Raw genomic sequence first — 72,089 nt, 5'->3', positions numbered from 1 at the left:
ATTACACATTTTCAGGACTGACTTTAAATTAAATTTTAGGCTATCATTAGCAATGTACCGCTATTCTCACATTTCTTTTATAGTCTCTTGTTTTGATGACCTTTTCGTACTTCGGTCTTTGCTTAATTTCATTCAGAGCTAGAAAACATGGTAATTTTTAACAACTCCTTGGTAATTCTGCAAATAAAAAGGAAGTTTTAAAAAGGTAGATTTAAAAAGAAAAGAATTGATTTGATTGCAAAGCTGGTATTAACGTATTTTAATGCAGAGGAAAGATAAGGAGCAAGATGAATCTTAAGGTTATAAGAGGCCCATCAAATTGACCTACATGAGCTCACAGAAGTTACACGTTTCCTAAGGCCAAGGAACTGTTTCATGACCTTGAAGGGTATATTAGTATTTCTATTCAAGTCATTACATTTTCAAACATTGGAACTGCTCAGATTTGGTTCACTGCACAAACCAATCACTTAGAATGTGAAAGAGCATGACTTTGGTCTCCTGGAGACAGCTCTTCTGTGATTGAGCTCTCGTTTGCACGGCCTGTCTACCTTCCCTGTTAATTTTTTTTTTCTTTTTTTTTTTTTGTTTCTTTGTTTTTTCCCCTTGTCAGCCTACATTGTGAATGCAACTGATAGAACAAACACCAACACCTAACACTGGAAATTCTCTCCTCTGGACTCATTTGAAACACATGCTGAGGTTCTCAATCGGCAAGTTTTATAAAATGTCAGAACGTTTTAGAGTTGGGAGTGATTGTTGGACTCATTAAAATCACACAGGGAGCTTAAGAAAATACTAATGCCTCAGCCCCACCTTCAGAAATTCTGAATTAACTTGTCTGGGGAAGGCTGCAGGCCCCTATGTTTTTAAAACGTTTTCCAAGCAATTTGAATGTCCAGCCAATTGGAGAACCACTGGGCTAGTCCCATTCGATCAGATAAAAACAGAAATTCATATAGGATTTGACATAGCAAAGGGCACAAAACTAGACATCAGAATAGCTGAGACTAAACACTGACGGCGCCGGCCCTCCCAGCCCCGCAGACGCCCGCGCCGCCTCCCTCCGCCGAGGGGACCCGGGGTGGCAGCCGCCACAACCCCCGTCCTTCCCGCGCCCCGCGCCCTGCCGCCGCCGCCGCGCCGCCGCCGCCGCCGCCGCCGCCGCCGCCGCCCCCACTCACCTCAGGGGCGCAACCGGCACAGCCGGCCGTCGGCCTCGTTCCCGCCGAAGCGTCTCGGAGCGGTACTCCCTGCGCGGGCCGGTTCTTCCCCGGCGTCCGCAGGGTGTTCAGGGGTGGGGGGGCGGGGAACGGCCGTTACTTGAGCAACGAACCGAAGCGCCGCCTGGTGGCATTTTCCAAAGGCCGGCGCCACCGCAGCCGCCTTGGGTCCGCACAGCCCCCTGCCGGCCGCAGCTCTTGCTGTCTCGCCGAGCCTACAAGCCTCCGCGGACAGGGGAGGGAGCCACGGCGCGAGTCGGAGGCCGGGCGGGGGTGTGCGCAGACTCTGTCCTCTGGGGACTGCGCGCATGCGCACCAGCGGGGCGGGACCCGCGGCCCCTGCGTGGGGGCGGGACCCGCGGCCGCTTCGTGGGGGCCGGCCCCGCCCAGGGGCACTGGTCCGGCTCAGCCAATCGCGAGCGCCGGGTACCTCTTGGCGCGGGCGATTTGAATGGTTCGCGGCCGCCTGAGGTGGCGGCAGGTGGGCACGCCGCTGCCCTTTTGGGAGCTTCTCTGAGATCGGGGGGGGGGGGGAACACGCCCCTCATCCTTTCGCCGGAGCCCCACCCTCCCCAGGCCGCGGGACTGGCAAAAAAAAAAAAAACAAACCCAGCTGGGAAATTAAAACAACACTGACTTCAGGATAACGGTTACGTCCTTGGATGGAAAGAAGGGAATGGGATAAAGGAAAGGAGAAAAAGAAACTTCAAGCATTTGTATATGATTAGATTTCTTAAAAGAAAGATTTTTAAATGCTAACATTTTGCCACAATGCTTCAATGTTTTGAAGAAATAAAATGTTAATATGTAATTTTATTACATAAAAACCCAAAATTTAGTCATGCATATGCACACAGATATGCATATTTTATATGTAAACATAAAAAACATGATTCAATGAATAAAATGATAGAGATTTTCTTTATCATTGAGCTTTATTCTTTTCCTGAACTTACGGTTATTTCAGGTACTTCAGGGCTCCAGAGCTTGCCAGGAGACGCACATGTCCAAGAAGGCCAGTCCCCAGCAGGGAAGCAGGATGGAGCCCCAGGTGCAGGTAGGTCACGGCAGGATGGGGATACTGGGGATGGTCGAAGGCAGGCAGGGAGGCTCGGGGTCAGGCAACGGGGAGGGAAGCACCGGGGTGTATGTGGGGCACAGGTAGGCCAAGGCAGGATGGAGTGAGGGGCGCTGTGTGGGACCCAAGTAGGAAGGGAGGGGAGGGGTGCTTCAGGAGCCAGGGTCGGGCTATCCCCTCCCCCCACCTCCTGCCACCTCCCAAAGCAGCAGCTGAGTCCCTCCTGAGCTCCCTGTGGGACAGGCCCAGCTTTGGCATCTGCGTCCTTGCCCCAACTTGCTACACGGCTCCCCTCATCTGGAGCCCCCGGCCCGCTTATCTTTCCCACCACAGACCGAATGCATCTTTGGACATGTGGCTGGCTCTGGGATGAAATGTTTCCAGGGCACTTCATTGGCACTCTTAACTCGTGTCATAACACACTGAATTGTTTTATAAGTACGTTTAGAAATAGCTTATTCACAAGAATATCAAACTTCCTCATTCTTGGTCAACATTGACAGATTGTCATTTATCTTAGCATGTTATACATACTCCAGTTAAGTATTTTTCCCCCTTTGTCTGTGATCGTCTACAGATAACACTGGTCTGCTATTAGCTTAGAGTCCATCTCTGCCTTTGCTCTTTCATTTTTCCTGAACTTCCCGTGTGGGATAATTTCTCATATTGCTTTCCCTGATCCTAACTTACTTATTATAATTAAGCGGGGTGTAGGAATAGGAATATAGTATAGTTATGAATGTACAATAACATATATTCCATTATTCTAAATTGATTTAAATGTACTTAAAAATTATAGTTGAAGATAGAGTGCCTCGTTTGGAAGGGAAGGGGGTCTACACAATATTTGCTTTTATAAAGGGGGTATTGGGTCTGAAATGATAGCTATGGCCATAAGTTAGCAACGTTTGCTAGGAACTGGGTTGATGTTAACTCTGCTAGTTCTGATCCATAGATCACAGTCCTTTGTAGATCTATGTTCTATTGTAGACTTTGTGTGTTAGGTGCAGCATTTATCACATTTTATGTACCGCATTATACATATGATATTCAGTAGCTTACCCTTGTAAATGAAAAGATAAAAGGACTATAGATGGGTAGATTCTTAGTGAGTTGTTCCCCGCCCTCTCCCATTCCCACTAATTTGCTTAGAGATAGCCAATACAGACGATTCTTTAAACATGTGGATGAGGATAGAAACTCAATCCTTAACCATTACACATTTTCAGGACTGACTTTAAATTAAATTTTAGGCTATCATTAGCAATGTACCGCTATTCTCACATTTCTTTTATAGTCTCTTGTTTTGATGACCTTTTCGTACTTCGGTCTTTGCTTAATTTCATTCAGAGCTAGAAAACATGGTAATTTTTAACAACTCCTTGGTAATTCTGCAAATAAAAAGGAAGTTTTAAAAAGGTAGATTTAAAAAGAAAAGAATTGATTTGATTGCAAAGCTGGTATTAACGTATTTTAATGCAGAGGAAAGATAAGGAGCAAGATGAATCTTAAGGTTATAAGAGGCCCATCAAATTGACCTACATGAGCTCACAGAAGTTACACGTTTCCTAAGGCCAAGGAACTGTTTCATGACCTTGAAGGGTATATTAGTATTTCTATTCAAGTCATTACATTTTCAAACATTGGAACTGCTCAGATTTGGTTCACTGCACAAACCAATCACTTAGAATGTGAAAGAGCATGACTTTGGTCTCCTGGAGACAGCTCTTCTGTGATTGAGCTCTCGTTTGCACGGCCTGTCTACCTTCCCTGTTAATTTTTTTTTTCTTTTTTTTTTTTTGTTTCTTTGTTTTTTCCCCTTGTCAGCCTACATTGTGAATGCAACTGATAGAACAAACACCAACACCTAACACTGGAAATTCTCTCCTCTGGACTCATTTGAAACACATGCTGAGGTTCTCAATCGGCAAGTTTTATAAAATGTCAGAACGTTTTAGAGTTGGGAGTGATTGTTGGACTCATTAAAATCACACAGGGAGCTTAAGAAAATACTAATGCCTCAGCCCCACCTTCAGAAATTCTGAATTAACTTGTCTGGGGAAGGCTGCAGGCCCCTATGTTTTTAAAACGTTTTCCAAGCAATTTGAATGTCCAGCCAATTGGAGAACCACTGGGCTAGTCCCATTCGATCAGATAAAAACAGAAATTCATATAGGATTTGACATAGCAAAGGGCACAAAACTAGACATCAGAATAGCTGAGACTAAACACTGACGGCGCCGGCCCTCCCAGCCCCGCAGACGCCCGCGCCGCCTCCCTCCGCCGAGGGGACCCGGGGTGGCAGCCGCCACAACCCCCGTCCTTCCCGCGCCCCGCGCCCTGCCGCCGCCGCCGCGCCGCCGCCGCCGCCGCCGCCGCCGCCGCCGCCCCCACTCACCTCAGGGGCGCAACCGGCACAGCCGGCCGTCGGCCTCGTTCCCGCCGAAGCGTCTCGGAGCGGTACTCCCTGCGCGGGCCGGTTCTTCCCCGGCGGCCGCAGGGGGTTCAGGGGTGGGGGGGCGGGGAACGGCCGTTACTTGAGCAACGAACCGAAGCGCCGCCTGGTGGCATTTTCCAAAGGCCGGCGCCACCGCAGCCGCCTTGGGTCCGCACAGCCCCCTGCCGGCCGCAGCTCTTGCTGTCTCGCCGAGCCGACAAGCCTCCGCGGACAGGGGAGGGAGCCACGGCGCGAGTCGGAGGCCGGGCGGGGGTGTGCGCAGACTCTGTCCTCTGGGGACTGCGCGCATGCGCACCAGCGGGGCGGGACCCGCGGCCCCTGCGTGGGGGCGGGACCCGCGGCCGCTTCGTGGGGGCCGGCCCCGCCCAGGGGCACTGGTCCGGCTCAGCCAATCGCGAGCGCCGGGTACCTCTTGGCGCGGGCGATTTGAATGGTTCGCGGCCGCCTGAGGTGGCGGCAGGTGGGCACGCCGCTGCCCTTTTGGGAGCTTCTCTGAGATCGGGGGGGGGGGGAACACGCCCCTCATCCTTTCGCCGGAGCCCCACCCTCCCCAGGCCGCGGGACTGGCAAAAAAAAAAAAAACAAACCCAGCTGGGAAATTAAAACAACACTGACTTCAGGATAACGGTTACGTCCTTGGATGGAAAGAAGGGAATGGGATAAAGGAAAGGAGAAAAAGAAACTTCAAGCATTTGGATATGATTAGATTTCTTAAAAGAAAGATTTTTAAATGCTAACATTTTGCCACAATGCTTCAATGTTTTGAAGAAATAAAATGTTAATATGTAATTTTATTACATAAAAACCCAAAATTTAGTCATGCATATGCACACAGATATGCATATTTTATATGTAAACATAAAAAACATGATTCAATGAATAAAATGATAGAGATTTTCTTTATCATTGAGCTTTATTCTTTTCCTGAACTTACGGTTATTTCAGGTACTTCAGGGCTCCAGAGCTTGCCAGGAGACGCACATGTCCAAGAAGGCCAGTCCCCAGCAGGGAAGCAGGATGGAGCCCCAGGTGCAGGTAGGTCACGGCAGGATGGGGATACTGGGGATGGTCGAAGGCAGGCAGGGAGGCTCGGGGTCAGGCAACGGGGAGGGAAGCACCGGGGTGTATGTGGGGCACAGGTAGGCCAAGGCAGGATGGAGTGAGGGGCGCTGTGTGGGACCCAAGTAGGAAGGGAGGGGAGGGGTGCTTCAGGAGCCAGGGTCGGGCTATCCCCTCCCCCCACCTCCTGCCACCTCCCAAAGCAGCAGCTGAGTCCCTCCTGAGCTCCCTGTGGGACAGGCCCAGCTTTGGCATCTGCGTCCTTGCCCCAACTTGCTACACGGCTCCCCTCATCTGGAGCCCCCGGCCCGCTTATCTTTCCCACCACAGACCGAATGCATCTTTGGACATGTGGCTGGCTCTGGGATGAAATGTTTCCAGGGCACTTCATTGGCACTCTTAACTCGTGCCATAACACACTGAATTGTTTTATAAGTACGTTTAGAAATAGCTTATTCACAAGAATATCAAACTTCCTCATTCTTGGTCAACATTGACAGATTGTCATTTATCTTAGCATGTTATACATACTCCAGTTAAGTATTTTTCCCCCTTTGTCTGTGATCGTCTACAGATAACACTGGTCTGCTATTAGCTTAGAGTCCATCTCTGCCTTTGCTCTTTCATTTTTCCTGAACTTCCCGTGTGGGATAATTTCTCATATTGCTTTCCCTGATCCTAACTTACTTATTATAATTAAGCGGGGTGTAGGAATAGGAATATAGTATAGTTATGAATGTACAATAACATATATTCCATTATTCTAAATTGATTTAAATGTACTTAAAAATTATAGTTGAAGATAGAGTGCCTCGTTTGGAAGGGAAGGGGGTCTACACAATATTTGCTTTTATAAAGGGGGTATTGGGTCTGAAATGATAGCTATGGCCATAAGTTAGCAACGTTTGCTAGGAACTGGGTTGATGTTAACTCTGCTAGTTCTGATCCATAGATCACAGTCCTTTGTAGATCTATGTTCTATTGTAGACTTTGTGTGTTAGGTGCAGCATTTATCACATTTTATGTACCGCATTATACATATGATATTCAGTAGCTTACCCTTGTAAATGAAAAGATAAAAGGACTATAGATGGGTAGATTCTTAGTGAGTTGTTCCCCGCCCTCTCCCATTCCCACTAATTTGCTTAGAGATAGCCAATACAGACGATTCTTTAAACATGTGGATGAGGATAGAAACTCAATCCTTAACCATTACACATTTTCAGGACTGACTTTAAATTAAATTTTAGGCTATCATTAGCAATGTACCGCTATTCTCACATTTCTTTTATAGTCTCTTGTTTTCATGACCTTTTCGTACTTCGGTCTTTGCTTAATTTCATTCAGAGCTAGAAAACATGGTAATTTTTAACAACTCCTTGGTAATTCTGCAAATAAAAAGGAAGTTTTAAAAAGGTAGATTTAAAAAGAAAAGAATTGATTTGATTCCAAAGCTGGTATTAACGTATTTTAATGCAGAGGAAAGATAAGGAGCAAGATGAATCTTAAGGTTATAAGAGGCCCATCAAATTGACCTACATGAGCTCACAGAAGTTACACGTTTCCTAAGGCCAAGGAACTGTTTCATGACCTTGAAGGGTATATTAGTATTTCTATTCAAGTCATTACATTTTCAAACATTGGAACTGCTCAGATTTGGTTCACTGCACAAACCAATCACTTAGAATGTGAAAGAGCATGACTTTGGTCTCCTGGAGACAGCTCTTCTTTGACTGAGCTCTCGTTTGCACGGCCTGTCTACCTTCCCTGTTAATTTTTTTTTTCTTTTTTTTTTTTTGTTTGTTTGTTTTTTCCCCTTGTCAGCCTACATTGTGAATGCAACTGATAGAACAAACACCAACACCTAACACTGGAAATTCTCTCCTCTGGACTCATTTGAAACACATGCTGAGGTTCTCAATCGGCAAGTTTTATAAAATGTCAGAACGTTTTAGAGTTGGGAGTGATTGTTGGACTCATTAAAATCACACAGGGAGCTTAAGAAAATACTAATGCCTCAGCCCCACCTTCAGAAATTCTGAATTAACTTGTCTGGGGAAGGCTGCAGGCCCCTATGTTTTTAAAACGTTTTCCAAGCAATTTGAATGTCCAGCCAATTGGAGAACCACTGGGCTAGTCCCATTCGATCAGATAAAAACAGAAATTCATATAGGATTTGACATAGCAAAGGGCACAAAACTAGACATCAGAATAGCTGAGACTAAACACTGACGGCGCCGGCCCTCCCAGCCCCGCAGACGCCCGCGCCGCCTCCCTCCGCCGAGGGGACCCGGGGTGGCAGCCGCCACAACCCCCGTCCTTCCCGCGCCCCGCAACCTGCCGCCGCTGCCGCCGCCGCCGCCGCCGCCGCCGCCGCCCCCACTCACCTCAGGGGCGCAACCGGCACAGCCGGCCGTCGGCCTCGTTCCCGCCGAAGCGTCTCGGAGCGGTACTCCCTGCGCGGGCCGGTTCTTCCCCGGCGGCCGCAGGGGGTTCAGGGGTGGGGGGGGCGGGGAACGGCCGTCACTTGAGCAACGAACCGAAGCGCCGCCTGGTGGCATTTTCCAAAGGCCGGCGCCACCGCAGCCGCCTTGGGTCCGCACAGCCCCCTGCCGGCCGCAGCTCTTGCTGTCTCGCCGAGCCAACAAGCCTCCGCGGACAGGGGAGGGAGCCACGGCGCGAGTCGGAGGCCGGGCGGGGGTGTGCGCAGACTCTGTCCTCTGGGGACTGCGCGCATGCGCACCAGCGGGGCGGGACCCGCGGCCGCTTCGTGGGGGCCGGCCCCACCCAGGGGCACTGGTCCGGCTCAGCCAATCGCGAGCGCCGGGTACCTCTTGGCGCGGGCGATTTGAATGGTTCGCGGCCGCCTGAGGTGGCGGCAGGTGGGCACGCCGCTGCCCTTTTGGGAGCTTCTCTGAGATCGGGGGGGGGAACACGCCCCTCATCCTTTCGCCGGAGCCCCACCCTCCCCAGGCCGCGGGACTGGCAAAAAAAAAAAAAAAAAAAACAAACAAACAAACCCAGCTGGGAAATTAAAACAACACTGACTTCAGGATAACGGTTACGTCCTTGGATGGAAAGAAGGGAATGGGATAAAGGAAAGGAGAAAAAGAAACTTCAAGCATTTGTATATGATTTGATTTCTTAAAAGAAAGATTTTTAAATGCTAACATTTTGCCACAATGCTTCAATGTTTTGAAGAATTAAAATGTTAATATGTAATTTTATTACATAAAAACCCAAAATTTAGTCATGCATATGCACACAGATATGCATATTTTATATGTAAACATAAAAAACATGATTCAATGAATAAAATGATAGAGATTTTCTTTATCATTGAGCTTTATTCTTTTCCTGAACTTACGGTTATTTCAGGTACTTCAGGGCTCCAGAGCTTGCCAGGAGATGCACATGTCCAAGAAGGCCAGTCCCCAGCAGGGAAGCAGGATGGAGCCCCAGGTGCAGGTATGTCACGGCAGGATGGGGGTACTGGGGATGGTCGAAGGCAGGCAGGGAGGCTCGGGGTCAGGCAACGGGGAGGGAAGCACCGGGGTGTATGTGGGGCACAGGTAGGCCAAGGCAGGATGGAGTGAGGGGCGCTGTGTGGGACCCAAGTAGGAAGGGAGGGGAGGGGTGCTTCAGGAGCCAGGGTCGGGCTATCCCCTCCCCCCACCTCCTGCCACCTCCCAAAGCAGCAGCTGAGTCCCTCCTGAGCTCCCTGTGGGACAGGCCCAGCTTTGGCATCTGCGTCCTTGCCCCAACTTGCTACACGGCTCCCCTCATCTGGAGCCCCCGGCCCGCTTATCTTTCCCACCACAGACCGAATGCATCTTTGGACATGTGGCTGGCTCTGGGATGAAATGTTTCCAGGGCACTTCATTGGCACTCTTAACTCGTGCCATAACACACTGAATTGTTTTATAAGTACGTTTAGAAATAGCTTATTCACAAGAATATCAAACTTCCTCATTCTTGGTCAACATTGACAGATTGTCATTTATCTTAGCATGTTATACATACTCCAGTTAAGTATTTTTCCCCCTTTGTCTGTGATCGTCTACAGATAACACTGGTCTGCTATTAGCTTAGAGTCCATCTCTGCCTTTGCTCTTTCATTTTTCCTGAACTTCCCGTGTGGGATAATTTCTCATATTGCTTTCCCTGATCCTAACTTACTTATTATAATTAAGCAGGGTGTAGGAATAGGAATATAGTATAGTTATGAATGTACAATAACATATATTCCATTATTCTAAATTGATTTAAATGTACTTAAAAATTATAGTTGAAGATAGAGTGCCTCGTTTGGAAGGGAAGGGGGTCTACACAATATTTGCTTTTATAAAGGGGGTATTGGGTCTGAAATGATAGCTATGGCCATAAGTTAGCAACGTTTGCTAGGAACTGGGTTGATGTTAACTCTGCTAGTTCTGATCCATAGATCACAGACCTTTGTAGATCTATGTTCTATTGTAGACTTTGTGTGTTAGGTGCAGCATTTATCACATTTTATGTACCGCATTATACATATGATATTCAGTAGCTTACCCTTGTAAATGAAAAGATAAAAGGACTATAGATGGGTAGATTCTTAGTGAGTTGTTCCCTGCCCTCTCCCATTCCCACTAATTTGCTTAGAGATAGCCAATAAAGACGATTCTTTAAACATGTGGATGAGGATAGAAACTCAATCCTTAACCATTACACATTTTCAGGACTGACTTTAAATTAAATTGTAGGCTATCACTAGCAATGTACCGCTATTCTCACATTTCTTTTATAGTCTCTTGTTTTCATGACCTTTTCGTACTTTGGTCTTTGCTTAATTTCATTCAGAGCTAGAAAACATGGTAATTTTTAACAACTCCTTGGTAATTCTGCAAATAAAAAGGAAGTTTTAAAAAGGTAGATTTAAAAAGAAAAGAATTGATTTGATTCCAAAGCTGGTATTAACGTATTTTAATGCAGAGGAAAGATAAGGAGCAAGATGAATCTTAAGGTTATAAGAGGCCCATCAAATTGACCTACATGAGCTCACAGAAGTTACACGTTTCCTAAGGCCAAGGAACTGTTTCATGACCTTGAAGGGTATATTAGTATTTCTATTCAAGTCATTACATTTTCAAACATTGGAACTGCTCAGATTTGGTTCACTGCACAAACCAATCACTTAGAATGTGAAAGAGCATGACTTTGGTCTCCTGGAGACAGCTCTTCTTTGACTGAGCTCTCGTTTGCACGGCCTGTCTACCTTCCCTGTTAATTTTTTTTTTTGTTTGTTTGTTTTTTCCCCTTGTCAGCCTACATTGTGAATGCAACTGATAGAACAAACACCAACACCTAACACTGGAAATTCTCTCCTCTGGACTCATTTGAAACACATGCTGAGGTTCTCAATCGGCAAGTTTTATAAAATGTCAGAACGTTTTAGAGTTGGGAGTGATTGTTGGACTCATTAAAATCACACAGGGAGCTTAAGAAAATACTAATGCCTCAGCCCCACCTTCAGAAATTCTGAATTAACTTGTCTGGGGAAGGTTGCAGGCCCCTATGTTTTTAAAACGTTTTCCAAGCAATTTGAATGTCCAGCCAATTGGAGAACCACTGGGCTAGTCCCATTCGATCAGATAAAAACAGAAATTCATATAGGATTTGACATAGCAAAGGGCACAAAACTAGACATCAGAATAGCTGAGACTAAACACTGACGGCGCCGGCCCTCCCAGCCCCGCAGACGCCCGCGCCGCCTCCCTCCGCCTAGGGGACCCGGGGTGGTAGCCGCCACAACCCCCGTCCTTCCCGCGCCCCGCGCCCTGCCGCCGCCGCCGCCGCCGCCGCCGCCGCCGCCGCCGCCGCCGCCGCCCCCACTCACCTCAGGGGCGCAACCGGCACAGCCGGCCGTCGGCCTCGTTCCCGCCGAAGCGTCTCGGAGCGGTACTCCCTGCGCGGGCCGGTTCTTCCCCGGCGGCCGCAGGGGGTTCAGGGGTGGGGGGGCGGGGAACGGCCGTCACTTGAGCAACGAACCGAAGCCCCGCCTGGTGGCATTTTCCAAAGGCCGGCGCCACCGCAGCCGCCTTGGGTCCGCACAGCCCCCTGCCGGCCGCAGCTCTTGCTGTCTCGCCGAGCCGACAAGCCTCCGCGGACGGGGGAGGGAGCCACAGCGCGAGTCGGAGGCCGGGCTGGGGTGTGCGCAGAGTCTGTCCTCTGGGGACTGCGCGCATGCGCACCAGCGGGGCGGGAGCCGCGGCCGCTGCGTGGGGGCGGGACCCGCGGCCGCTTAGTGGGGGCCGGCCCCGCCCAGGGGCACTGGTCCGGCTCAGCCAATCGCGAGCGCCGGGTACCTCTTGGCGCGGGCGATTTGAATGGTTCGCGGCCGCCTGAGGTGGCGGCAGGTGGGCACGCTGCTGCCCTTTTGGGAGCTTCTCTGAGATCGGGGGGGGGGAACCCGCCCCTCATCCTTTCGCCGGAGCCCCACCCTCCCCAGGCCGCGGGACTGGCAAAAAAAAAAAAAAAAAAAAAAACAAACAAACCCAGCTGGGAAATTAAAACAACACTGACTTCAGGATAACGGTTACGTCCTTGGATGGAAAGAAGGGAATGGGATAAAGGAACGGAGAAAAAGAAACTTCAAGCATTTGTATATGATTTGATTTCTTAAAAGAAAGATTTTTAAATGCTAACATTTTGCCACAATGCTTCAATGTTTTGAAGAAATAAAATGTTAATATGTAATTTTATTACATAAAAACCCAAAATTTAGTCATGCATATGCACACAGATATGCATATTTTATATGTAAACATAAAAAACATGATTCAATGAATAAAATGATAGAGATTTTCTTTATCATTGAGCTTTATTCTTTTCCTGAACTTACGGTTATTTCAGGTACTTCAGGGCTCCAGAGCTTGCCAGGAGACGCACATGTCCAAGAAGGCCAGTCCCCAGCAGGGAAGCAGGATGGAGCCCCAGGTGCAGGTAGGTCACGGCAGGATGGGGATACTGGGGATGGTCGAAGGCAGGCAGGGAGGCTCGGGGTCAGGCAACGGGGAGGGAAGCACCGGGGTGTATGTGGGGCACAGGTAGGCCAAGGCAGGATGGAGTGAGGGGCGCTGTGTGGGACCGAAGTAGGAAGGGAGGGGAGGGGTGCTTCAGGAGCCAGGGTCGGGCTATCCCCTCCCCCCACCTCCTGCCACCTCCCAAAGCAGCAGCTGAGTCCCTCCTGAGCTCCCTGTGGGACAGGCCCAGCTTTGGCATCTGCGTCCTTGCCCCAACTTGCTACACGGCTCCCCTCATCTGGAGCCCCCGGCCCGCTTATCTTTCCCACCACAGACCGAATGCATCTTTGGACATGTGGCTGGCTCTGGGATGAAATGTTTCCAGGGCACTTCATTGGCACTCTTAACTCGTGTCATAACACACTGAATTGTTTTATAAGTACGTTTAGAAATAGCTTATTCACAAGAATATCAAACTTCCTCATTCTTGGTCAACATTGACAGATTGTCATTTATCTTAGCATGTTATACATACTCCAGTTAAGTATTTTTCCCCCTTTGTCTGTGATCGTCTACAGATAACACTGGTCTGCTATTAGCTTAGAGTCCATCTCTGCCTTTGCTCTTTCATTTTTCCTGAACTTCCCGTGTGGGATAATTTCTCATATTGCTTTCCCTGATCCTAACTTACTTATTATAATTAAGCGGGGTGTAGGAATAGGAATATAGTATAGTTATGAATGTACAATAACATATATTCCATTATTCTAAATTGATTTAAATGTACTTAAAAATTATAGTTGAAGATAGAGTGCCTCGTTTGGAAGGGAAGGGGGTCTACACAATATTTGCTTTTATAAAGGGGGTATTGGGTCTGAAATGATAGCTATGGCCATAAGTTAGCAACGTTTGCTAGGAACTGGGTTGATGTTAACTCTGCTAGTTCTGATCCATAGATCACAGTCCTTTGTAGATCTATGTTCTATTGTAGACTTTGTGTGTTAGGTGCAGCATTTATCACATTTTATGTACCGCATTATACATATGATATTCAGTAGCTTACCCTTGTAAATGAAAAGATAAAAGGACTATAGATGGGTAGATTCTTAGTGAGTTGTTCCCCGCCCTCTCCCATTCCCACTAATTTGCTTAGACATAGCCAATACAGACGATTCTTTAAACATGTGGATGAGGATAGAAACTCAATCCTTAACCATTACACATTTTCAGGACTGACTTTAAATTAAATTTTAGGCTATCATTAGCAATGTACCGCTATTCTCACATTTCTTTTATAGTCTCTTGTTTTCATGACCTTTTCGTACTTCGGTCTTTGCTTAATTTCATTCAGAGCTAGAAAACATGGTAATTTTTAACAACTCCTTGGTAATTCTGCAAATAAAAAGGAAGATTTAAAAAGGTAGATTTAAAAAGAAAAGAATTGATTTGATTGCAAAGCTGGTATTAACGTATTTTAATGCAGAGGAAAGATAAGGAGCAAGATGAATCTTAAGGTTATAAGAGGCCCATCAAATTGACCTACATGAGCTCACAGAAGTTACACGTTTCCTAAGGCCAAGGAACTGCTTCATGACCTTGAAGGGTATATTAGTATTTCTATTCAAGTCATTACATTTTCAAACATTGGAACTGCTCAGATTTGGTTCACTGCACAAACCAATCACTTAGAATGTGAAAGAGCATGACTTTGGTCTCCTGGAGACAGCTCTTCTGTGATTGAGCTCTCGTTTGCACGGCCTGTCTACCTTCCCTGTTAATTTTTTTTTTCTTTTTTTTTTTTTTTGTTTCTTTGTTTTTTCCCCTTGTCAGCCTACATTGTGAATGCAACTGATAGAACAAACACCAACACCTAACACTGGAAATTCTCTCCTCTGGACTCATTTGAAACACATGCTGAGGTTCTCAATCGGCAAGTTTTATAAAATGTCAGAACGTTTTAGAGTTGGGAGTGATTGTTGGACTCATTAAAATCACACAGGGAGCTTAAGAAAATACTAATGCCTCAGCCCCACCTTCAGAAATTCTGAATTAACTTGTCTGGGGAAGGCTGCAGGCCCCTATGTTTTTAAAACGTTTTCCAAGCAATTTGAATGTCCAGCCAATTGGAGAACCACTGGGCTAGTCCCATTCGATCAGATAAAAACAGAAATTCATATAGGATTTGACATAGCAAAGGGCACAAAACTAGACATCAGAATAGCTGAGACTAAACACTGACGGCGCCGGCCCTCCCAGCCCCGCAGACGCCCGCGCCGCCTCCCTCCGCCGAGGGGACCCGGGGTGGCAGCCGCCACAACCCCCGTCCTTCCCGCGCCCCGCGCCCTGCCGCCGCCGCCGCGCCGCGCCGCCGCCGCCGCCGCCGCCGCCGCCGCCGCCGCCCCCACTCACCTCAGGGGCGCAACCGGCACAGCCGGCCGTCGGCCTCGTTCCCGCCGAAGCGTCTCGGAGCGGTACTCCCTGCGCGGGCTGGTTCTTCCCCGGCGGCCGCAGGGGGTTCAGGGGTGGGGGGGCGGGGAACGGCCGTCACTTGAGCAACGAACCGAAGCGCCGCCTGGTGGCATTTTCCAAAGGCCGGCGCCACCGCAGCCGCCTTGGGTCCGCACAGCCCCCTGCCGGCCGCAGCTCTTGCTGTCTCGCCGAGCCGACAAGCCTCTGTGGACAGGGGAGGGAGCCACGGCGCGAGTCGGAGGCCGGGCGGGGGTGTGCGCAGACTCTGTCCTCCAGGGACTGCGCGCATGCGCACCAGCGGGGCGGGACCCGCGGCCCCTGCGTGGGGGCGGGACCCGCGGCCGCTTCGTGGGGGCCGGCCCCGCCCAGGGGCACTGGTCCGGCTCAGCCAATCGCGAGCGCCGGGTACCTCTTGGCGCGGGCGATTTGAATGGTTCGCGGCCGCCTGAGGTGGCGGCAGGTGGGCACGCCGCTGCCCTTTTGGGAGCTTCTCTGAGATCCGGAGGGAAACCCGCCTCTCATCCTTTCGCCGGAGCCCCACCCTCCCCAGGCCGCGGGACTGGCAAAAAAAAAAAAAAAAAAAAAACAAACAAACCCAGCTGGGAAATTAAAACAACACTGACTTCAGGATAACGGTTACGTCCTTGGATGGAAAGAAGGGAATGGGATAAAGGAACGGAGAAAAAGAAACTTCAAGCATTTGTATATGATTTGATTTCTTAAAAGAAAGATTTTTAAATGCTAACATTTTGCCACAATGCTTCAATGTTTTGAAGAAATAAAATGTTAATATGTAATTTTATTACATAAAAACCCAAAATTTAGTCATGCATATGCACACAGATATGCATATTTTATATGTAAACATAAAAAACATGATTCAATGAATAAAATGATAGAGATTTTCTTTATCATTGAGCTTTATTCTTTTCCTGAACTTACGGTTATTTCAGGTACTTCAGGGCTCCAGAGCTTGCCAGGAGACGCACATGTCCAAGAAGGCCAGTCCCCAGCAGGGAAGCAGGATGGAGCCCCAGGTGCAGGTAGGTCACGGCAGGATGGGGATACTGGGGATGGTCGAAGGCAGGCAGGGAGGCTCGGGGTCAGGCAACGGGGAGGGAAGCACCGGGGTGTATGTGGGGCACAGGTAGGCCAAGGCAGGATGGAGTGAGGGGCGCTGTGTGGGACCCAAGTAGGAAGGGAGGGGAGGGGTGCTTCAGGAGCCAGGGTCGGGCTATCCCCTCCCCCCACCTCCTGCCACCTCCCAAAGCAGCAGCTGAGTCCCTCCTGAGCTCCCTGTGGGACAGGCCCAGCTTTGGCATCTGCGTCCTTGCCCCAACTTGCTACACGGCTCCCCTCATCTGGAGCCCCCGGCCCGCTTATCTTTCCCACCACAGACCGAATGCATCTTTGGACATGTGGCTGGCTCTGGGATGAAATGTTTCCAGGGCACTTCATTGGCACTCTTAACTCGTGCCATAACACACTGAATTGTTTTATAAGTACGTTTAGAAATAGCTTATTCACAAGAATATCAAACTTCCTCATTCTTGGTCAACATTGACAGATTGTCATTTATCTTAGCATGTTATACATACTCCAGTTAAGTATTTTTCCCCCTTTGTCTGTGATCGTCTACAGATAACACTGGTCTGCTATTAGCTTAGAGTCCATCTCTGCCTTTGCTCTTTCATTTTTCCTGAACTTCCCGTGTGGGATAATTTCTCATATTGCTTTCCCTGATCCTAACTTACTTATTATAATTAAGCGGGGTGTAGGAATAGGAATATAGTATAGTTATGAATGTACAATAACATATATTCCATTATTCTAAATTGATTTAAATGTACTTAAAAATTATAGTTGAAGATAGAGTGCCTCGTTTGGAAGGGAAGGGGGTCTACACAATATTTGCTTTTATAAAGGGGGTATTGGGTCTGAAATGATAGCTATGGCCATAAGTTAGCAACGTTTGCTAGGAACTGGGTTGATGTTAACTCTGCTAGTTCTGATCCATAGATCACAGTCCTTTGTAGATCTATGTTCTATTGTAGACTTTGTGTGTTAGGTGCAGCATTTATCACATTTTATGTACCGCATTATACATATGATATTCAGTAGCTTACCCTTGTAAATGAAAAGATAAAAGGACTATAGATGGGTAGATTCTTAGTGAGTTGTTCCCCGCCCTCTCCCATTCCCACTAATTTGCTTAGAGATAGCCAATACAGACGATTCTTTAAACATGTGGATGAGGATAGAAACTCAATCCTTAACCATTACACATTTTCAGGACTGACTTTAAATTAAATTTTAGGCTATCATTAGCAATGTACCGCTATTCTCACATTTCTTTTATAGTCTCTTGTTTTGATGACCTTTTCGTACTTCGGTCTTTGCTTAATTTCATTCAGAGCTAGAAAACATGGTAATTTTTAACAACTCCTTGGTAATTCTGCAAATAAAAAGGAAGTTTTAAAAAGGTAGATTTAAAAAGAAAAGAATTGATTTGATTCCAAAGCTGGTATTAACGTATTTTAATGCAGAGGAAAGATAAGGAGCAAGATGAATCTTAAGGTTATAAGAGGCCCATCAAATTGACCTACATGAGCTCACAGAAGTTACACGTTTCCTAAGGCCAAGGAACTGTTTCATGACCTTGAAGGGTATATTAGTATTTCTATTCAAGTCATTACATTTTCAAACATTGGAACTGCTCAGATTTGGTTCACTGCACAAACCAATCACTTAGAATGTGAAAGAGCATGACTTTGGTCTCCTGGAGACAGCTCTTCTTTGACTGAGCTCTCGTTTGCACGGCCTGTCTACCTTCCCTGTTAATTTTTTTTTTCTTTTTTTTTTTTTGTTTGTTTGTTTTTTCCCCTTGTCAGCCTACATTGTGAATGCAACTGATAGAACAAACACCAACACCTAACACTGGAAATTCTCTCCTCTGGACTCATTTGAAACACATGCTGAGGTTCTCAATCGGCAAGTTTTATAAAATGTCAGAACGTTTTAGAGTTGGGAGTGATTGTTGGACTCATTAAAATCACACAGGGAGCTTAAGAAAATACTAATGCCTCAGCCCCACCTTCAGAAATTCTGAATTAACTTGTCTGGGGAAGGCTGCAGGCCCCTATGTTTTTAAAACGTTTTCCAAGCAATTTGAATGTCCAGCCAATTGGAGAACCACTGGGCTAGTCCCATTCGATCAGATAAAAACAGAAATTCATATAGGATTTGACATAGCAAAGGGCACAAAACTAGACATCAGAATAGCTGAGACTAAACACTGACGGCGCCGGCCCTCCCAGCCCCGCAGACGCCCGCGCCGCCTCCCTCCGCCGAGGGGACCCGGGGTGGCAGCCGCCACAACCCCCGTCCTTCCCGCGCCCCGCAACCTGCCGCCGCTGCCGCCGCCGCCGCCGCCGCCGCCGCCGCCCCCACTCACCTCAGGGGCGCAACCGGCACAGCCGGCCGTCGGCCTCGTTCCCGCCGAAGCGTCTCGGAGCGGTACTCCCTGCGCGGGCCGGTTCTTCCCCGGCGGCCGCAGGGGGTTCAGGGGTGGGGGGGCGGGGAACGGCCGTCACTTGAGCAACGAACCGAAGCGCCGCCTGGTGGCATTTTCCAAAGGCCGGCGCCACCGCAGCCGCCTTGGGTCCGCACAGCCCCCTGCCGGCCGCAGCTCTTGCTGTCTCGCCGAGCCAACAAGCCTCCGCGGACAGGGGAGGGAGCCACGGCGCGAGTCGGAGGCCGGGCGGGGGTGTGCGCAGACTCTGTCCTCTGGGGACTGCGCGCATGCGCACCAGCGGGGCGGGACCCGCGGCCGCTTCGTGGGGGCCGGCCCCGCCCAGGGGCACTGGTCCGGCTCAGCCAATCGCGAGCGCCGGGTACCTCTTGGCGCGGGCGATTTGAATGGTTCGCGGCCGCCTGAGGTGGCGGCAGGTGGGCACGCCGCTGCCCTTTTGGGAGCTTCTCTGAGATCAGGAGGGAAACCCGCCTCTCATCCTTTCGCCGGAGCCCCACCCTCCCCAGGCCGCGGGACTGGCAAAAAAAAAAAAAACAAACCCAGCTGGGAAATTAAAACAACACTGACTTCAGGATAACGGTTACGTCTTTGGATGGAAAGAAGGGAATGGGATAAAGGAAAGGAGAAAAAGAAACTTCAAGCATTTGTATATGATTTGATTTCTTAAAAGAAAGATTTTTAAATGCTAACATTTTGCCACAATGCTTCAATGTTTTGAAGAAATAAAATGTTAATATGTAATTTTATTACATAAAAACCCAAAATTTAGTCATGCATATGCACACAGATATGCATATTTTATATGTAAACATAAAAAACATGATTCAATGAATAAAATGATAGAGATTTTCTTTATCATTGAGCTTTATTCTTTTCCTGAACTTACGGTTATTTCAGGTACTTCAGGGCTCCAGAGCTTGCCAGGAGACGCACATGTCCAAGAAGGCCAGTCCCCAGCAGGGAAGCAGGATGGAGCCCCAGGTGCAGGTAGGTCACGGCAGGATGGGGGTACTGGGGATGGTCGAAGGCAGGCAGGGAGGCTCGGGCTCAGGCAACGGGGGAGGGAAGCACCGGGGTGTATGTGGGGCACAGGTAGGCCAAGGCAGGATGGAGTGAGGGGCGCTGTGTGGGACCCAAGTAGGAAGGGAGGGGAGGGGTGCTTCAGGAGCCAGGGTCGGGCTATCCCCTCCCCCCACCTCCTGCCACCTCCCAAAGCAGCAGCTGAGTCCCTCCTGAGCTCCCTGTGGGACAGGCCCAGCTTTGGCATCTGCGTCCTTGCCCCAACTTGCTACACGGCTCCCCTCATCTGGAGCCCCCGGCCCGCTTATCTTTCCCACCACAGACCGAATGCATCTTTGGACATGTGGCTGGCTCTGGGATGAAATGTTTCCAGGGCACTTCATTGGCACTCTTAACTCGTGTCATAACACACTGAATTGTTTTATAAGTACGTTTAGAAATAGCTTATTCACAAGAATATCAAACTTCCTCATTCTTGGTCAACATTGACAGATTGTCATTTATCTTAGCATGTTATACATACTCCAGTTAAGTATTTTTCCCCCTTTGTCTGTGATCGTCTACAGATAACACTGGTCTGCTATTAGCTTAGAGTCCATCTCTGCCTTTGCTCTTTCATTTTTCCTGAACTTCCCGTGTGGGATAATTTCTCATATTGCTTTCCCTGATCCTAACTTACTTATTATAATTAAGCGGGGTGTAGGAATAGGAATATAGTATAGTTATGAATGTACAATAACATATATTCCATTATTCTAAATTGATTTAAATGTACTTAAAAATTATAGTTGAAGATAGAGTGCCTCGTTTGGAAGGGAAGGGGGTCTACACAATATTTGCTTTTATAAAGGGGGTATTGGGTCTGAAATGATAGCTATGGCCATAAGTTAGCAACGTTTGCTAGGAACTGGGTTGATGTTAACTCTGCTAGTTCTGATCCATAGATCACAGTCCTTTGTAGATCTATGTTCTATTGTAGACTTTGTGTGTTAGGTGCAGCATTTATCACATTTTATGTACCGCATTATACATATGATATTCAGTAGCTTACCCTTGTAAATGAAAAGATAAAAGGACTATAGATGGGTAGATTCTTAGTGAGTTGTTCCCCGCCCTCTCCCATTCCCACTAATTTGCTTAGAGATAGCCAATACAGACGATTCTTTAAACATGTGGATGAGGATAGAAACTCAATCCTTAACCATTACACATTTTCAGGACTGACTTTAAATTAAATTTTAGGCTATCATTAGCAATGTACCGCTATTCTCACATTTCTTTTATACTCTCTTGTTTTCATGACCTTTTCGTACTTCGGTCTTTGCTTAATTTCATTCAGAGCTAGAAAACATGGTAATTTTTAACAACTCCTTGGTAATTCTGCAAATAAAAAGGAAGTTTTAAAAAGGTAGATTTAAAAAGAAAAGAATTGATTTGATTCCAAAGCTGGTATTAACGTATTTTAATGCAGAGGAAAGATAAGGAGCAAGATGAATCTTAAGGTTATAAGAGGCCCATCAAATTGACCTACATGAGCTCACAGAAGTTACACGTTTCCTAAGGCCAAGGAACTGCTTCATGACCTTGAAGGGTATATTAGTATTTCTATTCAAGTCATTACATTTTCAAACATTGGAACTGCTCAGATTTGGTTCACTGCACAAACCAATCACTTAGAATGTGAAAGAGCATGACTTTGGTCTCCTGGAGACAGCTCTTCTGTGATTGAGCTCTCGTTTGCACGGCCTGTCTACCTTCCCTGTTAATTTTTTTTTCTTTTTTTTTTTTTTTTTTTGTTTGTTTGTTTTTTCCCCTTGTCAGCCTACATTGTGAATGCAACTGATAGAACAAACACCAACACCTAACACTGGAAATTCTCTCCTCTGGACTCATTTGAAACACATGCTGAGGTTCTCAATCGGCAAGTTTTATAAAATGTCAGAACGTTTTAGAGTTGGGAGTGATTGTTGGACTCATTATAATCACACAGGGAGCTTAAGAAAATACTAATGCCTCAGCCCCACCTGCAGAAATTCTGAATTAACTTGTCTGGGGAAGGCTGCAGGCCCCTATGTTTTTAAAACGTTTTCCAAGCAATTTGAATGTCCAGCCAATTGGAGAACCACTGGGCTAGTCCCATTCGATCAGATAAAAACAGAAATTCATATAGGATTTGACATAGCAAAGGGCACAAAACTAGACATCAGAATAGCTGAGACTAAACACTGACGGCGCCGGCCCTCCCAGCCCCGCAGACGCCCGCGCCGCCTCCCTCCGCCGAGGGGACCCGGGGTGGCAGCCGCCACAACCCCCGTCCTTCCCGCGCCCCGCGCCCTGCCGCCGCCGCCGCCGCCGCCCCCACTCACCTCAGGGGCGCAACCGGCACAGCCGGCCGTCGGCCTCGTTCCCGCCGAAGCGTCTCGGAGCGGTACTCCCTGCGCGGGCCGGTTCTTCCCCGGCGGCCGCAGGGGGTTCAGGGGTGGGGGGGCGGGGAACGGCCGTCACTTGAGCAACGAACCGAAGCGCCGCCTGGTGGCATTTTCCAAAGGCCGGCGCCACCGCAGCCGCCTTGGGTCCGCACAGCCCCCTGCCGGCCGCAGCTCTTGCTGTCTCGCCGAGCCGACAAGCCTCTGTGGACAGGGGAGGGAGCCACGGCGCGAGTCGGAGGCCGGGCGGGGGTGTGCGCAGACTCTGTCCTCTAGGGACTGCGCGCATGCGCACCAGCGGGGCGGGACCCGCGGTCCCTGCGTGGGGGCGGGACCCGCGGCCGCTACGTGGGGGCCGGCCCCGCCCAGGGGCACTGGTCCGGCTCAGCCAATCGCGAGCGCCGGGTACCTCTTGGCGCGGGCGATTTGAATGGTTCGCGGCCGCCTGAGGTGGCGGCAGGTGGGCACGCCGCTGCCCTTTTGGGAGCTTCTCTGAGATCAGGAGGGAAACCCGCCTCTCATCCTTTCGCCGGAGCCCCACCCTCCCCAGGCCGCGGGACTGGCAAAAAAAAAAAAAACAAACCCAGCTGGGAAATTAAAACAACACTGACTTCAGGATAACGGTTACGTCTTTGGATGGAAAGAAGGGAATGGGATAAAGGAAAGGAGAAAAAGAAACTTCAAGCATTTGTATATGATTTGATTTCTTAAAAGAAAGATTTTTAAATGCTAACATTTTGCCACAATGCTTCAATGTTTTGAAGAAATAAAATGTTAATATGTAATTTTATTACATAAAAACCCAAAATTTAGTCATGCATATGCACACAGATATGCATATTTTATATGTAAACATAAAAAACATGATTCAATGAATAAAATGATAGAGATTTTCTTTATCATTGAGCTTTATTCTTTTCCTGAACTTACGGTTATTTCAGGTACTTCAGGGCTCCAGAGCTTGCCAGGAGACGCACATGTCCAAGAAGGCCAGTCCCCAGCAGGGAAGCAGGATGGAGCCCCAGGTGCAGGTAGGTCACGGCAGGATGGGGGTACTGAGGATGGTCGAAGGCAGGCAGGGAGGCTCGGGCTCAGGCAACGGGGGAGGGAAGCACCGGGGTGTATGTGGGGCACAGGTAGGCCAAGGCAGGATGGAGTGAGGGGCGCTGTGTGGGACCCAAGTAGGAAGGGAGGGGAGGGGTGCTTCAGGAGCCAGGGTCGGGCTATCCCCTCCCCCCACCTCCTGCCACCTCCCAAAGCAGCAGCTGAGTCCCTCCTGAGCTCCCTGTGGGACAGGCCCAGCTTTGGCATCTGCGTCCTTGCCCCAACTTGCTACACGGCTCCCCTCATCTGGAGCCCCCGGCCCGCTTATCTTTCCCACCACAGACCGAATGCATCTTTGGACATGTGGCTGGCTCTGGGATGAAATGTTTCCAGGGCACTTCATTGGCACTCTTAACTCGTGTCATAACACACTGAATTGGTTTATAAGTATGTTTATAAATAGCTCATTCACAGGAATATCAAACTTCCTCACTCTTGGTCAACATTGACAGATTGTAATTTATCTTAGCATGTTATACATACTCCAGTTAAGTATTTTTCCCCCTTTGTCTGTGATCGTCTACAGAGAAAACTGGCCTGCTAGTAGCTGAGAGTCCATCTCTGCCTTTGCTCTTTCATTTTTCCTGAACTTCCCGTGTGGGATAATTTCTCATATTGCTTTCCCTGATCCTAACTTACTTATTATAATTAAGAGGGGTGTAGGAATAGGAATATAGTATAGTTATGAATGTACAATAACATATATTCCATTATTCTAAATTGATTTAAATTTACTTAAAAATTATAGTTGAAGATAGAGTGCCTCGTTTGGAAGGGAAGGGGGTCTACAGAATATTTGCTTTTATAACGGGGGTATTGGGCCTGAAATGATAGCTATGGCCATAAGTTAGCAACGTTTGCTAGGAACTGGGTTGATGTTAACTCTGCTAGTTCTGATCCATAGATCACAGTCCTTTGTAGATCTATGGTCTATTGTAGACTTTGTGTGTTAGGTGCAGCATTTATCACATTTTATGTACCGCATTATATATATGACATTCAGTAGCTTACCCTTCTAAATGAAAAGATAAAAGGACTATAGATGAGTAGATTCTTAGTGAGCTGTTCCCCGCCCTCTCCCATTCCCACTAATTTGGTTAGAGATAGCCAATACAGAAGATTCTTTAAACATGTGGATGAGGATAGAAACTCAATCCTTAACCATTACACAGTTTCAGGACTGACTTTAAATTAAATTTTAGGCTATCATTAGCAGTGTACCGCTATTCTCAGGTTTCTTTTATAGTCTCTTGTTTCGATGACCTTTTCGTACTTCGGTCTTTGCTTAATTTCATTCAGAGGTAGAAAATACGGTAATTTTTAACAACTCCTTGGTAATTCTGCAAATACAAAGGAACTTTTAAAAAGGCAGATTTAAAAAGAAAAGAATTGATTTGATTCCAAAGCTGGTATTAACATATTTTCATGCAGAGGAAAGATAAGGAGCAAGATGAATCTTAAGGTTATAAGAGGCCCATCAAATTGACCTACATGAGCTCACAGAAGTTACACGTTTCCTAAGGCCAAGGAACTGTTTCATGACCTTGAAGGGTATATTAGTATTTCTATGCAAGTCATTACATTTTCAAACATTGGAACTGCTCAGATTTGGTTCACTGCACAAACCAATCACTTAGAATGTGAAAGAGCATGACTTTGGTCTCCTGGAGACAGCTCTTCTGTGATTGAGCTCTCCTTTGCACGGCCTGTCTACCTTCCCTTTGAATTTTTTTTTCTTGTTGTTGTTTTGTTTTTTTTTTCCCCTTGTCAGCCTACATTGTGAATGCAACTGATAGAACAAACACCAACACCTAACACTGGAAACTCTCTCCTCTGAACTCATTTGAAACACATGCTGAGGTTCTCAATCGGCAAGTTTTATAAAATGTCAGAACGTTTTATTAGAGTTGGGAGTGATTGTTGGACTCATTATAATCACACAGGGAGCTTAAGAAAATACTAATGCCTCAGCCCCACCTTCAGAAATTCTGAATTAACTTGTCTGGGGAAGGCTGCAGGCCCCTATGTTTTTAAAAAGTTTTCCAAGCAATTTGAATGTCCAGCCAATTGGAGAACCACTGGGCTAGTCCCATGCGATCAGATAAAAACAGAAATTCATATAGGATTGGACATAGCAAAGGGCACAAAACTAGACATCAGAATAGCTGAGACTAAACACTGACGGCGCCGGCCCTCCCCGCCCCGCAGAGGCCCGCGCGGCCTCCCTCCGCCGCGGGGACCCGGGGTGGCAGCCGCCGCAACCCCCGTCCTTCCCGCGCCCCGCGCCCTGCCGCCGCCGCCGCCGCCGCCGCCGCCGCCGCAGCCCGCACTCACCTCAGGGGCGCAACCGGCACAGCCGGCCGTCGGCCTCGTTCCCGCCGAAGCGTCTCGGTGCGGTACTCACTGCGCGGGCCGGTTCTTCCCCGGCGGTCGCAGGGGGTTCAGGGATGGGGGGGCGGGGAACGGCCGTCACACGAGCAACGAACCGAAGCGCCGCCTGGTGGCATTTTCCACAGGCCGGCGCCACCGCAGCCGCCTTGGGTCCGCACAGCCCCCTGCCGGCCGCAGCTCTTGCTGTCTCGCCGAGCCGACAAGCCTCCGCGGACAGGGGAGGGAGCCGCGGCGCGAGTCGGAGGCCGGGCGGGGGTGTGCGCAGACTCTTTCCTCTGGGGACTGCGCGCATGCGCACCAGCGGGGCGGGACCCGCGGCCCCTGCGTGGGGGCGGGACCCGCGGCCGCTGCGAGGGGGCCGGCCCCGCCCAGGGGCGCTGGTCCGGCTCAGCCAATCGCGAGCGCCGGGTACCTCTTGGCGCGGGCGATTTGAATGGTTCGCGGCCGCCCGAGGTGGCGGCAGGTGGGCACGCCGCTGCCCTTTTGGGAGCTTCTCTGAGATCGGGAGGGGAACCCGCCCCTCGTCCTTTCGCCGGAGCCCCACCCTCCCCAGGCCGCGGGACTGGCGAAAAAAAAAAAACAGCTGGGAAAGTAAAACAACACTGACTTCAGGATAACGGTTACCTCTTTGGATGCAAAGAAGGGAATGGGATAAAGGAAAGGTGAAAAAGAAACTTCAAGCATTTGTATACGATCTGATTTCTGAAAAGAAAGATTTTTAAATGCTAACGTTTTGCCACAATGCGTCAATGTTTTAAAGAAATAAAATGTTAATATGTAATTTTATTACATAAAAACCCAAAATATAGCCATGCATATGCACACAGATATGCATACTTTATATGTAAACATAAACAACATGATTCAATGAATAAAATGATAGAGATTTTCTTTATCATTGAGCTTTATTCTTTTCCTGAACTTAAGGTTATTTCAGGTACTTCAGGGCTCCAGAGCTTGCCAGGAGACGCACATGTCCAAGAAGGCCAGTCCCCAGCAGGGAAGCAGGATGGAGCCCCAGGTGCAGGTAGGTCACGGCACGATGGGGGTACTGGGGATGGTCGAAGGCAGGCAGGGAGGCTCGGGCTCAGGCAACGGGGAGGGAAGCATCGGGGTGTATGTGGGGCACAGGTAGGCCAAGGCAGGATGCAGTGAGGGGCGCTGTGTGGGACCCAAGTAGGAAGGGAGGGGAGGGGTGCTTCAGGAGCCAGGGTCGGGCTATCCCCTCCCCCCACCTCCTGCCACCTCCCAAAGCAGCAGCTGAGTCCCTCCTGAGCTCCCTGTCGGACAGGCCCAGCTTTGGCATCTGCGTCCTTGCCCCAAGTTGCTACACGGCTCCCCTCATCTGGAGCCCCCGGCCCACTTTTCTTTCCCACCACAGACTGAATGCATCTTTGGACATGTGGCTGGCTCTGGGATGAAATGTTTCCAGGGCACTTCATTGGCACTCTTAACTCGTGTCATAACACACTGAATTGGTTTATAAGTACGTTTATAAATAGCTCATTCACAGGAATATCAAACTTCCTCACTCTTGGTCAACATTGACAGATTGTAATTTATCTTAGCATGTTATACATACTCCAGTTAAGTATTTTTCCCCCTTTGTCTGTGATCGTCTACAGAGAAAACTGGCCTGCTAGTAGCTGAGAGTCCATCTCTGCCTTTGCTCTTTCATTTTTCCTGAACTTCCCGTGTGGGATAATTTCTCATATTGCTTTCCCTGATCCTAACTTACTTATTATAATTAAGAGGGGTGTAGGAATAGGAATATAGTATAGTTATGAATGTACAATAACATATATTCCATTATTCTAAATTGATTTAAATTTACTTAAAAATTATAGTTGAAGATAGAGTGCCTCGTTTGGAAGGGAAGGGGGTCTACAGAATATTTGCTTTTATAACGGGGGTATTGGGCCTGAAATGATAGCTATGGCCATAAGTTAGCAACGTTTGCTAGGAACTGGGTTGATGTTAACTCTGCTAGTTCTGATCCATAGATCACAGTCCTTTGTAGATCTATGGTCTATTGTAGACTTTGTGTGTTAGGTGCAGCATTTATCACATTTTATGTACCGCATTATATATATGACATTCAGTAGCTTACCCTTCTAAATGAAAAGATAAAAGGACTATAGATGAGTAGATTCTTAGTGAGCTGTTCCCCGCCCTCTCCCATTCCCACTAATTTGGTTAGAGATAGCCAATACAGAAGATTCTTTAAACATGTGGATGAGGATAGAAACTCAATCCTTAACCATTACACAGTTTCAGGACTGACTTTAAATTAAATTTTAGGCTATCATTAGCAGTGTACCGCTATTCTCAGGTTTCTTTTATAGTCTCTTGTTTCGATGACCTTTTCGTACTTCGGTCTTTGCTTAATTTCATGCAGAGGTAGAAAATACGGTAATTTTTAACAACTCCTTGGTAATTCTGCAAATACAGAGGAACTTTTAAAAAGGCAGATTTAAAAAGAAAAGAATTGATTTGATTCCAAAGCTGGTATTAACATATTTTAATGCAGAGGAAAGATAAGGAGCAAGATGAATCTTAAGGTTATAAGAGGCCCATCAAATTGACCTACATGAGCTCACAGAAGTTACACGTTTCCTAAGGCCAAGGAACTGTTTCATGACCTTGAAGGGTATATTAGTATTTCTATGTAAGTCATTACATTTTCAAACATTGGAACTGCTCAGATTTGGTTCACTGCACAAACCAATCACTTAGAATGTGAAAGAGCATGACTTTGGTCTCCTGGAGACAGCTCTTCTGTGATTGAGCTCTCCTTTGCACGGCCTGTCTACCTTCCCTTTGAATTTTTTTTTCTTGTTGTTGTTTTGTTTTTTTTTTCCCCTTGTCAGCCTACATTGTGAATGCAACTGATAGAACAAACACCAACACCTAACACTGGAAACTCTCTCCTCTGAACTCATTTGAAACACATGCTGAGGTTCTCAATCGGCAAGTTTTATAAAATGTCAGAACGTTTTATTAGAGTTGGGAGTGATTGTTGGACTCATTATAATCACACAGGGAGCTTAAGAAAATACTAATGCCTCAGCCCCACCTTCAGAAATTCTGAATTAACTTGTCTGGGGAAGGCTGCAGGCCCCTATGTTTTTAAAAAGTTTTCCAAGCAATTTGAATGTCCAGCCAATTGGAGAACCACTGGGCTAGTCCCATGCGATCAGATAAAAACAGAAATTCATATAGGATTGGACATAGCAAAGGGCACAAAACTAGACATCAGAATAGCTGAGACTAAACACTGACGGCGCCGGCCCTCCCCGCCCCGCAGAGGCCCGCGCGGCCTCCCTCCGCCGCGGGGACCCGGGGTGGCAGCCGCCGCAACCCCCGTCCTTCCCGCGCGCCGCGCCCTGCCGCCGCCGCCGCCGCCGCCGCCGCCGCCGCCGCCGCAGCCCGCACTCACCTCAGGGGCGCAACCGGCACAGCCGGCCGTCGGCCTCGTTCCCGCCGAAGCGTCTCGGTGCGGTACTCACTGCGCGGGCCGGTTCTTCCCCGGCGGTCGCAGGGGGTTCAGGGATGGGGGGGCGGGGAACGGCCGTCACACGAGCAACGAACCGAAGCGCCGCCTGGTGGCATTTTCCACAGGCCGGCGCCACCGCAGCCGCCTTGGGTCCGCACAGCCCCCTGCCGGCCGCAGCTCTTGCTGTCTCGCCGAGCCGACAAGCCTCCGCGGACAGGGGAGGGAGCCGCGGCGCGAGTCGGAGGCCGGGCGGGGGTGTGCGCAGACTCTTTCCTCTGGGGACTGCGCGCATGCGCACCAGCGGGGCGGGACCCGCGGCCCCTGCGTGGGGGCGGGACCCGCGGCCGCTGCGAGGGGGCCGGCCCCGCCCAGGGGCGCTGGTCCGGCTCAGCCAATCGCGAGCGCCGGGTACCTCTTGGCGCGGGCGATTTGAATGGTTCGCGGCCGCCCGAGGTGGCGGCAGGTGGGCACGCCGCTGCCCTTTTGGGAGCTTCTCTGAGATCGGGAGGGGAACCCGCCCCTCGTCCTTTCGCCGGAGCCCCACCCTCCCCAGGCCGCGGGACTGGCGAAAAAAAAAAAACAGCTGGGAAAGTAAAACAACACTGACTTCAGGATAACGGTTACCTCTTTGGATGCAAAGAAGGGAATGGGATAAAGGAAAGGTGAAAAAGAAACTTCAAGCATTTGTATACGATCTGATTTCTGAAAAGAAAGATTTTTAAATGCTAACGTTTTGCCACAATGCGTCAATGTTTTAAAGAAATAAAATGTTAATATGTAATTTTATTACATAAAAACCCAAAATATAGCCATGCATATGCACACAGATATGCATACTTTATATGTAAACATAAACAACATGATTCAATGAATAAAATGATAGAGATTTTCTTTATCATTGAGCTTTATTCTTTTCCTGAACTTAAGGTTATTTCAGGTACTTCAGGGCTCCAGAGCTTGCCAGGAGACGCACATGTCCAAGAAGGCCAGTCCCCAGCAGGGAAGCAGGATGGAGCCCCAGGTGCAGGTAGGTCACGGCACGATGGGGGTACTGGGGATGGTCGAAGGCAGGCAGGGAGGCTCGGGCTCAGGCAACGGGGAGGGAAGCATCGGGGTGTATGTGGGGCACAGGTAGGCCAAGGCAGGATGCAGTGAGGGGCGCTGTGTGGGACCCAAGTAGGAAGGGAGGGGAGGGGTGCTTCAGGAGCCAGGGTCGGGCTATCCCCTCCCCCCACCTCCTGCCACCTCCCAAAGCAGCAGCTGAGTCCCTCCTGAGCTCCCTGTCGGACAGGCCCAGCTTTGGCATCTGCGTCCTTGCCCCAAGTTGCTACACGGCTCCCCTCATCTGGAGCCCCCGGCCCACTTTTCTTTCCCACCACAGACTGAATGCATCTTTGGACATGTGGCTGGCTCTGGGATGAAATGTTTCCAGGGCACTTCATTGGCACTCTTAACTCGTGTCATAACACACTGAATTGGTTTATAAGTACGTTTATAAATAGCTCATTCACAGGAATATCAAACTTCCTCACTCTTGGTCAACATTGACAGATTGTAATTTATCTTAGCATGTTATACATACTCCAGTTAAGTATTTTTCCCCCTTTGTCTGTGATCGTCTACAGAGAAAACTGGCCTGCTAGTAGCTGAGAGTCCATCTCTGCCTTTGCTCTTTCATTTTTCCTGAACTTCCCGTGTGGGATAATTTCTCATATTGCTTTCCCTGATCCTAACTTACTTATTATAATTAAGAGGGGTGTAGGAATAGGAATATAGTATAGTTATGAATGTACAATAACATATATTCCATTATTCTAAATTGATTTAAATTTACTTAAAAATTATAGTTGAAGATAGAGTGCCTCGTTTGGAAGGGAAGGGGGTCTACAGAATATTTGCTTTTATAACGGGGGTATTGGGCCTGAAATGATAGCTATGGCCATAAGTTAGCAACGTTTGCTAGGAACTGGGTTGATGTTAACTCTGCTAGTTCTGATCCATAGATCACAGTCCTTTGTAGATCTATGGTCTATTGTAGACTTTGTGTGTTAGGTGCAGCATTTATCACATTTTATGTACCGCATTATATATATGACATTCAGTAGCTTACCCTTCTAAATGAAAAGATAAAAGGACTATAGATGAGTAGATTCTTAGTGAGCTGTTCCCCGCCCTCTCCCATTCCCACTAATTTGGTTAGAGATAGCCAATACAGAAGATTCTTTAAACATGTGGATGAGGATAGAAACTCAATCCTTAACCATTACACAGTTTCAGGACTGACTTTAAATTAAATTTTAGGCTATCATTAGCAGTGTACCGCTATTCTCAGGTTTCTTTTATAGTCTCTTGTTTCGATGACCTTTTCGTACTTCGGTCTTTGCTTAATTTCATGCAGAGGTAGAAAATACGGTAATTTTTAACAACTCCTTGGTAATTCTGCAAATACAGAGGAACTTTTAAAAAGGCAGATTTAAAAAGAAAAGAATTGATTTGATTCCAAAGCTGGTATTAACATATTTTAATGCAGAGGAAAGATAAGGAGCAAGATGAATCTTAAGGTTATAAGAGGCCCATCAAATTGACCTACATGAGCTCACAGAAGTTACACGTTTCCTAAGGCCAAGGAACTGTTTCATGACCTTGAAGGGTATATTAGTATTTCTATGTAAGTCATTACATTTTCAAACATTGGAACTGCTCAGATTTGGTTCACTGCACAAACCAATCACTTAGAATGTTAAAGAGCATGACTTTGGTCTCCTGGAGACAGCTCTTCTGTGATTGAGCTCTCCTTTGCACGGCCTGTCTACCTTCCCTTTGAATTTTTTTTTCTTGTTGTTGTTTTGTTTTTTTTTTCCCCTTGTCAGCCTACATTGTGAATGCAACTGATAGAACAAACACCAACACCTAACACTGGAAACTCTCTCCTCTGAACTCATTTGAAACACATGCTGAGGTTCTCAATCGGCAAGTTTTATAAAATGTCAGAACGTTTTATTAGAGTTGGGAGTGATTGTTGGACTCATAATAATCACACAGGGAGCTTAAGAAAATACTAATGCCTCAGCCCCACCTTCAGAAATTCTGAATTAACTTGTCTGGGGAAGGCTGCAGGCCCCTATGTTTTTAAAAAGTTTTCCAAGCAATTTGAATGTCCAGCCAATTGGAGAACCACTGGGCTAGTCCCATGCGATCAGATAAAAACAGAAATTCATATAGGATTGGACATAGCAAAGGGCACAAAACTAGACATCAGAATAGCTGAGACTAAACACTGACGGCGCCGGCCCTCCCCGCCCCGCAGAGGCCCGCGCGGCCTCCCTCCGCCGCGGGGACCCGGGGTGGCAGCCGCCGCAACCCCCGTCCTTCCCGCGCCCCGCGCCCTGCCGCCGCCGCCGCCGCCGCCGCCGCCGCCGCCGCCGCCGCCGCCGCAGCCCGCACTCACCTCAGGGGCGCAACCGGCACAGCCGGCCGTCGGCCTCGTTCCCGCCGAAGCGTCTCGGTGCGGTACTCACTGCGCGGGCCGGTTCTTCCCCGGCGGTCGCAGGGGGTTCAGGGATGGGGGGGCGGGGAACGGCCGTCACACGAGCAACGAACCGAAGCGCCGCCTGGTGGCATTTTCCACAGGCCGGCGCCACCGCAGCCGCCTTGGGTCCGCACAGCCCCCTGCCGGCCGCAGCTCTTGCTGTCTCGCCGAGCCGACAAGCCTCCGCGGACAGGGGAGGGAGCCGCGGCGCGAGTCGGAGGCCGGGCGGGGGTGTGCGCAGACTCTTTCCTCTGGGGACTGCGCGCATGCGCACCAGCGGGGCGGGACCCGCGGCCCCTGCGTGGGGGCGGGACCCGCGGCCGCTGCGAGGGGGCCGGCCCCGCCCAGGGGCGCTGGTCCGGCTCAGCCAATCGCGAGCGCCGGGTACCTCTTGGCGCGGGCGATTTGAATGGTTCGCGGCCGCCCGAGGTGGCGGCAGGTGGGCACGCCGCTGCCCTTTTGGGAGCTTCTCTGAGATCGGGAGGGGAACCCGCCCCTCGTCCTTTCGCCGGAGCCCCACCCTCCCCAGGCCGCGGGACTGGCGAAAAAAAAAAAACAGCTGGGAAAGTAAAACAACACTGACTTCAGGATAACGGTTACCTCTTTGGATGCAAAGAAGGGAATGGGATAAAGGAAAGGTGAAAAAGAAACTTCAAGCATTTGTATACGATCTGATTTCTGAAAAGAAAGATTTTTAAATGCTAACGTTTTGCCACAATGCGTCAATGTTTTAAAGAAATAAAATGTTAATATGTAATTTTATTACATAAAAACCCAAAATATAGCCATGCATATGCACACAGATATGCATACTTTATATGTAAACATAAACAACATGATTCAATGAATAAAATGATAGAGATTTTCTTTATCATTGAGCTTTATTCTTTTCCTGAACTTAAGGTTATTTCAGGTACTTCAGGGCTCCAGAGCTTGCCAGGAGACGCACATGTCCAAGAAGGCCAGTCCCCAGCAGGGAAGCAGGATGGAGCCCCAGGTGCAGGTAGGTCACGGCACGATGGGGGTACTGGGGATGGTCGAAGGCAGGCAGGGAGGCTCGGGCTCAGGCAACGGGGAGGGAAGCATCGGGGTGTATGTGGGGCACAGGTAGGCCAAGGCAGGATGCAGTGAGGGGCGCTGTGTGGGACCCAAGTAGGAAGGGAGGGGAGGGGTGCTTCAGGAGCCAGGGTCGGGCTATCCCCTCCCCCCACCTCCTGCCACCTCCCAAAGCAGCAGCTGAGTCCCTCCTGAGCTCCCTGTCGGACAGGCCCAGCTTTGGCATCTGCGTCCTTGCCCCAAGTTGCTACACGGCTCCCCTCATCTGGAGCCCCCGGCCCACTTTTCTTTCCCACCACAGACTGAATGCATCTTTGGACATGTGGCTGGCTCTGGGATGAAATGTTTCCAGGGCACTTCATTGGCACTCTTAACTCGTGTCATAACACACTGAATTGGTTTATAAGTACGTTTATAAATAGCTCATTCACAGGAATATCAAACTTCCTCACTCTTGGTCAACATTGACAGATTGTAATTTATCTTAGCATGTTATACATACTCCAGTTAAGTATTTTTCCCCCTTTGTCTGTGATCGTCTACAGAGAAAACTGGCCTGCTAGTAGCTGAGAGTCCATCTCTGCCTTTGCTCTTTCATTTTTCCTGAACTTCCCGTGTGGGATAATTTCTCATATTGCTTTCCCTGATCCTAACTTACTTATTATAATTAAGAGGGGTGTAGGAATAGGAATATAGTATAGTTATGAATGTACAATAACATATATTCCATTATTCTAAATTGATTTAAATTTACTTAAAAATTATAGTTGAAGATAGAGTGCCTCGTTTGGAAGGGAAGGGGGTCTACAGAATATTTGCTTTTATAACGGGGGTATTGGGCCTGAAATGATAGCTATGGCCATAAGTTAGCAACGTTTGCTAGGAACTGGGTTGATGTTAACTCTGCTAGTTCTGATCCATAGATCACAGTCCTTTGTAGATCTATGGTCTATTGTAGACTTTGTGTGTTAGGTGCAGCATTTATCACATTTTATGTACCGCATTATATATATGACATTCAGTAGCTTACCCTTCTAAATGAAAAGATAAAAGGACTATAGATGAGTAGATTCTTAGTGAGCTGTTCCCCGCCCTCTCCCATTCCCACTAATTTGGTTAGAGATAGCCAATACAGAAGATTCTTTAAACATGTGGATGAGGATAGAAACTCAATCCTTAACCATTACACAGTTTCAGGACTGACTTTAAATTAAATTTTAGGCTATCATTAGCAGTGTACCGCTATTCTCAGGTTTCTTTTATAGTCTCTTGTTTCGATGACCTTTTCGTACTTCGGTCTTTGCTTAATTTCATGCAGAGGTAGAAAATACGGTAATTTTTAACAACTCCTTGGTAATTCTGCAAATACAGAGGAACTTTTAAAAAGGCAGATTTAAAAAGAAAAGAATTGATTTGATTCCAAAGCTGGTATTAACATATTTTAATGCAGAGGAAAGATAAGGAGCAAGATGAATCTTAAGGTTATAAGAGGCCCATCAAATTGACCTACATGAGCTCACAGAAGTTACACGTTTCCTAAGGCCAAGGAACTGTTTCATGACCTTGAAGGGTATATTAGTATTTCTATGTAAGTCATTACATTTTCAAACATTGGAACTGCTCAGATTTGGTTCACTGCACAAACCAATCACTTAGAATGTTAAAGAGCATGACTTTGGTCTCCTGGAGACAGCTCTTCTGTGATTGAGCTCTCCTTTGCACGGCCTGTCTACCTTCCCTTTGAATTTTTTTTTCTTGTTGTTGTTTTGTTTTTTTTTTCCCCTTGTCAGCCTACATTGTGAATGCAACTGATAGAACAAACACCAACACCTAACACTGGAAACTCTCTCCTCTGAACTCATTTGAAACACATGCTGAGGTTCTCAATCGGCAAGTTTTATAAAATGTCAGAACGTTTTATTAGAGTTGGGAGTGATTGTTGGACTCATAATAATCACACAGGGAGCTTAAGAAAATACTAATGCCTCAGCCCCACCTTCAGAAATTCTGAATTAACTTGTCTGGGGAAGGCTGCAGGCCCCTATGTTTTTAAAAAGTTTTCCAAGCAATTTGAATGTCCAGCCAATTGGAGAACCACTGGGCTAGTCCCATGCGATCAGATAAAAACAGAAATTCATATAGGATTGGACATAGCAAAGGGCACAAAACTAGACATCAGAATAGCTGAGACTAAACACTGACGGCGCCGGCCCTCCCCGCCCCGCAGAGGCCCGCGCGGCCTCCCTCCGCCGCGGGGACCCGGGGTGGCAGCCGCCGCAACCCCCGTCCTTCCCGCGCGCCGCGCCCTGCCGCCGCCGCCGCCGCCGCCGCCGCCGCCGCCGCCGCAGCCCGCACTCACCTCAGGGGCGCAACCGGCACAGCCGGCCGTCGGCCTCGTTCCCGCCGAAGCGTCTCGGTGCGGTACTCACTGCGCGGGCCGGTTCTTCCCCGGCGGTCGCAGGGGGTTCAGGGATGGGGGGGGCGGGGAACGGCCGTCACACGAGCAACGAACCGAAGCGCCGCCTGGTGGCATTTTCCACAGGCCGGCGCCACCGCAGCCGCCTTGGGTCCGCACAGCCCCCTGCCGGCCGCAGCTCTTGCTGTCTCGCCGAGCCGACAAGCCTCCGCGGACAGGGGAGGGAGCCGCGGCGCGAGTCGGAGGCCGGGCGGGGGTGTGCGCAGACTCTTTCCTCTGGGGACTGCGCGCATGCGCACCAGCGGGGCGGGACCCGCGGCCCCTGCGTGGGGGCGGGACCCGCGGCCGCTGCGAGGGGGCCGGCCCCGCCCAGGGGCGCTGGTCCGGCGCAGCCAATCGCGAGCGCCGGGTACCTCTTGGCGCGGGCGATTTGAATGGTTCGCGGCCGCCCGAGGTGGCGGCAGGTGGGCACGCCGCTGCCCTTTTGGGAGCTTCTCTGAGATCGGGAGGGGAACCCGCCCCTCGTCCTTTCGCCGGAGCCCCACCCTCCCCAGGCCGCGGGACTGGCGAAAAAAAAAAAACAGCTGGGAAAGTAAAACAACACTGACTTCAGGATAACGGTTACCTCTTTGGATGCAAAGAAGGGAATGGGATAAAGGAAAGGTGAAAAAGAAACTTCAAGCATTTGTATACGATCTGATTTCTGAAAAGAAAGATTTTTAAATGCTAACGTTTTGCCACAATGCGTCAATGTTTTAAAGAAATAAAATGTTAATATGTAATTTTATTACATAAAAACCCAAAATATAGCCATGCATATGCACACAGATATGCATACTTTATATGTAAACATAAACAACATGATTCAATGAATAAAATGATAGAGATTTTCTTTATCATTGAGCTTTATTCTTTTCCTGAACTTAAGGTTATTTCAGGTACTTCAGGGCTCCAGAGCTTGCCAGGAGACGCACATGTCCAAGAAGGCCAGTCCCCAGCAGGGAAGCAGGATGGAGCCCCAGGTGCAGGTAGGTCACGGCACGATGGGGGTACTGGGGATGGTCGAAGGCAGGCAGGGAGGCTCGGGCTCAGGCAACGGGGAGGGAAGCATCGGGGTGTATGTGGGGCACAGGTAGGCCAAGGCAGGATGCAGTGAGGGGCGCTGTGTGGGACCCAAGTAGGAAGGGAGGGGAGGGGTGCTTCAGGAGCCAGGGTCGGGCTATCCCCTCCCCCCACCTCCTGCCACCTCCCAAAGCAGCAGCTGAGTCCCTCCTGAGCTCCCTGTCGGACAGGCCCAGCTTTGGCATCTGCGTCCTTGCCCCAAGTTGCTACACGGCTCCCCTCATCTGGAGCCCCCGGCCCACTTTTCTTTCCCACCACAGACTGAATGCATCTTTGGACATGTGGCTGGCTCTGGGATGAAATGTTTCCAGGGCACTTCATTGGCACTCTTAACTCGTGTCATAACACACTGAATTGGTTTATAAGTACGTTTATAAATAGCTCATTCACAGGAATATCAAACTTCCTCACTCTTGGTCAACATTGACAGATTGTAATTTATCTTAGCATGTTATACATACTCCAGTTAAGTATTTTTCCCCCTTTGTCTGTGATCGTCTACAGAGAAAACTGGCCTGCTAGTAGCTGAGAGTCCATCTCTGCCTTTGCTCTTTCATTTTTCCTGAACTTCCCGTGTGGGATAATTTCTCATATTGCTTTCCCTGATCCTAACTTACTTATTATAATTAAGAGGGGTGTAGGAATAGGAATATAGTATAGTTATGAATGTACAATAACATATATTCCATTATTCTAAATTGATTTAAATTTACTTAAAAATTATAGTTGAAGATAGAGTGCCTCGTTTGGAAGGGAAGGGGGTCTACAGAATATTTGCTTTTATAACGGGGGTATTGGGCCTGAAATGATAGCTATGGCCATAAGTTAGCAACGTTTGCTAGGAACTGGGTTGATGTTAACTCTGCTAGTTCTGATCCATAGATCACAGTCCTTTGTAGATCTATGGTCTATTGTAGACTTTGTGTGTTAGGTGCAGCATTTATCACATTTTATGTACCGCATTATATATATGACATTCAGTAGCTTACCCTTCTAAATGAAAAGATAAAAGGACTATAGATGAGTAGATTCTTAGTGAGCTGTTCCCCGCCCTCTCCCATTCCCACTAATTTGGTTAGAGATAGCCAATACAGAAGATTCTTTAAACATGTGGATGAGGATAGAAACTCAATCCTTAACCATTACACAGTTTCAGGACTGACTTTAAATTAAATTTTAGGCTATCATTAGCAGTGTACCGCTATTCTCAGGTTTCTTTTATAGTCTCTTGTTTCGATGACCTTTTCGTACTTCGGTCTTTGCTTAATTTCATGCAGAGGTAGAAAATACGGTAATTTTTAACAACTCCTTGGTAATTCTGCAAATACAGAGGAACTTTTAAAAAGGCAGATTTAAAAAGAAAAGAATTGATTTGATTCCAAAGCTGGTATTAACATATTTTAATGCAGAGGAAAGATAAGGAGCAAGATGAATCTTAAGGTTATAAGAGGCCCATCAAATTGACCTACATGAGCTCACAGAAGTTACACGTTTCCTAAGGCCAAGGAACTGTTCCATGACCTTGAAGGGTATATTAGTATTTCTATGTAAGTCATTACATTTTCAAACATTGGAACTGCTCAGATTTGGTTCACTGCACAAACCAATCACTTAGAATGTGAAAGAGCATGACTTTGGTCTCCTGGAGACAGCTCTTCTGTGATTGAGCTCTCCTTTGCACGGCCTGTCTACCTTCCCTTTGAATTTTTTTTTCTTGTTGTTGTTTTGTTTTTTTTTTCCCCTTGTCAGCCTACATTGTGAATGCAACTGATAGAACAAACACCAACACCTAACACTGGAAACTCTCTCCTCTGAACTCATTTGAAACACATGCTGAGGTTCTCAATCGGCAAGTTTTATAAAATGTCAGAACGTTTTATTAGAGTTGGGAGTGATTGTTGGACTCATTATAATCACACAGGGAGCTTAAGAAAATACTAATGCCTCAGCCCCACCTTCAGAAATTCTGAATTAACTTGTCTGGGGAAGGCTGCAGGCCCCTATGTTTTTAAAAAGTTTTCCAAGCAATTTGAATGTCCAGCCAATTGGAGAACCACTGGGCTAGTCCCATGCGATCAGATAAAAACAGAAATTCATATAGGATTGGACATAGCAAAGGGCACAAAACTAGACATCAGAATAGCTGAGACTAAACACTGACGGCGCCGGCCCTCCCCGCCCCGCAGAGGCCCGCGCGGCCTCCCTCCGCCGCGGGGACCCGGGGTGGCAGCCGCCGCAACCCCCGTCCTTCCCGCGCGCCGCGCCCTGCCGCCGCCGCCGCCGCCGCCGCCGCCGCCGCCGCCGCCGCCGCCGCCGCCGCCGCCGCAGCCCGCACTCACCTCAGGGGCGCAACCGGCACAGCCGGCCGTCGGCCTCGTTCCCGCCGAAGCGTCTCGGTGCGGTACTCACTGCGCGGGCCGGTTCTTCCCCGGCGGTCGCAGGGGGTTCAGGGATGGGGGGGCGGGGAACGGCCGTCACACGAGCAACGAACCGAAGCGCCGCCTGGTGGCATTTTCCACAGGCCGGCGCCACCGCAGCCGCCTTGGGTCCGCACAGCCCCCTGCTGGCCACAGCTCTTGCTGTCTCGCCGAGCCGACAAGCATCCGCGGACAGGGGAGGGAGCCGCGGCGCGAGTCGGAGGCCGGGCGGGGGTGTGCGCAGACTCTTTCCTCTGGGGACTGTGCGCATGCGCACCCGCGGGGCGGGACCCGCGGCCCCTGCGTGTGGGCGGGACCCGCGGCCGCTGCGAGGGGGCCGGCCCCGCCCAGGGGCGCTGGTCCGGCTCAGCCAATCGCGAGCGCCGGGTACCTCTTGGCGCGGGCGATTTGAATGGTTCGCGGCCGCCCGAGGTGGCGGCAGGTGGGCACGCCGCTGCCCTTTTGGGAGCTTCTCTGAGATCGGGAGGGGAACCCGCCCCTCGTCCTTTCGCCGGAGCCCCACCCTCCCCAGGCCGCGGGACTGGCGAAAAAAAAAAACAGCTGGGAAAGTAAAACAACACTGACTTCAGGATAACGGTTACCTCTTTGGATGCAAAGAAGGGAATGGGATAAAGGAAAGGTGAAAAAGAAACTTCAAGCATTTGTATACGATCTGATTTCTGAAAAGAAAGATTTTTAAATGCTAACGTTTTGCCACAATGCGTCAATGTTTTAAAGAAATAAAATGTTAATATGTAATTTTATTACATAAAAACCCAAAATATAGCCATGCATATGCACACAGATATGCATACTTTATATGTAAACATAAACAACATGATTCAATGAATAAAATGATAGAGATTTTCTTTATCATTGAGCTTTATTCTTTTCCTGAACTTAAGGTTATTTCAGGTACTTCAGGGCTCCAGAGCTTGCCAGGAGACGCACATGTCCAAGAAGGCCAGTCCCCAGCAGGGAAGCAGGATGGAGCCCCAGGTGCAGGTAGGTCACGGCACGATGGGGGTACTGGGGATGGTCGAAGGCAGGCAGGGAGGCTCGGGCTCAGGCAACGGGGAGGGAAGCATCGGGGTGTATGTGGGGCACAGGTAGGCCAAGGCAGGATGCAGTGAGGGGCGCTGTGTGGGACCCAAGTAGGAAGGGAGGGGAGGGGTGCTTCAGGAGCCAGGGTCGGGCTATCCCCTCCCCCCACCTCCTGCCACCTCCCAAAGCAGCAGCTGAGTCCCTCCTGAGCTCCCTGTCGGACAGGCCCAGCTTTGGCATCTGCGTCCTTGCCCCAAGTTGCTACACGGCTCCCCTCATCTGGAGCCCCCGGCCCACTTTTCTTTCCCACCACAGACTGAATGCATCTTTGGACATGTGGCTGGCTCTGGGATGAAATGTTTCCAGGGCACTTCATTGGCACTCTTAACTCGTGTCATAACACACTGAATTGGTTTATAAGTACGTTTATAAATAGCTCATTCACAGGAATATCAAACTTCCTCACTCTTGGTCAACATTGACAGATTGTAATTTATCTTAGCATGTTATACATACTCCAGTTAAGTATTTTTCCCCCTTTGTCTGTGATCGTCTACAGAGAAAACTGGCCTGCTAGTAGCTGAGAGTCCATCTCTGCCTTTGCTCTTTCATTTTTCCTGAACTTCCCGTGTGGGATAATTTCTCATATTGCTTTCCCTGATCCTAACTTACTTATTATAATTAAGAGGGGTGTAGGAATAGGAATATAGTATAGTTATGAATGTACAATAACATATATTCCATTATTCTAAATTGATTTAAATTTACTTAAAAATTATAGTTGAAGATAGAGTGCCTCGTTTGGAAGGGAAGGGGGTCTACAGAATATTTGCTTTTATAACGGGGGTATTGGGCCTGAAATGATAGCTATGGCCATAAGTTAGCAACGTTTGCTAGGAACTGGGTTGATGTTAACTCTGCTAGTTCTGATCCATAGATCACAGTCCTTTGTAGATCTATGGTCTATTGTAGACTTTGTGTGTTAGGTGCAGCATTTATCACATTTTATGTACCGCATTATATATATGACATTCAGTAGCTTACCCTTCTAAATGAAAAGATAAAAGGACTATAGATGAGTAGATTCTTAGTGAGCTGTTCCCCGCCCTCTCCCATTCCCACTAATTTGGTTAGAGATAGCCAATACAGAAGATTCTTTAAACATGTGGATGAGGATAGAAACTCAATCCTTAACCATTACACAGTTTCAGGACTGACTTTAAATTAAATTTTAGGCTATCATTAGCAGTGTACCGCTATTCTCAGGTTTCTTTTATAGTCTCTTGTTTCGATGACCTTTTCGTACTTCGGTCTTTGCTTAATTTCATGCAGAGGTAGAAAATACGGTAATTTTTAACAACTCCTTGGTAATTCTGCAAATACAGAGGAACTTTTAAAAAGGCAGATTTAAAAAGAAAAGAATTGATTTGATTCCAAAGCTGGTATTAACATATTTTAATGCAGAGGAAAGATAAGGAGCAAGATGAATCTTAAGGTTATAAGAGGCCCATCAAATTGACCTACATGAGCTCACAGAAGTTACACGTTTCCTAAGGCCAAGGAACTGTTTCATGACCTTGAAGGGTATATTAGTATTTCTATGTAAGTCATTACATTTTCAAACATTGGAACTGCTCAGATTTGGTTCACTGCACAAACCAATCACTTAGAATGTTAAAGAGCATGACTTTGGTCTCCTGGAGACAGCTCTTCTGTGATTGAGCTCTCCTTTGCACGGCCTGTCTACCTTCCCTTTGAATTTTTTTTTCTTGTTGTTGTTTTGTTTTTTTTTTCCCCTTGTCAGCCTACATTGTGAATGCAACTGATAGAACAAACACCAACACCTAACACTGGAAACTCTCTCCTCTGAACTCATTTGAAACACATGCTGAGGTTCTCAATCGGCAAGTTTTATAAAATGTCAGAACGTTTTATTAGAGTTGGGAGTGATTGTTGGACTCATAATAATCACACAGGGAGCTTAAGAAAATACTAATGCCTCAGCCCCACCTTCAGAAATTCTGAATTAACTTGTCTGGGGAAGGCTGCAGGCCCCTATGTTTTTAAAAAGTTTTCCAAGCAATTTGAATGTCCAGCCAATTGGAGAACCACTGGGCTAGTCCCATGCGATCAGATAAAAACAGAAATTCATATAGGATTGGACATAGCAAAGGGCACAAAACTAGACATCAGAATAGCTGAGACTAAACACTGACGGCGCCGGCCCTCCCCGCCCCGCAGAGGCCCGCGCGGCCTCCCTCCGCCGCGGGGACCCGGGGTGGCAGCCGCCGCAACCCCCGTCCTTCCCGCGCGCCGCGCCCTGCCGCCGCCGCCGCCGCCGCCGCCGCCGCCGCCGCCGCAGCCCGCACTCACCTCAGGGGCGCAACCGGCACAGCCGGCCGTCGGCCTCGTTCCCGCCGAAGCGTCTCGGTGCGGTACTCACTGCGCGGGCCGGTTCTTCCCCGGCGGTCGCAGGGGGTTCAGGGATGGGGGGGGCGGGGAACGGCCGTCACACGAGCAACGAACCGAAGCGCCGCCTGGTGGCATTTTCCACAGGCCGGCGCCACCGCAGCCGCCTTGGGTCCGCACAGCCCCCTGCCGGCCGCAGCTCTTGCTGTCTCGCCGAGCCGACAAGCCTCCGCGGACAGGGGAGGGAGCCGCGGCGCGAGTCGGAGGCCGGGCGGGGGTGTGCGCAGACTCTTTCCTCTGGGGACTGCGCGCATGCGCACCAGCGGGGCGGGACCCGCGGCCCCTGCGTGGGGGCGGGACCCGCGGCCGCTGCGAGGGGGCCGGCCCCGCCCAGGGGCGCTGGTCCGGCGCAGCCAATCGCGAGCGCCGGGTACCTCTTGGCGCGGGCGATTTGAATGGTTCGCGGCCGCCCGAGGTGGCGGCAGGTGGGCACGCCGCTGCCCTTTTGGGAGCTTCTCTGAGATCGGGAGGGGAACCCGCCCCTCGTCCTTTCGCCGGAGCCCCACCCTCCCCAGGCCGCGGGACTGGCGAAAAAAAAAAAACAGCTGGGAAAGTAAAACAACACTGACTTCAGGATAACGGTTACCTCTTTGGATGCAAAGAAGGGAATGGGATAAAGGAAAGGTGAAAAAGAAACTTCAAGCATTTGTATACGATCTGATTTCTGAAAAGAAAGATTTTTAAATGCTAACGTTTTGCCACAATGCGTCAATGTTTTAAAGAAATAAAATGTTAATATGTAATTTTATTACATAAAAACCCAAAATATAGCCATGCATATGCACACAGATATGCATACTTTATATGTAAACATAAACAACATGATTCAATGAATAAAATGATAGAGATTTTCTTTATCATTGAGCTTTATTCTTTTCCTGAACTTAAGGTTATTTCAGGTACTTCAGGGCTCCAGAGCTTGCCAGGAGACGCACATGTCCAAGAAGGCCAGTCCCCAGCAGGGAAGCAGGATGGAGCCCCAGGTGCAGGTAGGTCACGGCACGATGGGGGTACTGGGGATGGTCGAAGGCAGGCAGGGAGGCTCGGGCTCAGGCAACGGGGAGGGAAGCATCGGGGTGTATGTGGGGCACAGGTAGGCCAAGGCAGGATGCAGTGAGGGGCGCTGTGTGGGACCCAAGTAGGAAGGGAGGGGAGGGGTGCTTCAGGAGCCAGGGTCGGGCTATCCCCTCCCCCCACCTCCTGCCACCTCCCAAAGCAGCAGCTGAGTCCCTCCTGAGCTCCCTGTCGGACAGGCCCAGCTTTGGCATCTGCGTCCTTGCCCCAAGTTGCTACACGGCTCCCCTCATCTGGAGCCCCCGGCCCACTTTTCTTTCCCACCACAGACTGAATGCATCTTTGGACATGTGGCTGGCTCTGGGATGAAATGTTTCCAGGGCACTTCATTGGCACTCTTAACTCGTGTCATAACACACTGAATTGGTTTATAAGTACGTTTATAAATAGCTCATTCACAGGAATATCAAACTTCCTCACTCTTGGTCAACATTGACAGATTGTAATTTATCTTAGCATGTTATACATACTCCAGTTAAGTATTTTTCCCCCTTTGTCTGTGATCGTCTACAGAGAAAACTGGCCTGCTAGTAGCTGAGAGTCCATCTCTGCCTTTGCTCTTTCATTTTTCCTGAACTTCCCGTGTGGGATAATTTCTCATATTGCTTTCCCTGATCCTAACTTACTTATTATAATTAAGAGGGGTGTAGGAATAGGAATATAGTATAGTTATGAATGTACAATAACATATATTCCATTATTCTAAATTGATTTAAATTTACTTAAAAATTATAGTTGAAGATAGAGTGCCTCGTTTGGAAGGGAAGGGGGTCTACAGAATATTTGCTTTTATAACGGGGGTATTGGGCCTGAAATGATAGCTATGGCCATAAGTTAGCAACGTTTGCTAGGAACTGGGTTGATGTTAACTCTGCTAGTTCTGATCCATAGATCACAGTCCTTTGTAGATCTATGGTCTATTGTAGACTTTGTGTGTTAGGTGCAGCATTTATCACATTTTATGTACCGCATTATATATATGACATTCAGTAGCTTACCCTTCTAAATGAAAAGATAAAAGGACTATAGATGAGTAGATTCTTAGTGAGCTGTTCCCCGCCCTCTCCCATTCCCACTAATTTGGTTAGAGATAGCCAATACAGAAGATTCTTTAAACATGTGGATGAGGATAGAAACTCAATCCTTAACCATTACACAGTTTCAGGACTGACTTTAAATTAAATTTTAGGCTATCATTAGCAGTGTACCGCTATTCTCAGGTTTCTTTTATAGTCTCTTGTTTCGATGACCTTTTCGTACTTCGGTCTTTGCTTAATTTCATGCAGAGGTAGAAAATACGGTAATTTTTAACAACTCCTTGGTAATTCTGCAAATACAGAGGAACTTTTAAAAAGGCAGATTTAAAAAGAAAAGAATTGATTTGATTCCAAAGCTGGTATTAACATATTTTAATGCAGAGGAAAGATAAGGAGCAAGATGAATCTTAAGGTTATAAGAGGCCCATCAAATTGACCTACATGAGCTCACAGAAGTTACACGTTTCCTAAGGCCAAGGAACTGTTCCATGACCTTGAAGGGTATATTAGTATTTCTATGTAAGTCATTACATTTTCAAACATTGGAACTGCTCAGATTTGGTTCACTGCACAAACCAATCACTTAGAATGTGAAAGAGCATGACTTTGGTCTCCTGGAGACAGCTCTTCTGTGATTGAGCTCTCCTTTGCACGGCCTGTCTACCTTCCCTTTGAATTTTTTTTTCTTGTTGTTGTTTTGTTTTTTTTTTCCCCTTGTCAGCCTACATTGTGAATGCAACTGATAGAACAAACACCAACACCTAACACTGGAAACTCTCTCCTCTGAACTCATTTGAAACACATGCTGAGGTTCTCAATCGGCAAGTTTTATAAAATGTCAGAACGTTTTATTAGAGTTGGGAGTGATTGTTGGACTCATTATAATCACACAGGGAGCTTAAGAAAATACTAATGCCTCAGCCCCACCTTCAGAAATTCTGAATTAACTTGTCTGGGGAAGGCTGCAGGCCCCTATGTTTTTAAAAAGTTTTCCAAGCAATTTGAATGTCCAGCCAATTGGAGAACCACTGGGCTAGTCCCATGCGATCAGATAAAAACAGAAATTCATATAGGATTGGACATAGCAAAGGGCACAAAACTAGACATCAGAATAGCTGAGACTAAACACTGACGGCGCCGGCCCTCCCCGCCCCGCAGAGGCCCGCGCGGCCTCCCTCCGCCGCGGGGACCCGGGGTGGCAGCCGCCGCAACCCCCGTCCTTCCCGCGCGCCGCGCCCTGCCGCCGCCGCCGCCGCCGCCGCCGCCGCCGCCGCCGCCGCCGCCGCCGCCGCCGCCGCAGCCCGCACTCACCTCAGGGGCGCAACCGGCACAGCCGGCCGTCGGCCTCGTTCCCGCCGAAGCGTCTCGGTGCGGTACTCACTGCGCGGGCCGGTTCTTCCCCGGCGGTCGCAGGGGGTTCAGGGATGGGGGGGCGGGGAACGGCCGTCACACGAGCAACGAACCGAAGCGCCGCCTGGTGGCATTTTCCACAGGCCGGCGCCACCGCAGCCGCCTTGGGTCCGCACAGCCCCCTGCTGGCCACAGCTCTTGCTGTCTCGCCGAGCCGACAAGCATCCGCGGACAGGGGAGGGAGCCGCGGCGCGAGTCGGAGGCCGGGCGGGGGTGTGCGCAGACTCTTTCCTCTGGGGACTGTGCGCATGCGCACCCGCGGGGCGGGACCCGCGGCCCCTGCGTGTGGGCGGGACCCGCGGCCGCTGCGAGGGGGCCGGCCCCGCCCAGGGGCGCTGGTCCGGCTCAGCCAATCGCGAGCGCCGGGTACCTCTTGGCGCGGGCGATTTGAATGGTTCGCGGCCGCCCGAGGTGGCGGCAGGTGGGCACGCCGCTGCCCTTTTGGGAGCTTCTCTGAGATCGGGAGGGGAACCCGCCCCTCGTCCTTTCGCCGGAGCCCCACCCTCCCCAGGCCGCGGGACTGGCGAAAAAAAAAAACAGCTGGGAAAGTAAAACAACACTGACTTCAGGATAACGGTTACCTCTTTGGATGCAAAGAAGGGAATGGGATAAAGGAAAGGTGAAAAAGAAACTTCAAGCATTTGTATACGATCTGATTTCTGAAAAGAAAGATTTTTAAATGCTAACGTTTTGCCACAATGCGTCAATGTTTTAAAGAAATAAAATGTTAATATGTAATTTTATTACATAAAAACCCAAAATATAGCCATGCATATGCACACAGATATGCATACTTTATATGTAAACATAAACAACATGATTCAATGAATAAAATGATAGAGATTTTCTTTATCATTGAGCTTTATTCTTTTCCTGAACTTAAGGTTATTTCAGGTACTTCAGGGCTCCAGAGCTTGCCAGGAGACGCACATGTCCAAGAAGGCCAGTCCCCAGCAGGGAAGCAGGATGGAGCCCCAGGTGCAGGTAGGTCACGGCACGATGGGGGTACTGGGGATGGTCGAAGGCAGGCAGGGAGGCTCGGGCTCAGGCAACGGGGAGGGAAGCATCGGGGTGTATGTGGGGCACAGGTAGGCCAAGGCAGGATGCAGTGAGGGGCGCTGTGTGGGACCCAAGTAGGAAGGGAGGGGAGGGGTGCTTCAGGAGCCAGGGTCGGGCTATCCCCTCCCCCCACCTCCTGCCACCTCCCAAAGCAGCAGCTGAGTCCCTCCTGAGCTCCCTGTCGGACAGGCCCAGCTTTGGCATCTGCGTCCTTGCCCCAAGTTGCTACACGGCTCCCCTCATCTGGAGCCCCCGGCCCACTTTTCTTTCCCACCACAGACTGAATGCATCTTTGGACATGTGGCTGGCTCTGGGATGAAATGTTTCCAGGGCACTTCATTGGCACTCTTAACTCGTGTCATAACACACTGAATTGGTTTATAAGTACGTTTATAAATAGCTCATTCACAGGAATATCAAACTTCCTCACTCTTGGTCAACATTGACAGATTGTAATTTATCTTAGCATGTTATACATACTCCAGTTAAGTATTTTTCCCCCTTTGTCTGTGATCGTCTACAGAGAAAACTGGCCTGCTAGTAGCTGAGAGTCCATCTCTGCCTTTGCTCTTTCATTTTTCCTGAACTTCCCGTGTGGGATAATTTCTCATATTGCTTTCCCTGATCCTAACTTACTTATTATAATTAAGAGGGGTGTAGGAATAGGAATATAGTATAGTTATGAATGTACAATAACATATATTCCATTATTCTAAATTGATTTAAATTTACTTAAAAATTATAGTTGAAGATAGAGTGCCTCGTTTGGAAGGGAAGGGGGTCTACAGAATATTTGCTTTTATAACGGGGGTATTGGGCCTGAAATGATAGCTATGGCCATAAGTTAGCAACGTTTGCTAGGAACTGGGTTGATGTTAACTCTGCTAGTTCTGATCCATAGATCACAGTCCTTTGTAGATCTATGGTCTATTGTAGACTTTGTGTGTTAGGTGCAGCATTTATCACATTTTATGTACCGCATTATATATATGACATTCAGTAGCTTACCCTTCTAAATGAAAAGATAAAAGGACTATAGATGAGTAGATTCTTAGTGAGCTGTTCCCCGCCCTCTCCCATTCCCACTAATTTGGTTAGAGATAGCCAATACAGAAGATTCTTTAAACATGTGGATGAGGATAGAAACTCAATCCTTAACCATTACACAGTTTCAGGACTGACTTTAAATTAAATTTTAGGCTATCATTAGCAGTGTACCGCTATTCTCAGGTTTCTTTTATAGTCTCTTGTTTCGATGACCTTTTCGTACTTCGGTCTTTGCTTAATTTCATGCAGAGGTAGAAAATACGGTAATTTTTAACAACTCCTTGGTAATTCTGCAAATACAGAGGAACTTTTAAAAAGGCAGATTTAAAAAGAAAAGAATTGATTTGATTCCAAAGCTGGTATTAACATATTTTAATGCAGAGGAAAGATAAGGAGCAAGATGAATCTTAAGGTTATAAGAGGCCCATCAAATTGACCTACATGAGCTCACAGAAGTTACACGTTTCCTAAGGCCAAGGAACTGTTTCATGACCTTGAAGGGTATATTAGTATTTCTATGTAAGTCATTACATTTTCAAACATTGGAACTGCTCAGATTTGGTTCACTGCACAAACCAATCACTTAGAATGTTAAAGAGCATGACTTTGGTCTCCTGGAGACAGCTCTTCTGTGATTGAGCTCTCCTTTGCACGGCCTGTCTACCTTCCCTTTGAATTTTTTTTTCTTGTTGTTGTTTTGTTTTTTTTTTCCCCTTGTCAGCCTACATTGTGAATGCAACTGATAGAACAAACACCAACACCTAACACTGGAAACTCTCTCCTCTGAACTCATTTGAAACACATGCTGAGGTTCTCAATCGGCAAGTTTTATAAAATGTCAGAACGTTTTATTAGAGTTGGGAGTGATTGTTGGACTCATAATAATCACACAGGGAGCTTAAGAAAATACTAATGCCTCAGCCCCACCTTCAGAAATTCTGAATTAACTTGTCTGGGGAAGGCTGCAGGCCCCTATGTTTTTAAAAAGTTTTCCAAGCAATTTGAATGTCCAGCCAATTGGAGAACCACTGGGCTAGTCCCATGCGATCAGATAAAAACAGAAATTCATATAGGATTGGACATAGCAAAGGGCACAAAACTAGACATCAGAATAGCTGAGACTAAACACTGACGGCGCCGGCCCTCCCCGCCCCGCAGAGGCCCGCGCGGCCTCCCTCCGCCGCGGGGACCCGGGGTGGCAGCCGCCGCAACCCCCGTCCTTCCCGCGCGCCGCGCCCTGCCGCCGCCGCCGCCGCCGCCGCCGCCGCCGCCGCCGCCGCCGCCGCAGCCCGCACTCACCTCAGGGGCGCAACCGGCACAGCCGGCCGTCGGCCTCGTTCCCGCCGAAGCGTCTCGGTGCGGTACTCACTGCGCGGGCCGGTTCTTCCCCGGCGGTCGCAGGGGGTTCAGGGATGGGGGGGCGGGGAACGGCCGTCACACGAGCAACGAACCGAAGCGCCGCCTGGTGGCATTTTCCACAGGCCGGCGCCACCGCAGCCGCCTTGGGTCCGCACAGCCCCCTGCCGGCCGCAGCTCTTGCTGTCTCGCCGAGCCGACAAGCCTCCGCGGACAGGGGAGGGAGCCGCGGCGCGAGTCGGAGGCCGGGCGGGGGTGTGCGCAGACTCTTTCCTCTGGGGACTGCGCGCATGCGCACCAGCGGGGCGGGACCCGCGGCCCCTGCGTGGGGGCGGGACCCGCGGCCGCTGCGAGGGGGCCGGCCCCGCCCAGGGGCGCTGGTCCGGCTCAGCCAATCGCGAGCGCCGGGTACCTCTTGGCGCGGGCGATTTGAATGGTTCGCGGCCGCCCGAGGTGGCGGCAGGTGGGCACGCCGCTGCCCTTTTGGGAGCTTCTCTGAGATCGGGAGGGGAACCCGCCCCTCGTCCTTTCGCCGGAGCCCCACCCTCCCCAGGCCGCGGGACTGGCGAAAAAAAAAAAACAGCTGGGAAAGTAAAACAACACTGACTTCAGGATAACGGTTACCTCTTTGGATGCAAAGAAGGGAATGGGATAAAGGAAAGGTGAAAAAGAAACTTCAAGCATTTGTATACGATCTGATTTCTGAAAAGAAAGATTTTTAAATGCTAACGTTTTGCCACAATGCGTCAATGTTTTAAAGAAATAAAATGTTAATATGTAATTTTATTACATAAAAACCCAAAATATAGCCATGCATATGCACACAGATATGCATACTTTATATGTAAACATAAACAACATGATTCAATGAATAAAATGATAGAGATTTTCTTTATCATTGAGCTTTATTCTTTTCCTGAACTTAAGGTTATTTCAGGTACTTCAGGGCTCCAGAGCTTGCCAGGAGACGCACATGTCCAAGAAGGCCAGTCCCCAGCAGGGAAGCAGGATGGAGCCCCAGGTGCAGGTAGGTCACGGCACGATGGGGGTACTGGGGATGGTCGAAGGCAGGCAGGGAGGCTCGGGCTCAGGCAACGGGGAGGGAAGCATCGGGGTGTATGTGGGGCACAGGTAGGCCAAGGCAGGATGCAGTGAGGGGCGCTGTGTGGGACCCAAGTAGGAAGGGAGGGGAGGGGTGCTTCAGGAGCCAGGGTCGGGCTATCCCCTCCCCCCACCTCCTGCCACCTCCCAAAGCAGCAGCTGAGTCCCTCCTGAGCTCCCTGTCGGACAGGCCCAGCTTTGGCATCTGCGTCCTTGCCCCAAGTTGCTACACGGCTCCCCTCATCTGGAGCCCCCGGCCCACTTTTCTTTCCCACCACAGACTGAATGCATCTTTGGACATGTGGCTGGCTCTGGGATGAAATGTTTCCAGGGCACTTCATTGGCACTCTTAACTCGTGTCATAACACACTGAATTGGTTTATAAGTACGTTTATAAATAGCTCATTCACAGGAATATCAAACTTCCTCACTCTTGGTCAACATTGACAGATTGTAATTTATCTTAGCATGTTATACATACTCCAGTTAAGTATTTTTCCCCCTTTGTCTGTGATCGTCTACAGAGAAAACTGGCCTGCTAGTAGCTGAGAGTCCATCTCTGCCTTTGCTCTTTCATTTTTCCTGAACTTCCCGTGTGGGATAATTTCTCATATTGCTTTCCCTGATCCTAACTTACTTATTATAATTAAGAGGGGTGTAGGAATAGGAATATAGTATAGTTATGAATGTACAATAACATATATTCCATTATTCTAAATTGATTTAAATTTACTTAAAAATTATAGTTGAAGATAGAGTGCCTCGTTTGGAAGGGAAGGGGGTCTACAGAATATTTGCTTTTATAACGGGGGTATTGGGCCTGAAATGATAGCTATGGCCATAAGTTAGCAACGTTTGCTAGGAACTGGGTTGATGTTAACTCTGCTAGTTCTGATCCATAGATCACAGTCCTTTGTAGATCTATGGTCTATTGTAGACTTTGTGTGTTAGGTGCAGCATTTATCACATTTTATGTACCGCATTATATATATGACATTCAGTAGCTTACCCTTCTAAATGAAAAGATAAAAGGACTATAGATGAGTAGATTCTTAGTGAGCTGTTCCCCGCCCTCTCCCATTCCCACTAATTTGGTTAGAGATAGCCAATACAGAAGATTCTTTAAACATGTGGATGAGGATAGAAACTCAATCCTTAACCATTACACAGTTTCAGGACTGACTTTAAATTAAATTTTAGGCTATCATTAGCAGTGTACCGCTATTCTCAGGTTTCTTTTATAGTCTCTTGTTTCGATGACCTTTTCGTACTTCGGTCTTTGCTTAATTTCATTCAGAGGTAGAAAATACGGTAATTTTTAACAACTCCTTGGTAATTCTGCAAATACAAAGGAACTTTTAAAAAGGCAGATTTAAAAAGAAAAGAATTGATTTGATTCCAAAGCTGGTATTAACATATTTTAATGCAGAGGAAAGATAAGGAGCAAGATGAATCTTAAGGTTATAAGAGGCCCATCAAATTGACCTACATGAGCTCACAGAAGTTACACGTTTCCTAAGGCCAAGGAACTGTTTCATGACCTTGAAGGGTATATTAGTATTTCTATGTAAGTCATTACATTTTCAAACATTGGAACTGCTCAGATTTGGTTCACTGCACAAACCAATCACTTAGAATGTGAAAGAGCATGACTTTGGTCTCCTGGAGACAGCTCTTCTGTGATTGAGCTCTCCTTTGCACGGCCTGTCTACCTTCCCTTTGAATTTTTTTTTCTTGTTGTTGTTTTGTTTTTTTTTTCCCCTTGTCAGCCTACATTGTGAATGCAACTGATAGAACAAACACCAACACCTAACACTGGAAACTCTCTCCTCTGAACTCATTTGAAACACATGCTGAGGTTCTCAATCGGCAAGTTTTATAAAATGTCAGAACGTTTTATTAGAGTTGGGAGTGATTGTTGGACTCATTATAATCACACAGGGAGCTTAAGAAAATACTAATGCCTCAGCCCCACCTTCAGAAATTCTGAATTAACTTGTCTGGGGAAGGCTGCAGGCCCCTATGTTTTTAAAAAGTTTTCCAAGCAATTTGAATGTCCAGCCAATTGGAGAACCACTGGGCTAGTCCCATGCGATCAGATAAAAACAGAAATTCATATAGGATTGGACATAGCAAAGGGCACAAAACTAGACATCAGAATAGCTGAGACTAAACACTGACGGCGCCGGCCCTCCCCGCCCCGCAGAGGCCCGCGCGGCCTCCCTCCGCCGCGGGGACCCGGGGTGGCAGCCGCCGCAACCCCCGTCCTTCCCGCGCGCCGCGCCCTGCCGCCGCCGCCGCCGCCGCCGCCGCCGCCGCCGCCGCCGCCGCCGCCGCCGCCGCCGCAGCCCGCACTCACCTCAGGGGCGCAACCGGCACAGCCGGCCGTCGGCCTCGTTCCCGCCGAAGCGTCTCGGTGCGGTACTCACTGCGCGGGCCGGTTCTTCCCCGGCGGTCGCAGGGGGTTCAGGGATGGGGGGGCGGGGAACGGCCGTCACACGAGCAACGAACCGAAGCGCCGCCTGGTGGCATTTTCCACAGGCCGGCGCCACCGCAGCCGCCTTGGGTCCGCACAGCCCCCTGCTGGCCACAGCTCTTGCTGTCTCGCCGAGCCGACAAGCATCCGCGGACAGGGGAGGGAGCCGCGGCGCGAGTCGGAGGCCGGGCGGGGGTGTGCGCAGACTCTTTCCTCTGGGGACTGTGCGCATGCGCACCCGCGGGGCGGGACCCGCGGCCCCTGCGTGTGGGCGGGACCCGCGGCCGCTGCGAGGGGGCCGGCCCCGCCCAGGGGCGCTGGTCCGGCTCAGCCAATCGCGAGCGCCGGGTACCTCTTGGCGCGGGCGATTTGAATGGTTCGCGGCCGCCCGAGGTGGCGGCAGGTGGGCACGCCGCTGCCCTTTTGGGAGCTTCTCTGAGATCGGGAGGGGAACCCGCCCCTCGTCCTTTCGCCGGAGCCCCACCCTCCCCAGGCCGCGGGACTGGCGAAAAAAAAAAACAGCTGGGAAAGTAAAACAACACTGACTTCAGGATAACGGTTACCTCTTTGGATGCAAAGAAGGGAATGGGATAAAGGAAAGGTGAAAAAGAAACTTCAAGCATTTGTATACGATCTGATTTCTGAAAAGAAAGATTTTTAAATGCTAACGTTTTGCCACAATGCGTCAATGTTTTAAAGAAATAAAATGTTAATATGTAATTTTATTACATAAAAACCCAAAATATAGCCATGCATATGCACACAGATATGCATACTTTATATGTAAACATAAACAACATGATTCAATGAATAAAATGATAGAGATTTTCTTTATCATTGAGCTTTATTCTTTTCCTGAACTTAAGGTTATTTCAGGTACTTCAGGGCTCCAGAGCTTGCCAGGAGACGCACATGTCCAAGAAGGCCAGTCCCCAGCAGGGAAGCAGGATGGAGCCCCAGGTGCAGGTAGGTCACGGCACGATGGGGGTACTGGGGATGGTCGAAGGCAGGCAGGGAGGCTCGGGCTCAGGCAACGGGGAGGGAAGCATCGGGGTGTATGTGGGGCACAGGTAGGCCAAGGCAGGATGCAGTGAGGGGCGCTGTGTGGGACCCAAGTAGGAAGGGAGGGGAGGGGTGCTTCAGGAGCCAGGGTCGGGCTATCCCCTCCCCCCACCTCCTGCCACCTCCCAAAGCAGCAGCTGAGTCCCTCCTGAGCTCCCTGTCGGACAGGCCCAGCTTTGGCATCTGCGTCCTTGCCCCAAGTTGCTACACGGCTCCCCTCATCTGGAGCCCCCGGCCCACTTTTCTTTCCCACCACAGACTGAATGCATCTTTGGACATGTGGCTGGCTCTGGGATGAAATGTTTCCAGGGCACTTCATTGGCACTCTTAACTCGTGTCATAACACACTGAATTGGTTTATAAGTACGTTTATAAATAGCTCATTCACAGGAATATCAAACTTCCTCACTCTTGGTCAACATTGACAGATTGTAATTTATCTTAGCATGTTATACATACTCCAGTTAAGTATTTTTCCCCCTTTGTCTGTGATCGTCTACAGAGAAAACTGGCCTGCTAGTAGCTGAGAGTCCATCTCTGCCTTTGCTCTTTCATTTTTCCTGAACTTCCCGTGTGGGATAATTTCTCATATTGCTTTCCCTGATCCTAACTTACTTATTATAATTAAGAGGGGTGTAGGAATAGGAATATAGTATAGTTATGAATGTACAATAACATATATTCCATTATTCTAAATTGATTTAAATTTACTTAAAAATTATAGTTGAAGATAGAGTGCCTCGTTTGGAAGGGAAGGGGGTCTACAGAATATTTGCTTTTATAACGGGGGTATTGGGCCTGAAATGATAGCTATGGCCATAAGTTAGCAACGTTTGCTAGGAACTGGGTTGATGTTAACTCTGCTAGTTCTGATCCATAGATCACAGTCCTTTGTAGATCTATGGTCTATTGTAGACTTTGTGTGTTAGGTGCAGCATTTATCACATTTTATGTACCGCATTATATATATGACATTCAGTAGCTTACCCTTCTAAATGAAAAGATAAAAGGACTATAGATGAGTAGATTCTTAGTGAGCTGTTCCCCGCCCTCTCCCATTCCCACTAATTTGGTTAGAGATAGCCAATACAGAAGATTCTTTAAACATGTGGATGAGGATAGAAACTCAATCCTTAACCATTACACAGTTTCAGGACTGACTTTAAATTAAATTTTAGGCTATCATTAGCAGTGTACCGCTATTCTCAGGTTTCTTTTATAGTCTCTTGTTTCGATGACCTTTTCGTACTTCGGTCTTTGCTTAATTTCATGCAGAGGTAGAAAATACGGTAATTTTTAACAACTCCTTGGTAATTCTGCAAATACAGAGGAACTTTTAAAAAGGCAGATTTAAAAAGAAAAGAATTGATTTGATTCCAAAGCTGGTATTAACATATTTTAATGCAGAGGAAAGATAAGGAGCAAGATGAATCTTAAGGTTATAAGAGGCCCATCAAATTGACCTACATGAGCTCACAGAAGTTACACGTTTCCTAAGGCCAAGGAACTGTTTCATGACCTTGAAGGGTATATTAGTATTTCTATGTAAGTCATTACATTTTCAAACATTGGAACTGCTCAGATTTGGTTCACTGCACAAACCAATCACTTAGAATGTTAAAGAGCATGACTTTGGTCTCCTGGAGACAGCTCTTCTGTGATTGAGCTCTCCTTTGCACGGCCTGTCTACCTTCCCTTTGAATTTTTTTTTCTTGTTGTTGTTTTGTTTTTTTTTTCCCCTTGTCAGCCTACATTGTGAATGCAACTGATAGAACAAACACCAACACCTAACACTGGAAACTCTCTCCTCTGAACTCATTTGAAACACATGCTGAGGTTCTCAATCGGCAAGTTTTATAAAATGTCAGAACGTTTTATTAGAGTTGGGAGTGATTGTTGGACTCATAATAATCACACAGGGAGCTTAAGAAAATACTAATGCCTCAGCCCCACCTTCAGAAATTCTGAATTAACTTGTCTGGGGAAGGCTGCAGGCCCCTATGTTTTTAAAAAGTTTTCCAAGCAATTTGAATGTCCAGCCAATTGGAGAACCACTGGGCTAGTCCCATGCGATCAGATAAAAACAGAAATTCATATAGGATTGGACATAGCAAAGGGCACAAAACTAGACATCAGAATAGCTGAGACTAAACACTGACGGCGCCGGCCCTCCCCGCCCCGCAGAGGCCCGCGCGGCCTCCCTCCGCCGCGGGGACCCGGGGTGGCAGCCGCCGCAACCCCCGTCCTTCCCGCGCGCCGCGCCCTGCCGCCGCCGCCGCCGCCGCCGCCGCCGCCGCCGCCGCCGCCGCCGCAGCCCGCACTCACCTCAGGGGCGCAACCGGCACAGCCGGCCGTCGGCCTCGTTCCCGCCGAAGCGTCTCGGTGCGGTACTCACTGCGCGGGCCGGTTCTTCCCCGGCGGTCGCAGGGGGTTCAGGGATGGGGGGGCGGGGAACGGCCGTCACACGAGCAACGAACCGAAGCGCCGCCTGGTGGCATTTTCCACAGGCCGGCGCCACCGCAGCCGCCTTGGGTCCGCACAGCCCCCTGCCGGCCGCAGCTCTTGCTGTCTCGCCGAGCCGACAAGCCTCCGCGGACAGGGGAGGGAGCCGCGGCGCGAGTCGGAGGCCGGGCGGGGGTGTGCGCAGACTCTTTCCTCTGGGGACTGCGCGCATGCGCACCAGCGGGGCGGGACCCGCGGCCCCTGCGTGGGGGCGGGACCCGCGGCCGCTGCGAGGGGGCCGGCCCCGCCCAGGGGCGCTGGTCCGGCTCAGCCAATCGCGAGCGCCGGGTACCTCTTGGCGCGGGCGATTTGAATGGTTCGCGGCCGCCCGAGGTGGCGGCAGGTGGGCACGCCGCTGCCCTTTTGGGAGCTTCTCTGAGATCGGGAGGGGAACCCGCCCCTCGTCCTTTCGCCGGAGCCCCACCCTCCCCAGGCCGCGGGACTGGCGAAAAAAAAAAAACAGCTGGGAAAGTAAAACAACACTGACTTCAGGATAACGGTTACCTCTTTGGATGCAAAGAAGGGAATGGGATAAAGGAAAGGTGAAAAAGAAACTTCAAGCATTTGTATACGATCTGATTTCTGAAAAGAAAGATTTTTAAATGCTAACGTTTTGCCACAATGCGTCAATGTTTTAAAGAAATAAAATGTTAATATGTAATTTTATTACATAAAAACCCAAAATATAGCCATGCATATGCACACAGATATGCATACTTTATATGTAAACATAAACAACATGATTCAATGAATAAAATGATAGAGATTTTCTTTATCATTGAGCTTTATTCTTTTCCTGAACTTAAGGTTATTTCAGGTACTTCAGGGCTCCAGAGCTTGCCAGGAGACGCACATGTCCAAGAAGGCCAGTCCCCAGCAGGGAAGCAGGATGGAGCCCCAGGTGCAGGTAGGTCACGGCACGATGGGGGTACTGGGGATGGTCGAAGGCAGGCAGGGAGGCTCGGGCTCAGGCAACGGGGAGGGAAGCATCGGGGTGTATGTGGGGCACAGGTAGGCCAAGGCAGGATGCAGTGAGGGGCGCTGTGTGGGACCCAAGTAGGAAGGGAGGGGAGGGGTGCTTCAGGAGCCAGGGTCGGGCTATCCCCTCCCCCCACCTCCTGCCACCTCCCAAAGCAGCAGCTGAGTCCCTCCTGAGCTCCCTGTCGGACAGGCCCAGCTTTGGCATCTGCGTCCTTGCCCCAAGTTGCTACACGGCTCCCCTCATCTGGAGCCCCCGGCCCACTTTTCTTTCCCACCACAGACTGAATGCATCTTTGGACATGTGGCTGGCTCTGGGATGAAATGTTTCCAGGGCACTTCATTGGCACTCTTAACTCGTGTCATAACACACTGAATTGGTTTATAAGTACGTTTATAAATAGCTCATTCACAGGAATATCAAACTTCCTCACTCTTGGTCAACATTGACAGATTGTAATTTATCTTAGCATGTTATACATACTCCAGTTAAGTATTTTTCCCCCTTTGTCTGTGATCGTCTACAGAGAAAACTGGCCTGCTAGTAGCTGAGAGTCCATCTCTGCCTTTGCTCTTTCATTTTTCCTGAACTTCCCGTGTGGGATAATTTCTCATATTGCTTTCCCTGATCCTAACTTACTTATTATAATTAAGAGGGGTGTAGGAATAGGAATATAGTATAGTTATGAATGTACAATAACATATATTCCATTATTCTAAATTGATTTAAATTTACTTAAAAATTATAGTTGAAGATAGAGTGCCTCGTTTGGAAGGGAAGGGGGTCTACAGAATATTTGCTTTTATAACGGGGGTATTGGGCCTGAAATGATAGCTATGGCCATAAGTTAGCAACGTTTGCTAGGAACTGGGTTGATGTTAACTCTGCTAGTTCTGATCCATAGATCACAGTCCTTTGTAGATCTATGGTCTATTGTAGACTTTGTGTGTTAGGTGCAGCATTTATCACATTTTATGTACCGCATTATATATATGACATTCAGTAGCTTACCCTTCTAAATGAAAAGATAAAAGGACTATAGATGAGTAGATTCTTAGTGAGCTGTTCCCCGCCCTCTCCCATTCCCACTAATTTGGTTAGAGATAGCCAATACAGAAGATTCTTTAAACATGTGGATGAGGATAGAAACTCAATCCTTAACCATTACACAGTTTCAGGACTGACTTTAAATTAAATTTTAGGCTATCATTAGCAGTGTACCGCTATTCTCAGGTTTCTTTTATAGTCTCTTGTTTCGATGACCTTTTCGTACTTCGGTCTTTGCTTAATTTCATGCAGAGGTAGAAAATACGGTAATTTTTAACAACTCCTTGGTAATTCTGCAAATACAGAGGAACTTTTAAAAAGGCAGATTTAAAAAGAAAAGAATTGATTTGATTCCAAAGCTGGTATTAACATATTTTAATGCAGAGGAAAGATAAGGAGCAAGATGAATCTTAAGGTTATAAGAGGCCCATCAAATTGACCTACATGAGCTCACAGAAGTTACACGTTTCCTAAGGCCAAGGAACTGTTTCATGACCTTGAAGGGTATATTAGTATTTCTATGTAAGTCATTACATTTTCAAACATTGGAACTGCTCAGATTTGGTTCACTGCACAAACCAATCACTTAGAATGTTAAAGAGCATGACTTTGGTCTCCTGGAGACAGCTCTTCTGTGATTGAGCTCTCCTTTGCACGGCCTGTCTACCTTCCCTTTGAATTTTTTTTTCTTGTTGTTGTTTTGTTTTTTTTTTCCCCTTGTCAGCCTACATTGTGAATGCAACTGATAGAACAAACACCAACACCTAACACTGGAAACTCTCTCCTCTGAACTCATTTGAAACACATGCTGAGGTTCTCAATCGGCAAGTTTTATAAAATGTCAGAACGTTTTATTAGAGTTGGGAGTGATTGTTGGACTCATAATAATCACACAGGGAGCTTAAGAAAATACTAATGCCTCAGCCCCACCTTCAGAAATTCTGAATTAACTTGTCTGGGGAAGGCTGCAGGCCCCTATGTTTTTAAAAAGTTTTCCAAGCAATTTGAATGTCCAGCCAATTGGAGAACCACTGGGCTAGTCCCATGCGATCAGATAAAAACAGAAATTCATATAGGATTGGACATAGCAAAGGGCACAAAACTAGACATCAGAATAGCTGAGACTAAACACTGACGGCGCCGGCCCTCCCCGCCCCGCAGAGGCCCGCGCGGCCTCCCTCCGCCGCGGGGACCCGGGGTGGCAGCCGCCGCAACCCCCGTCCTTCCCGCGCGCCGCGCCCTGCCGCCGCCGCCGCCGCCGCCGCCGCCGCCGCCGCCGCCGCCGCCGCAGCCCGCACTCACCTCAGGGGCGCAACCGGCACAGCCGGCCGTCGGCCTCGTTCCCGCCGAAGCGTCTCGGTGCGGTACTCACTGCGCGGGCCGGTTCTTCCCCGGCGGTCGCAGGGGGTTCAGGGATGGGGGGGCGGGGAACGGCCGTCACACGAGCAACGAACCGAAGCGCCGCCTGGTGGCATTTTCCACAGGCCGGCGCCACCGCAGCCGCCTTGGGTCCGCACAGCCCCCTGCCGGCCGCAGCTCTTGCTGTCTCGCCGAGCCGACAAGCCTCCGCGGACAGGGGAGGGAGCCGCGGCGCGAGTCGGAGGCCGGGCGGGGGTGTGCGCAGACTCTTTCCTCTGGGGACTGCGCGCATGCGCACCAGCGGGACGGGACCCGCGGCCCCTGCGTGGGGGCGGGACCCGCGGCCGCTGCGAGGGGGCCGGCCCCGCCCAGGGGCGCTGGTCCGGCTCAGCCAATCGCGAGCGCCGGGTACCTCTTGGCGCGGGCGATTTGAATGGTTCGCGGCCGCCCGAGGTGGCGGCAGGTGGGCACGCCGCTGCCCTTTTGGGAGCTTCTCTGAGATCGGGAGGGGAACCCGCCCCTCGTCCTTTCGCCGGAGCCCCACCCTCCCCAGGCCGCGGGACTGGCGAAAAAAAAAAAACAGCTGGGAAAGTAAAACAACACTGACTTCAGGATAACGGTTACCTCTTTGGATGCAAAGAAGGGAATGGGATAAAGGAAAGGTGAAAAAGAAACTTCAAGCATTTGTATACGATCTGATTTCTGAAAAGAAAGATTTTTAAATGCTAACGTTTTGCCACAATGCGTCAATGTTTTAAAGAAATAAAATGTTAATATGTAATTTTATTACATAAAAACCCAAAATATAGCCATGCATATGCACACAGATATGCATACTTTATATGTAAACATAAACAACATGATTCAATGAATAAAATGATAGAGATTTTCTTTATCATTGAGCTTTATTCTTTTCCTGAACTTAAGGTTATTTCAGGTACTTCAGGGCTCCAGAGCTTGCCAGGAGACGCACATGTCCAAGAAGGCCAGTCCCCAGCAGGGAAGCAGGATGGAGCCCCAGGTGCAGGTAGGTCACGGCACGATGGGGGTACTGGGGATGGTCGAAGGCAGGCAGGGAGGCTCGGGCTCAGGCAACGGGGAGGGAAGCATCGGGGTGTATGTGGGGCACAGGTAGGCCAAGGCAGGATGCAGTGAGGGGCGCTGTGTGGGACCCAAGTAGGAAGGGAGGGGAGGGGTGCTTCAGGAGCCAGGGTCGGGCTATCCCCTCCCCCCACCTCCTGCCACCTCCCAAAGCAGCAGCTGAGTCCCTCCTGAGCTCCCTGTCGGACAGGCCCAGCTTTGGCATCTGCGTCCTTGCCCCAAGTTGCTACACGGCTCCCCTCATCTGGAGCCCCCGGCCCACTTTTCTTTCCCACCACAGACTGAATGCATCTTTGGACATGTGGCTGGCTCTGGGATGAAATGTTTCCAGGGCACTTCATTGGCACTCTTAACTCGTGTCATAACACACTGAATTGGTTTATAAGTACGTTTATAAATAGCTCATTCACAGGAATATCAAACTTCCTCACTCTTGGTCAACATTGACAGATTGTAATTTATCTTAGCATGTTATACATACTCCAGTTAAGTATTTTTCCCCCTTTGTCTGTGATCGTCTACAGAGAAAACTGGCCTGCTAGTAGCTGAGAGTCCATCTCTGCCTTTGCTCTTTCATTTTTCCTGAACTTCCCGTGTGGGATAATTTCTCATATTGCTTTCCCTGATCCTAACTTACTTATTATAATTAAGAGGGGTGTAGGAATAGGAATATAGTATAGTTATGAATGTACAATAACATATATTCCATTATTCTAAATTGATTTAAATTTACTTAAAAATTATAGTTGAAGATAGAGTGCCTCGTTTGGAAGGGAAGGGGGTCTACAGAATATTTGCTTTTATAACGGGGGTATTGGGCCTGAAATGATAGCTATGGCCATAAGTTAGCAACGTTTGCTAGGAACTGGGTTGATGTTAACTCTGCTAGTTCTGATCCATAGATCACAGTCCTTTGTAGATCTATGGTCTATTGTAGACTTTGTGTGTTAGGTGCAGCATTTATCACATTTTATGTACCGCATTATATATATGACATTCAGTAGCTTACCCTTCTAAATGAAAAGATAAAAGGACTATAGATGAGTAGATTCTTAGTGAGCTGTTCCCCGCCCTCTCCCATTCCCACTAATTTGGTTAGAGATAGCCAATACAGAAGATTCTTTAAACATGTGGATGAGGATAGAAACTCAATCCTTAACCATTACACAGTTTCAGGACTGACTTTAAATTAAATTTTAGGCTATCATTAGCAGTGTACCGCTATTCTCAGGTTTCTTTTATAGTCTCTTGTTTCGATGACCTTTTCGTACTTCGGTCTTTGCTTAATTTCATGCAGAGGTAGAAAATACGGTAATTTTTAACAACTCCTTGGTAATTCTGCAAATACAGAGGAACTTTTAAAAAGGCAGATTTAAAAAGAAAAGAATTGATTTGATTCCAAAGCTGGTATTAACATATTTTAATGCAGAGGAAAGATAAGGAGCAAGATGAATCTTAAGGTTATAAGAGGCCCATCAAATTGACCTACATGAGCTCACAGAAGTTACACGTTTCCTAAGGCCAAGGAACTGTTTCATGACCTTGAAGGGTATATTAGTATTTCTATGTAAGTCATTACATTTTCAAACATTGGAACTGCTCAGATTTGGTTCACTGCACAAACCAATCACTTAGAATGTTAAAGAGCATGACTTTGGTCTCCTGGAGACAGCTCTTCTGTGATTGAGCTCTCCTTTGCACGGCCTGTCTACCTTCCCTTTGAATTTTTTTTTCTTGTTGTTGTTTTGTTTTTTTTTTCCCCTTGTCAGCCTACATTGTGAATGCAACTGATAGAACAAACACCAACACCTAACACTGGAAACTCTCTCCTCTGAACTCATTTGAAACACATGCTGAGGTTCTCAATCGGCAAGTTTTATAAAATGTCAGAACGTTTTATTAGAGTTGGGAGTGATTGTTGGACTCATAATAATCACACAGGGAGCTTAAGAAAATACTAATGCCTCAGCCCCACCTTCAGAAATTCTGAATTAACTTGTCTGGGGAAGGCTGCAGGCCCCTATGTTTTTAAAAAGTTTTCCAAGCAATTTGAATGTCCAGCCAATTGGAGAACCACTGGGCTAGTCCCATGCGATCAGATAAAAACAGAAATTCATATAGGATTGGACATAGCAAAGGGCACAAAACTAGACATCAGAATAGCTGAGACTAAACACTGACGGCGCCGGCCCTCCCCGCCCCGCAGAGGCCCGCGCGGCCTCCCTCCGCCGCGGGGACCCGGGGTGGCAGCCGCCGCAACCCCCGTCCTTCCCGCGCGCCGCGCCCTGCCGCCGCCGCCGCCGCCGCCGCCGCCGCCGCCGCCGCAGCCCGCACTCACCTCAGGGGCGCAACCGGCACAGCCGGCCGTCGGCCTCGTTCCCGCCGAAGCGTCTCGGTGCGGTACTCACTGCGCGGGCCGGTTCTTCCCCGGCGGTCGCAGGGGGTTCAGGGATGGGGGGGCGGGGAACGGCCGTCACACGAGCAACGAACCGAAGCGCCGCCTGGTGGCATTTTCCACAGGCCGGCGCCACCGCAGCCGCCTTGGGTCCGCACAGCCCCCTGCCGGCCGCAGCTCTTGCTGTCTCGCCGAGCCGACAAGCATCCGCGGACAGGGGAGGGAGCCGCGGCGCGAGTCGGAGGCCGGGCGGGGGTGTGCGCAGACTCTTTCCTCTGGGGACTGTGCGCATGCGCACCCGCGGGGCGGGACCCGCGGCCCCTGCGTGGGGGCGGGACCCGCGGCCGCTGCGAGGGGGCCGGCCCCGCCCAGGGGCGCTGGTCCGGCTCAGCCAATCGCGAGCGCCGGGTACCTCTTGGCGCGGGCGATTTGAATGGTTCGCGGCCGCCCGAGGTGGCGGCAGGTGGGCACGCCGCTGCCCTTTTGGGAGCTTCTCTGAGATCGGGAGGGGAACCCGCCCCTCGTCCTTTCGCCGGAGCCCCACCCTCCCCAGGCCGCGGGACTGGCGAAAAAAAAAAACAGCTGGGAAAGTAAAACAACACTGACTTCAGGATAACGGTTACCTCTTTGGATGCAAAGAAGGGAATGGGATAAAGGAAAGGTGAAAAAGAAACTTCAAGCATTTGTATACGATCTGATTTCTGAAAAGAAAGATTTTTAAATGCTAACGTTTTGCCACAATGCGTCAATGTTTTAAAGAAATAAAATGTTAATATGTAATTTTATTACATAAAAACCCAAAATATAGCCATGCATATGCACACAGATATGCATACTTTATATGTAAACATAAACAACATGATTCAATGAATAAAATGATAGAGATTTTCTTTATCATTGAGCTTTATTCTTTTCCTGAACTTAAGGTTATTTCAGGTACTTCAGGGCTCCAGAGCTTGCCAGGAGACGCACATGTCCAAGAAGGCCAGTCCCCAGCAGGGAAGCAGGATGGAGCCCCAGGTGCAGGTAGGTCACGGCACGATGGGGGTACTGGGGATGGTCGAAGGCAGGCAGGGAGGCTCGGGCTCAGGCAACGGGGAGGGAAGCATCGGGGTGTATGTGGGGCACAGGTAGGCCAAGGCAGGATGCAGTGAGGGGCGCTGTGTGGGACCCAAGTAGGAAGGGAGGGGAGGGGTGCTTCAGGAGCCAGGGTCGGGCTATCCCCTCCCCCCACCTCCTGCCACCTCCCAAAGCAGCAGCTGAGTCCCTCCTGAGCTCCCTGTCGGACAGGCCCAGCTTTGGCATCTGCGTCCTTGCCCCAAGTTGCTACACGGCTCCCCTCATCTGGAGCCCCCGGCCCACTTTTCTTTCCCACCACAGACTGAATGCATCTTTGGACATGTGGCTGGCTCTGGGATGAAATGTTTCCAGGGCACTTCATTGGCACTCTTAACTCGTGTCATAACACACTGAATTGGTTTATAAGTACGTTTATAAATAGCTCATTCACAGGAATATCAAACTTCCTCACTCTTGGTCAACATTGACAGATTGTAATTTATCTTAGCATGTTATACATACTCCAGTTAAGTATTTTTCCCCCTTTGTCTGTGATCGTCTACAGATAAAACTGGCCTGCTAGTAGCTGAGAGTCCATCTCTGCCTTTGCTCTTTCATTTTTCCTGAACTTCCCGTGTGGGATAATTTCTCATATTGCTTTCCCTGATCCTAACTTACTTATTATAATTAAGAGGGGTGTAGGAATAGGAATATAGTATAGTTATGAATGTACAATAACATATATTCCATTATTCTAAATTGATTTAAATTTACTTAAAAATTATAGTTGAAGATAGAGTGCCTCGTTTGGAAGGGAAGGGGGTCTACACAATATTTGCTTTTATAAAGGGGGTATTGGGCCTGAAATGATAGCTATGGCCATAAGTTAGCAACGTTTGCTAGGAACTGGGTTGATGTTAACTCTGCTAGTTCTGATCCATAGATCACAGTCCTTTGTAGATCTATGGTCTATTGTAGACTTTGTGTGTTAGGTGCAGCATTTATCACATTTTATGTACCGCATTATATATATGACATTCAGTAGCTTACCCTTCTAAATGAAAAGATAAAAGGACTATAGATGAGTAGATTCTTAGTGAGCTGTTCCCCGCCCTCTCCCATTCCCACTAATTTGGTTAGAGATAGCCAATACAGAAGATTCTTTAAACATGTGGATGAGGATAGAAACTCAATCCTTAACCATTACACAGTTTCAGGACTGACTTTAAATTAAATTTTAGGCTATCATTAGCAGTGTACCGCTATTCTCAGGTTTCTTTTATAGTCTCTTGTTTCGATGACCTTTTCGTACTTCGGTCTTTGCTTAATTTCATTCAGAGGTAGAAAATACGGTAATTTTTAACAACTCCTTGGTAATTCTGCAAATACAGAGGAACTTTTAAAAAGGCAGATTTAAAAAGAAAAGAATTGATTTGATTCCAAAGCTGGTATTAACATATTTTCATGCAGAGGAAAGATAAGGAGCAAGATGAATCTTAAGGTTATAAGAGGCCCATCAAATTGACCTACATGAGCTCACAGAAGTTACACGTTTCCTAAGGCCAAGGAACTGTTTCATGACCTTGAAGGGTATATTAGTATTTCTATGTAAGTCATTACATTTTCAAACATTGGAACTGCTCAGATTTGGTTCACTGCACAAACCAATCACTTAGAATGTGAAAGAGCATGACTTTGGTCTCCTGGAGACAGCTCTTCTGTGATTGAGCTCTCCTTTGCACGGCCTGTCTACCTTCCCTTTGAATTTTTTTTTCTTGTTGTTGTTTTGTTTTTTTTTTCCCCTTGTCAGCCTACATTGTGAATGCAACTGATAGAACAAACACCAACACCTAACACTGGAAACTCTCTCCTCTGAACTCATTTGAAACACATGCTGAGGTTCTCAATCGGCAAGTTTTATAAAATGTCAGAACGTTTTATTAGAGTTGGGAGTGATTGTTGGACTCATTATAATCACACAGGGAGCTTAAGAAAATACTAATGCCTCAGCCCCACCTTCAGAAATTCTGAATTAACTTGTCTGGGGAAGGCTGCAGGCCCCTATGTTTTTAAAAAGTTTTCCAAGCAATTTGAATGTCCAGCCAATTGGAGAACCACTGGGCTAGTCCCATGCGATCAGATAAAAACAGAAATTCATATAGGATTGGACATAGCAAAGGGCACAAAACTAGACATCAGAATAGCTGAGACTAAACACTGACGGCGCCGGCCCTCCCCGCCCCGCAGAGGCCCGCGCGGCCTCCCTCCGCCGCGGGGACCCGGGGTGGCAGCCGCCGCAACCCCCGTCCTTCCCGCGCCCCGCGCCCTGCCGCCGCCGCCGCCGCCGCCGCCGCCGCCGCCGCCGCCGCCGCCGCCGCAGCCCGCACTCACCTCAGGGGCGCAACCGGCACAGCCGGCCGTCGGCCTTGTTCCCGCCGAAGCGTCTCGGTGCGGTACTCACTGCGCGGGCCGGTTCTTCCCCGGCGGTCGCAGGGGGTTCAGGGATGTGGGGGGCGGGGAACGGCCGTCACACGAGCAACGAACCGAAGCGCCGCCTGGTGGCATTTTCCACAGGCCGGCGCCACCGCAGCCGCCTTGGGTCCGCACAGCCCCCTGCCGGCCGCAGCTCTTGCTGTCTCGCCGAGCCGACAAGCCTCCGCGGACAGGGGAGGGAGCCGCGGCGCGAGTCGGAGGCCGGGCGGGGGTGTGCGCAGACTCTTTCCTCTGGGGACTGCGCGCATGCGCACCAGCGGGGCGGGACCCGCGGCCCCTGCGTGGGGGCGGGACCCGCGGCCGCTGCGAGGGGGCCGGCCCCGCCCAGGGGCGCTGGTCCGGCTCAGCCAATCGCGAGCGCCGGGTACCTCTTGGCGCGGGCGATTTGAATGGTTCGCGGCCGCCCGAGGTGGCGGCAGGTGGGCACGCCGCTGCCCTTTTGGGAGCTTCTCTGAGATCGGGAGGGGAACCCGCCCCTCGTCCTTTCGCCGGAGCCCCACCCTCCCCAGGCCGCGGGACTGGCGAAAAAAAAAAACAGCTGGGAAAGTAAAACAACACTGACTTCAGGATAACGGTTACCTCTTTGGATGCAAAGAAGGGAATGGGATAAAGGAAAGGTGAAAAAGAAACTTCAAGCATTTGTATACGATCTGATTTCTGAAAAGAAAGATTTTTAAATGCTAACGTTTTGCCACAATGCGTCAACGTTTTAAAGAAATAAAATGTTAATATGTAATTTTATTACATAAAAACCCAAAATATAGCCATGCATATGCACACAGATATGCATACTTTATATGTAAACATAAACAACATGATTCAATGAATAAAATGATAGAGATTTTCTTTATCATTGAGCTTTATTCTTTTCCTGAACTTAAGGTTATTTCAGGTACTTCAGGGCTCCAGAGCTTGCCAGGAGACGCACATGTCCAAGAAGGCCAGTCCCCAGCAGGGAAGCAGGATGGAGCCCCAGGTGCAGGTAGGTCACGGCACGATGGGGGTACTGGGGATGGTCGAAGGCAGGCAGGGAGGCTCGGGCTCAGGCAACGGGGAGGGAAGCATCGGGGTGTATGTGGGGCACAGGTAGGCCAAGGCAGGATGCAGTGAGGGGCGCTGTGTGGGACCCAAGTAGGAAGGGAGGGGAGGGGTGCTTCAGGAGCCAGGGTCGGGCTATCCCCTCCCCCCACCTCCTGCCACCTCCCAAAGCAGCAGCTGAGTCCCTCCTGAGCTCCCTGTCGGACAGGCCCAGCTTTGGCATCTGCGTCCTTGCCCCAAGTTGCTACACGGCTCCCCTCATCTGGAGCCCCCGGCCCACTTTTCTTTCCCACCACAGACTGAATGCATCTTTGGACATGTGGCTGGCTCTGGGATGAAATGTTTCCAGGGCACTTCATTGGCACTCTTAACTCGTGTCATAACACACTGAATTGGTTTATAAGTACGTTTATAAATAGCTCATTCACAGGAATATCAAACTTCCTCACTCTTGGTCAACATTGACAGATTGTAATTTATCTTAGCATGTTATACATACTCCAGTTAAGTATTTTTCCCCCTTTGTCTGTGATCGTCTACAGATAAAACTGGCCTGCTAGTAGCTGAGAGTCCATCTCTGCCTTTGCTCTTTCATTTTTCCTGAACTTCCCGTGTGGGATAATTTCTCATATTGCTTTCCCTGATCCTAACTTACTTATTATAATTAAGAGGGGTGTAGGAATAGGAATATAGTATAGTTATGAATGTACAATAACATATATTCCATTATTCTAAATTGATTTAAATTTACTTAAAAATTATAGTTGAAGATAGAGTGCCTCGTTTGGAAGGGAAGGGGGTCTACACAATATTTGCTTTTATAAAGGGGGTATTGGGCCTGAAATGATAGCTATGGCCATAAGTTAGCAACGTTTGCTAGGAACTGGGTTGATGTTAACTCTGCTAGTTCTGATCCATAGATCACAGTCCTTTGTAGATCTATGGTCTATTGTAGACTTTGTGTGTTAGGTGCAGCATTTATCACATTTTATGTACCGCATTATATATATGACATTCAGTAGCTTACCCTTCTAAATGAAAAGATAAAAGGACTATAGATGAGTAGATTCTTAGTGAGCTGTTCCCCGCCCTCTCCCATTCCCACTAATTTGGTTAGAGATAGCCAATACAGAAGATTCTTTAAACATGTGGATGAGGATAGAAACTCAATCCTTAACCATTACACAGTTTCAGGACTGACTTTAAATTAAATTTTAGGCTATCATTAGCAGTGTACCGCTATTCTCAGGTTTCTTTTATAGTCTCTTGTTTCGATGACCTTTTCGTACTTCGGTCTTTGCTTAATTTCATTCAGAGGTAGAAAATACGGTAATTTTTAACAACTCCTTGGTAATTCTGCAAATACAGAGGAACTTTTAAAAAGGCAGATTTAAAAAGAAAAGAATTGATTTGATTCCAAAGCTGGTATTAACATATTTTCATGCAGAGGAAAGATAAGGAGCAAGATGAATCTTAAGGTTATAAGAGGCCCATCAAATTGACCTACATGAGCTCACAGAAGTTACACGTTTCCTAAGGCCAAGGAACTGTTTCATGACCTTGAAGGGTATATTAGTATTTCTATGTAAGTCATTACATTTTCAAACATTGGAACTGCTCAGATTTGGTTCACTGCACAAACCAATCACTTAGAATGTGAAAGAGCATGACTTTGGTCTCCTGGAGACAGCTCTTCTGTGATTGAGCTCTCCTTTGCACGGCCTGTCTACCTTCCCTTTGAATTTTTTTTTCTTGTTGTTGTTTTGTTTTTTTTTTTCCCCTTGTCAGCCTACATTGTGAATGCAACTGATAGAACAAACACCAACACCTAACACTGGAAACTCTCTCCTCTGAACTCATTTGAAACACATGCTGAGGTTCTCAATCGGCAAGTTTTATAAAATGTCAGAACGTTTTATTAGAGTTGGGAGTGATTGTTGGACTCATTATAATCACACAGGGAGCTTAAGAAAATACTAATGCCTCAGCCCCACCTTCAGAAATTCTGAATTAACTTGTCTGGGGAAGGCTGCAGGCCCCTATGTTTTTAAAAAGTTTTCCAAGCAATTTGAATGTCCAGCCAATTGGAGAACCACTGGGCTAGTCCCATGCGATCAGATAAAAACAGAAATTCATATAGGATTGGACATAGCAAAGGGCACAAAACTAGACATCAGAATAGCTGAGACTAAACACTGACGGCGCCGGCCCTCCCCGCCCCGCAGAGGCCCGCGCGGCCTCCCTCCGCCGCGGGGACCCGGGGTGGCAGCCGCCGCAACCCCCGTCCTTCCCGCGCCCCGCGCCCTGCCGCCGCCGCCGCCGCCGCCGCCGCCGCCGCCGCCGCCGCCGCCGCCGCAGCCCGCACTCACCTCAGGGGCGCAACCGGCACAGCCGGCCGTCGGCCTTGTTCCCGCCGAAGCGTCTCGTTGCGGTACTCACTGCGCGGGCCGGTTCTTCCCCGGCGGTCGCAGGGGGTTCAGGGATGTGGGGGGCGGGGAACGGCCGTCACACGAGCAACGAACCGAAGCGCCGCCTGGTGGCATTTTCCACAGGCCGGCGCCACCGCAGCCGCCTTGGGTCCGCACAGCCCCCTGCCGGCCGCAGCTCTTGCTGTCTCGCCGAGCCGACAAGCCTCCGCGGACAGGGGAGGGAGCCGCGGCGCGAGTCGGAGGCCGGGCGGGGGTGTGCGCAGACTCTTTCCTCTGGGGACTGCGCGCATGCGCACCAGCGGGGCGGGACCCGCGGCCCCTGCGTGGGGGCGGGACCCGCGGCCGCTGCGAGGGGGCCGGCCCCGCCCAGGGGCGCTGGTCCGGCTCAGCCAATCGCGAGCGCCGGGTACCTCTTGGCGCGGGCGATTTGAATGGTTCGCGGCCGCCCGAGGTGGCGGCAGGTGGGCACGCCGCTGCCCTTTTGGGAGCTTCTCTGAGATCGGGAGGGGAACCCGCCCCTCGTCCTTTCGCCGGAGCCCCACCCTCCCCAGGCCGCGGGACTGGCGAAAAAAAAAAACAGCTGGGAAAGTAAAACAACACTGACTTCAGGATAACGGTTACCTCTTTGGATGCAAAGAAGGGAATGGGATAAAGGAAAGGTGAAAAAGAAACTTCAAGCATTTGTATACGATCTGATTTCTGAAAAGAAAGATTTTTAAATGCTAACGTTTTGCCACAATGCGTCAACGTTTTAA

Source organism: Camelus bactrianus, chromosome 24, assembly GCF_048773025.1.
Source record: "Camelus bactrianus isolate YW-2024 breed Bactrian camel chromosome 24, ASM4877302v1, whole genome shotgun sequence".
NCBI lineage: Eukaryota > Metazoa > Chordata > Mammalia > Artiodactyla > Camelidae > Camelus > Camelus bactrianus.
Note: the sequence above shows the minus strand (reverse complement) of the source record.